At 47.6% G+C, this 72,089-nt stretch overlaps 1 long non-coding RNA gene and 1 pseudogene across 1 annotated transcript in view; both read right to left on the reverse strand.

Annotated features, from left to right (window-relative positions):
• Nucleotides 1-1,443: 1,443 nt before the first annotated feature.
• Nucleotides 1,444-58,558, reverse strand: LOC120847397 (annotated as a pseudogene).
• A 13,028-nt stretch (nucleotides 58,559-71,586) lies between these two features.
• LOC115320058 overlaps nucleotides 71,587-72,089 on the reverse strand; it is a 10,060-nt gene continuing 9,557 nt past the window's right edge. Inside the window, exon 2 of the long non-coding RNA XR_005717363.3 lies at nucleotides 71,587-71,790. This is a non-coding gene — a long non-coding RNA (uncharacterized LOC115320058). The remainder of the gene's footprint in view (nucleotides 71,791-72,089) is intronic.

A 72,089-nucleotide genomic window follows, 5' to 3' on the forward strand; every position in this document is an offset into this window, starting at 1 on the left:
TGCACAAAGTCGTAGCGCGATAGGTTAAGAAACCGAATTTCGCAGTCGATTTAAACAGCCTGTCGTCTCCTTGAATCACCCGGTATAATACGGGAAGGGTTCACAAGGGTCGCGCGGGCATATTCCATTCAGCACGCCAGCCGGTCGTGGGCCGAGTCGCCGAGTCGCGGAGTGCCTGCTAGGCCTAACTGCCGAACTCGCTTGGTCGCGTTCAGTGGAATCGTGGCCGTTGGAGCTTTTCCCGGGTGTTTGTGGATCCAGCGTTATTGTTCGTCGTGGTCTGTTCCAAGTACTTTTTACGTTTTTCTTGCTGCTTGAAGTCGGGACGCGTGAGAAGCGCACATAGAAAAATAAACTTTCGTGGGTCGTCGCAACCGCGACGCTGTCGGCCATGCTGATTTGATCGTAAGAAGTGCGTAAGACAGCTTTGGAGCTGTCGTAGGATTTCGTCGTAACTTGCGCAAAACTTACGAAAATTTTGTTTCGTGAATCTGGCCTCTGCGCTTCCGAAAGTCGCAGGAAAAGTAAGACAGACGCAGACGACGTTGCGAGCAGACGATGTTGAAAAGGAGCAGACGACGCTCAGATAGGGGGTCACAATCAGCCAATCAGGGCTCGGCGTTCTGACGTCACCGCTACCCCTGCGCAAGAAGCAGACGAACTTGCCCTCCGCATATTTTTCAAATTCACTGTAAAGTAGATGTAAAAAAAAGGCACAAAAATATTTTTTAAATTATTATTTGACGCGCGGTTGTGCACTATTCTACTCTGGAAGAGCGTTTTCCCCCTTAGCACTAGGTTGCGCTGCAGCGAAGCGACATCTGCAAAATTCCGTTTTCTACTCCGCACCCTGGTTCACTGTATCCAGTGGCTTTAGTTCACTGCAGAGACATAACTTATCTGCAGTGCACCAGTGCACAGTAAGTAAAGCGCTCTCAACAGAGTTAGGTAACCTGCTCCAACAGAACTCAAAAAAGTATATAGTGTCCTAAAGCTTCCGAGTGCCGAGTTTCATACAATAAAGATCAAATCAGATCACACATTCTTGTAAGCGATAACCGAAAGTTCTGAAAATCTGCGCAAGCTTGCAGTATCAAACTGGCAGAGTAGCGATGCCTGCACTGTTTCCATATGGAAAAAGAAGTGAAATGAACTTTTGGCACAATATTGCCGCGAATTCCACACATTTTGGTAAAATGTAGCAGGATCTAGCAGGGCAAGCACTTTGCCTCAGTTTCGCACAACTGGCGCAGAGATCACATAACAGCAATACCCACGTAAAAGATAGAGAGTGAAGCTTTTGACTGAGAAACGGCTGTTTGCAATTAATAGCAGACATTTAGTATTGTTAGGCGTATCAGCAACAGATGGTGCAACATTTTATATGAAGACTGCTTCACATACAATTTCTGACAACAAAAGCAAGGACGCAGGTTAAATATGAGCATCTTTATTATTGAAGTATGTAGATACAATGTCGACCCACTCTACAGCATACAATGAGAGGCCCCCCTCCAAAACATGTTTCACGTAACAACACAGTTTAGGGTAACAATATGTTTACTGGTTCAACCGAAATAAGCCCATCCCTCGAGACTAACATGGTTTACTCGATAAAAATGTGACACCTGTAAGCATGTGCAAATAGTGTTAACTAGAGCTGCTCGGAAGCACGTGGCTCCAGTGTTTACGACCCTCCAACACTCCTTCGTTAAATTGTAGACAAATAAACTGATATTATGACACTTGAACCGACCAAGTGATGACTTGAGCTTGCCGTCCCCTTTAAAAGAAACAAGATCAAGACTCGTGACGGCCGACGCGAAAACTCGACCGATGTTGACATTGGGGCAAGTCACCTGCACTAGAGCCAATAACAGCAACACTTCAGGCATCTTGGTACTTATAATCATTGTTACCAGTTGTACGAAACTTCACCTGATATCGCAGGAAATGGGTTTTCGTCCTATGGAAATGTTAGTCCCCGACGGGGCAAAACAATGCCACCTCCCTGACACTGTTTCAGAAACTGAGAAAGGTGCATCTTCAAATCGTAACGATCGGCAATTGCGCCCGTTCTGCACCCAACACCAAAATGGCGGTGGCCAAAATAAAATTGCGTAACGAAGTGTCCGTGAAGCGTAGCTAATTTAGTGCTTCTAGCCTATGCTACAATAGCACCGGCGGCACATTGCCGAGTTGGTGAGCAGCTCCGCGAGACAACCGCTTCTTTTACAACATTTTCGACAACTGGAATGTGTAGTATCACAAGAACGTTTCAAAGGGCGGAAGGCATACTTTGTTCGGAGGGGCAGTGTACGCATATTCCCATAGTGCACCTTTATACATATATGTAAGACACTTCCAAAACCCTGCACCGCTTCTTTAAAAATGCTTTCGACAACTGGAATGTGTAGTAGGATTGTGTAGTAATTTAGGAAAATTATTAAAGTCCGGGATAATTAGGTTGTTAATATATTTTGCGTAATTAACTTTTTTAATATTGTGTTTAAGGGCATGGTTTCAATTAGAAAATTGCTCAGCATCATCAAAAAACACTAAATCAACAAATTGCTGAACGATAGAAGGCATGCGAAGCATTTTGCGGCTTTCTGAAGAACCGCACTAATTCGACGGGTATTCAAGTTTCGGTTTGCTATCGGAGCGCATCTAGGCCGCAGCGGCACCGCTCCCCGTGTAAAAATTAGTGCAACCAGCCTCTGCTGCGTCGCGCGATGACAGCGCAGCAGAGGTTGGTTGCACTATCTCTCCACAGGGCGCGGTGCTGCCAGGGTCGAGGTGCGCTCTGACAGTAAACCGAAACTTAAATACCCGTCGAATTTGCGCGGTTCTTCAGAAAGCCGCAAAATGCTTCGCATGCCTTCTATCGTTCTGCAAGTTGTTGATTTAGTGTTTTTTGATGATGCTGAGCAATTTTCTAGTTGAAACCATGCCATTAAACACAATATTAAAAAAGTTAATTACGCAAAATATATTAACAACCTAATTATCCCGGACTTTACAATTTTCCTAAATAGGCCCCTGGCCCAGGACGAAAACGACACAAGCGTCTTTTTGATGCGACGCATAGTTTTTGTAATATCGAATTTGTCCACCTTTCGTGAAACACCCTGTATATATATATATAAGGCACTTCCAAAACCCTGCATCGCAAAAGGGACTGCTAAAACGCAACGTCACATTTTTTTAAACATACACAAGAAACGCCGACAACATGACTAGAGGTAAAATGGCACGGAAGTTACGAAATAGCAAGTAAAAAATGTGGAAGCTCATGCATGACTATTAAAATGTTCAGACCGGATGGATGACTCTACATTTGGAACGATCCTGGCTTGACGTGGGCCAGAAAATCCTAAATACTAAAGGTCTGCTCTGCTACCGTGTACATACACATTTTCTAGATTTCCAAATAAAAGATGAAGACATTCTATGAGAAAGTCCGGTTTCAGGGAGTGTAAAGACACGCCAAACATTTTGACGCTGCAGAATCTATTTACCCAACACATCCATAGTTGAAACTCTAAATTCACACTTGCCAACACAAAAATTAATTTTGTACATTGTACTAGATTTATGGCCGCTGAAAGCTTGTAAAAGAAACCAAGCTACTTGCAAAGTGGGCAAATAACACTGCAAGAAAAGTCCACTCCCCACTTTGTAATACAGTCACGCTGAGTTTAACGTCAACTCTGTAGCTACAGCTGAGGAGTATTGAGATGTCGGAACCTTAGACGGTTGCAACCAAATACCACGAACGAGACAGCACGAGCTTAAATGTGTTCCTTTGTTGTTAGATGCGCCGATTATTCATAGCACCTGTTGAATCAAAAGCACAGACGTCCTGTGTTTGTTCAACCTAGATCATCTGCAGTTAGTTGCTTCACATATTCAATTACATAATGCAGCCGTTGTGAAGCTAGGATTGTTCATACTTACCTAAAGCTTACCTCCATGAAAAATGTGGTTAGATTCGTGTCATAAAAAATTAACGGCCTTGTCTGCAAAACGTGCCTTCAAGCTTTATAGTTCCATGCAACACAAAATTTAGGTCATCATCTTGCATTGGCCCACTGATACTTCATGAGTATAATTGCAAAGTGTGCAGCTATCCTGACACATTATTTGCATTATGATCCGATTTGGTTTTTGAAAGAATGATTTATCTTTTCTGTCCACAAACGAACTTGAGTAGCAGTAGTCCCTTGGGGTAACAACTGACACTTTGTCGGTAGATTCCTAAGTGCACAGCGATTCTGAAGCATTACTTGCATTAAATTGCATTTCATCGATATAGGAACGACTTATCTTTTTTGTCCACAAAAGACTTTGAGGAACAGTGCAGCTAAGCCTGGCCATATCAATCGGGTCTCTACGACGGTACCGTACAGAGAAGCTCGGCGACTCCTTGAGCGACCAGGAATGCTTTCGAGCACCGGTGCAACAGATATTAACCCGAGATGCCCACATTACTCTCGTGCAGTATTTGGTTCACAACCCTGCCACTCAACCGTCAACAAATCTTCCACTGACAGATCACGCACGACCGCACAAATTGAACAAGCTCGAACCTCGCTCAATCTGCATGGTGGTCAGTGAGCAACATTCAGAAGCTTTTCACCGCATATGACGACATGTAACACGCAAGACGATCTCTACCTGGCTTCAAGGTCACACAGCAGTGTCCTCGAAACGAGGCAAGGAGCAAGGGTCTCCCGCCTCGAAACAGGATGCCGGGGAATCCCTCTTCAAGTTGGTCAGTGAAACGTGCTGCGGCGAATTGCGTCCCGTCGACGGCGTCTCCGAGGACTCGTGACTTTCGTCGGAAAAACTGTTTCTGATGTCGATCTCGGAAGATTCAGACTGAATGCTGCTATATGCATTTGGGTGCAGACACCGATAGTAGGTTATCTGCGCAGAAAAAAAAGAAATCGCTCGGCTTAGACATTTTTTTAAAGTCAACAAAGGCGTGATAGCGCTAATACACTGTTCCTACTCCACCTCCATGCAGAATCTGTGTCAGGGGGAGGGGGGGGGGGGCAGCGGTGTGCTAACTATTTTCTTTCCCCCCTCCACTTTGCAATGCCATTGGTAACGCACGCCATATCAAACCAATAGCTGTGCCTGTGCGCCATTTCTGACGCTCTTTTTCGTGACCTTGCTGCGGCACGACCGACACCAGCACGAGCAAGCAAAAAACTTAAAAGAATCCTCATTCGATATGCAAGAGCTTAGCACCAAAAACGACAACGGTCAGAGCAAGTTACACATTGGGGAGCATCTCTTGAGAACAATGCTATTCTAGGGGGGCCATGGAAGAATGTTTGAAAGGAAAGGTCTCTGAAATAACATTGATGTTTGGCATAACTGACTGGTGCTTGGCATAACTCATAGATGTTCGGCGAAGCTCGTCGATGTTCGGCAAAACTCGTAGATGTTCAGAAAACTCGTAGATGTTCAGCAAAACTCCTTGATGTTCGGCAAAAGTCATGGACGTTAGGCAAAACTCGTAAATGATCAGAAAAACTCCTATATTTGTGGCTTGTCCTACACAACCGGGTTCATCCAGCACAAGGAACACAATGTTTACTGTAGTGTCTTCCCACAACCATGCCATTATCATTGAGACAGTGCGCTCAAAACTTTGTTTGGTTTCTTTGTTTGCTCGATACTAAAATCTAGTATATAAGAAACAGTTGCCGAATAAAAAGGGTGTTTCTTGCTTCTGAACAAAACATGGTGTGACAAGTAGTATACGAACCCATGCCTAGGAAACAGCTCAAGCATTGTGCCTAGAAGCACAACGTCTCTTATTCTCATCATGCAGTGCAACCAGGTCTGTGTAGGTTATCATCACACATAAACCACAGTCGCAGTTTGAAGTGTTTCTAAGGACAATCCCTTTTTTCTGCCAGCTCTTTCTTCCCTGAAAGGATTCTCGTGCGGAACAAACTCCCCAAATCAATCCAACTGTTAACCTCCTGTCAAAGACATGGTTCAGATTTCTTGGTAGAAAACTTTAAGAAAAAAGGTACTAGTAGAAAAAGAATAGGAGAAGCTGCTTTATAGTAAGGACAAAAGATCAGTCAGAATGGGCACAAAAGCAATGTTTCGGGAGCTCCATCTAGGTCACCGTGGCTGAATGGAGCCAGGAGGATCTAGTGTCATCACTCGAAGGAATGTTTGCGCTCGCTCGTGCCACGCCCACGCAGCTTCACACCAAATACCTCTCAAAGAAGAAATTTGAAAAATGGTGGACTGTTACCATCATTGACCCTGTCCTTTTCCATCACGCGGTAACAAATGATGTCTCTTAACTAATTTATTGCGTTAATGTTAGTATTCAATGTTCTTTTGTTCTTGTGTTACTCTGTAATGTAGTGGATAGATGGATGCTAATGGCTGTCTCCTTTATGACGGGCAGTACCTTGCGCCACCTAGCCCTCGGGCCTTACCCTTTTGACTGCCGGGTTTTCTTTTCTCGCATGCCAATGCAAATTTTGTCTCTGTAACGCTATAGCACGCTCAGTGAAGAATATTTACTTATAACACACTCTTTTATGGGCAAAAAGGTACTCGATGTCTGCACGCCTCCAACCTATGACATATTTCTTGAGTTGTACTTTTTGAGACTCAGTACTATGCAGTGGCACCTTGACCTGACACCCCAAGGTCACTCTTAACCATTTCAGACGTCTGTACTCAATTGTGCACATTCCAAAACTGCGGCCTCTAGAACGAGCGTTTCCGAAACTCTGCATTTTTGATGAACTTAGACAATTTGTCTACTATTCATCTGACAACCTAAGCGTTTACAGCGCCATCTAGTAAGTGGTGAAGCAAATATACATGTAAACAGACAACATGGCAGCGCGCGGGACGGCACCGCCAGGTAAGGCAATTCTAACAATTTTTGCTGACTTTCCTTCTTGCCCCGAGGATATAATAAAATATGAAAGCTATTTGTAATGCTTTATTCTGTGTATGGTCAAAATAATTTCGCCTAAGCACAAACAGCACCTTGCTAACAGTGCAATTAGTGCATGGTTATAATTCTGTACAAAGCGTCACAATGGAAGCAAAAAATGACCGTGTGCCAAACGCGCTGCCTAATGTTCTGCATTATGACTTTTTCAGGCTTTCTGGAAGTGCCTTGCACATCTTTTTATAAAGCAAAGCCCCATGCTGCGACAAAAGAGTCGGCCGACCGATTACTAGAAAAGATTGCTTCCGGGAACACATCCGACGTCGGTGAAAGCGATGATGAAGATGACGTTGCTCAAGAAATAATCGATGAGAGCATAACCTCTGGACGCGAAAACGAAGAAAATGCGCACCAGACTCCACTATTGCAAGACAGAGGTCCAGAGGAAAATGTTGTGAAGAACCTTTAGAGGAAAAAGAGAAGATTCGACTCCCCATCAAATATCAAATTCAGCGGCCACGGCGACTGCCTACCTGAGCCCGACGAAACGTGTACGCCGCACACGTGTTTTTCAAGGTACGTGCCAGAATCCATTTTCAAGTGCATGGCGGAACAGACGAATCTTTACAGCGTCCAAGAAACCCACAATAATGTGAACGCGACAGCTGACGAAATAAGGAAGCTTTTTGGTATCCATATTCTGATGGGTGTCATTGCTCTGCCTCGCGTCAGGCTCTACTGGGACCCCATCATGAAAGTTCCCTTGATCAGCGAGACCATGTCTGAGAAAAGATTCTTCGAGCTCCGCAACACTCTGCATATTGCAGCTGAAGCTCCTGGCGAACAAAACGACGATCGCCTGTGGAAAGTGCGCCCTTCCTTGGATCAGATAAGGCAGCGGTGCTTGGAGCTTGCCATTGAACAAGAATCGCCAATTGATGAACAGATGATTCCCTTCAAAGGCCAACTTTCCATCAAATAGTGTGTCAAAGGCAAGCCAACCCCTTGGGGGATCAAAGTATTCGCTCTCTGCGGTAGGAGCGGCCTGCTTTACGACTTTGCGGTTCATCAGGGAGAAAACACAATTCCCGCTGAAGAAAGACTACGGCCTTTGTTCTGGTGTTGTTGCGCACCTGTCTAAAAGAATTCCAACTGGCTGTAATTATCAACTCTACTTTGATAATTATTTTACGTCAGCGCCGCTCCTCCGCAAACTGCGAAACGAAAAGATTCTCGCCTCAAAGACTGTGCGGAGTATCAGGCTGGGCAAGTGTCCTCTTGAACCAGCTAAAGTAATGAAAAAGAAAACGCGAGGATACTCCACTGAAGAAAAGTAGTAAGTTGGGCGAGTTGGTAAACGTTGAACATGGTTAAAATCGCGCACAAAGAGACGAGGACAAACGAGGAAGGAACACAGAACACAGACAGGCGCGCACTCACAACTCTAGTATATTAAGTGAAGAAGAGAAAGATGAAGCACTATTTTTTACGGGGGACCACGTCACCAGGGGGAAACAGATCATTTGCAGTCAAATGATCGCAAAAGGCAACTTCTTTTTCGCTCAAAGCTACCGACGGCTGACTAACGCAGCGATCGCTCAGGCTCAAGATGGTGAACGCCTCGAGCACCTCGCAGGTTTCTTTGTCTTTAAAACGGCCAATGATTGATGTTTTTTCTAAAGATGGTGTGCACATACAGGTTTTACAGTGCACCAAAAGGTGACCACCTACATTGGATGTTAAAGAAAGTTTATGCTCTGGTAGCCGGTCATTCAGGCACCGTCCCGTCTGTCCAACATAGCATTTTCCACATGAAAGAGGAATGCTATATACAAAGCCTGATGAACAGGGAACAAATGGCCGCACATGTTTTGCTGGCACGTGTTTTTTGATAATTTTTCCGCCTTTTCAAGAACCTTAGAAGAAATTTGTCGCATTTTCTTAGGGGCTGATAGTACTACGGGCACACCATACCTGCTGGCCACTTGTTTTAGGTTATGCAATATTTTCTGTAGGTATGGCATAACCACCACCTGGTTTTTTCAACGGGGTGCCTAGTTTTTTCACCTCCTTTTACATTCTTTACCAGCGCTGCTATCACTTCGATTAAGACCTGATTCGGAAACCCTGAAGATTTTAGTCTATCGATCTGGCCCAAGAAACTCCGATGAATGGCATGGAAACATGACTTTTTTAGGGCTGAGGTGAGGCAAGAGATAGCAATGCCTCTCTTCACCACCTTGGAGTGCGAGGATGTGTAGTGAACAATACCTTTTTTGGAACGTGGTGAGAATGCCCAGCACAAGTGATCGGCGCGCAATGAGAGGAAAAGGTCTAAGAATTGCAACGTCCCTTCGTTAGGCTTCTCAAAAGTAAAGGTGAGCCCAAAACCGCACGTATGAAAAATGTCCATAATCGTAGTAACTAAATCTTGACCCGCAGTCGTTTTGTACAGTAAAAGAAAATCATCTACATATCTGAACACGTTGGTGACAGGCATGGACTTAATAGCTAAAGCAATGGCACGGTCGATTCTCGCAAGAAAAATATCACTTAAGACTGGCGCGACACGACACCCAATACACACCCCCAATTTTTGTAAAAATACCCCATTTTGCCATCCGACAGATGTGGAATTTAAATAAAACTGCAGTAGTTCAAGAAACCTGTCTGTAGTCACTCCACTTGAGTTCCGGAAAGCGATTTCGGCTTGGGATTCAATGCAGGCCCTGACTGAGCTAAGTGAAGGGTCATGAGGAAGGGAATAGAAAAGGTCTTGTACATCTATGCTAAATGCACTGTGATTGGAAAATGCATTTGTCTTTAAGGCTTGAACAACAGTTTCTGAATTCTTAACCAAGAAGGGATCCTCAATCCGCAAAGCGGAGAGATGTTTTTGGAGAAAGGCCGACATTTGCCGTTGCCACGTACCCCTCTCAGTGACTATAGCTCGAAAAGGACAGGCTTCCTTGTGCGTCTTTGCACTGAAAAAGACCTCCAGGTGCAGTCCTTCGGCTTTTTTTATGTTGGCAGCCAACTGAGTCAACGACAAACTCTCGCAAAGTTCTAAAGCTTGTTTCCTTACCTTCTTCGTGTCTACTACAAGCGGTCGGAAGTTCATTTGCACGGCTGTACAGGCTTTTTCATTGTAGGTGCCTACAGGCATTATTACAAAAAAGCCTTCTTTATCGGATTCCAAAACACGTTGTTAATTGTCCATTAAAAAATGAAAGCCGTTTACAACTCACTGTAACGCCGAATTGGAGCGCAGCTCTTGAGGAGGAGTGGGGGAGGGTACTGAGGGGGGGGGTCACGTGACCTCGAGGGGTCACGTGACCTGAGGGGAGTCAAGTGACCTGGGCGGTCACGTGACCTCAGGGATGGGGGTGGGGGGGCTCACGTGACCTCGGTGGGGGGAGGTCACGTGACCTCTCCCCACCCCCCTCCCCCGAGGTCACCGAAGGTACCCGAGGTTCTCCCGAAGGAACCCGAAGTCCTCCCGAGGTCCTCCCGAAGGAACCCGACGTCCTCCCGAAGAAACCCGAGGTCCTCCCGAGCTCCTCGGGGGGGGGGGGGGGGCGGGGGGGGGGGGTTACGTGACCTGGGGGGGGAGTGAGGTGACCCCCCCCCTTTTCCCCCCCGAGGCCGCCAAGGGTACCCGAGGTCCTCCCGAAAGAACCCGAAGTCCTCCCGAGGTCCTCCCGAAGGAACCCGAGGTCCTCCCAAAGAAACCCGAGGTCCTCCCGAGCTCCTCGGGGGGGTCGCAGTTACGCCGACGGCGATGCCGCTCAAACCAGAAACGGGCGCCTAAGAGCTGCGCTCTAAAAATTAACCAGCGGTCTAGGATCCGGGGACTGGACCTGTCTTGAGGCAGTAAGAGTGTCAACACATTCGAAGACACAACGTGGTCTAATTTCTTCATTTGTCCTGTACGCCACTTTTCTTGCCAAGGTTAGCAGCTCTGGAGGACGTAGGTCCGGTTGAATGCTAAACTTGGGGCCAAGACCAAGGGTTTTTTGAAGTTTCGGGGGAACCTCAATATCTCCAAGGTGCGAGGTGCTCGAGGCGTTCACCATCTTGAGCCTGACCGATCGCTGCGTTAGTCAGCCGTCGGTAGCTTTGAGCGAAGAAGGAGTTGCCTTCTTGCGATCATTTGACTGCGGATGATCTGTTTCCCCCTGGTGACGTTGTCCCCTGTAAAAAATAGTGCTTCATCTTTCTCTTCTTCACTTAATATACTAGAGTTGTGAGTGCGCGCCTGTCTGTGTTCTGTGTTCCTCCCTCGTTTGTCCTCGTCTCTTTGTGGCGATTTTAACCATACTCCACTGAGTATGTCACAAGTGACGATATTGTTGTGGTTTCGTGGAAGGACAACAGCAGCGTATGTGTGGCTTCCAACTTCGTTGGAATCTTAAACCAACAGCAGGTAAAAAGATGGGACAAGGCCAAGCGTGAACACATCTTTGTAGAGCAGCCGGAAGTAATTACGAAGTACAACCGGAATATGGGAGGCGTCGACAAGATGGACTTCCTGCTAGCCTGTACCGGATCAAAATCAAATCAAGGAAGTGGACGCTAAGAGCACTCTTTCATTTTGTAGACATTGCTGTATGCAATTCTTGGCTAGAGTACATACAGGATCACCCGGACATGCTGAGCTCAAGGCTACTGGACCTCATGCATTTCCGCCTGCAGATTGCGGAGGCTCTCATCACGTCTGTGCCAAGCAAGAGAAAGCGTGGGAGGCCATCACAAGAAATTGAAGATGCTCCCATGGATCCTCCGCACAAGAAGGCAGCGTGCATCCAGCGGCCATGCTCGGATAGCCGTTACGATGGCGTGGATCACTGGCCAGAAGCTCGAGATCAAGCAGTCCCATCAAGGTGCAAGTATAAAAGATGCAGAGGAAGATCTTGAATATTCTGTAAGAAGTGCCGCGTCCCGCTTTGCCTGACGAAGGACCGCAACTGCTTTTACAGATATCATGTTTGAAAGCCCTCTTGTTTCATGACCTTTGAGACGCTTTGTACACAATTGCATACATGTCTGTAAAAAATAAACTATAATGATTTTCTTGTAAGTTGCACGTGATTTCGTCTCATTTTGTTGTAAATTGATATTTCGGACACAGAAAAAATTTTTCTTTCCGGAAATAACGATTGGCGTCTGAAAGGGTTAAGCAGCCTTACTCAACTTTTATTTATTCGGAACTGCAACTTCCTCGTTTTTACTGTCATTGAATACCAAGTTTAGTAATTTCTAGATCTCGGTGGTTGCCACCAAGTGCGAGGTTCAACGACATAGACTCGACGTTCTCCGACAACAAAGGAGCGCGCCAAAACAGAAGTCGCCTAAATGAAAAACACAAGAAAACATATGCGCCATCAAAACGTGACGCCACAAGATAAAACATTGTTTTCGTCGCTCGCTCACACATGCTGCTATATGTAAAAAAAAAAAAGGCAGTTTAGATGGGATGGGTTGGGAGCAAACCGAAACTGAAACCGCACTAAAACCCGCCCAAGTGCACTGAAGTTAAAGGTATATAACAAATCAATCAATAAATGAGTGTAAAAACACCCCAAGCAACACAGATTTGGCATATCACTGGCCAACGGCTGGCAATGGTCCTTTGGCCAGTGGTTAGACAGTGGCCAACCATTCGGCAATGACTGGCCTTTCTCTAGCCATCGGCGATCAGCCTAGCATTGGCCGATGAATAGCCACTCTTTGGCCATTGGCCAAAAGACTATCGCCAGCCATTGGCCAATGCTTCGTCAAAACCCGCGCTGCCTGGAAAAGGTCTTTAGAAAATGGTACAAGACCGGGGATTGAGGGCACATCTTGAGGGGAACACAAGAGCGTATACACACCAGGAAGATGATGCCGATGCCGAAGATAGTAGAGTTTCCCAGTACAGCGAGGATCCATGAGTCGTCTTCTGGTTTGGCACAGTAGCACCCCAGGCCCATCAGCACGGTGTTCTCGAAGAACATGACGACTTAGAAGAAGAGGTACCGGTAATAACGGTCGCCGGGAGTCATGTCTACAAAGCAGAAAATGTAGATGGCCGCCAGGGTCGCCTTGAAGCATAGCTTGGTGCAGCTGCGTCAGAGAAGACTCTCATGACGGACTCCTTCCCAAAATAACTGAATGAATACTCCGTTTAGCCACACGACGGACTGTGATTGACCCTACGAGCCGTCGAAGCCAATCCAATGCCACATGGGCGACTTACGACCTTTGTCAGCACCAGATCTGCTGGGATGGCTCGTAGAGTCCACTGCTGTTCACCTGCTCAGAGCTCAGCATTCAAGGGGATCTACTGGCATCGACATTTGAACAGTATTAGCGCACACGTGTGAGGAAGAGAGAAGAGACAGAAAAGAGCGCTACTCACAACTGTATTTACAAAGATGAAGCAAAGGAAGAACATCGTCAAGATCCCCATAAAGATGAAAAAGGAGGAAGAGGAAGCAGAAATATAAAACACAAAGTCGGGTGTTCCCTCGCGCGCACAGGCTTGAGACACTGGTTCTTTGAATAAACACCAAAACCTTTGTTGGCCTTTTCGTTGCCGTGGTGTAGGGTGTGTTTGCATCAGTCTTCGCTCGCGCAGGGTCACCCCTGTCAGAGGGGAAGACGAACACCTCATCCGTGGTCGGCTGCCGCTGGGTCATCGTGCCTGATGTCTCGCGGCCCCCGTGATTCATGCGAGTTCTGCATTGTCCGTGTTAAAAAGTCTGTTTCCTTTCTTGTTAAGGCTACCGATGCAAGACTAATGCATTTAGTAGCTGCGGATATGATGTAGAAGGCTTCCACCACCTCGCGGGTCATTTTATCCTTGTGCCTCTCTAGCGTTATTGTTTCCCCAAACAGCGGATTGCAATTGCACTCTTTGCAATGTGTTGCGAGATGGCCTCCCACTGTGGCTTTTAGAGAATAATCATGCTCGCGAAGTCGGTCATTAAGACACCTGCCTGTTTGACCTACATAAATCTTGCCGCACCAGAGTGGAATCTTGTATACCACGCCTGAAGTGCACGGAACAAAAGGTTTAGCATGTTTTTTTGTGCACCTGTGTCTTGTGGCACCTTCGGCTAGCGAGTTGACTATAGAGCAAATTTTGCTAATTTTTTGCAGGGCTGAAAAAACCACTTAGACCCCATGCTGACTTGCCACGTCCTTTAAATTGTGTGACGTCTTGTGGAGGTACGGGATTACCACAGGTCTTGTCTTTCCTACATCTGGTTTCTTGGCTTGGTGGCCTTTTGCCTTTTTCAACAAGGTGTCCGCTACATTAGCCAGTAGTGGTAACGGATAGCTGGCTTTTCTGAGTCTTTCAACCTGCATCGAGAAGCTGGCTCCCATTGCGTGGCAACAGCTTCTCCATGCAGGTTGAAAGACTCAGAAAAGCCAGCTATCCGTTACCACTACTGGCTAATGTAGCGGACACCTTGTTGAAAAAGGCAAAAGGCCACCAAGCCAACAAACCAGATGTAGGAAAGACAAGACCTGTGGTAATCCCGTACCTCCACAAGATGTCACACAATTTAAAGGACGTGGCAAGTCGGCATGGGGTCCAAGTGGTTTTTTCAGCCCCGCAAAAAATGAGCAAAATTTTCTCTATAGTCAACTCGCTAGCCGAAGGTGCCACAAGACACAGGTGCACAAAACAACATGCTAAACCTTTTGTTCCGTGCACTTCAGGCGTGGTATACAAGATTCCACTCTCGTGCGGCAAGATTTATGTAGGTCAAACAGGCAGGTGTCTTAATGACCGACTTCGCGAGCATGATTATTCTCTAAAAGCCACAGTGGGAGGCCATCTCGCAACACATTGCAAAGAGTGCAATTGCAATCCGCTGTTCGGGGAAACAATAACCCTAGAGAGGCACAAGGATAAAATGACCCGCGAGGTGGTGGAAGCCTTCTACATCATATCCGCAGCTACTAAATGCATTAGTCTTGCATCGGTAGCCTTAACAAGAAAGGAAACAGACTTTTTAACACGGACAATGCAGAACTCGCATGAATCACGGGGGCCGCGAGACATCAGGCACGATGACCCAGCGGCAGCCGACCACGGATGAGGTGTTCGTCTTCCCCTCTGACAGGGGTGACCCTGCGCGAGCGAAGACTGATGCAAACACACCCTACACCACGGCAACGAAAAGGCCAACAAAGGTTTTGGTGTTTATTCAAAGAACCAGTGTCTCAAGCCTGTGCGCGCGAGGGAACACCCGACTTTGTGTTTTATATTCCTGTTTTATATTTCTGCTTCCTCTTCTTCCTTTTTCATCTTTATGGGGATCTTGACGATGTTCTTCCTTTTCTTCATCTTTGTAAATACAGTTGTGAGTAGCGCTCTTTTCTGTCTCTTCTCTCTTCCTCACACGTGTGCGCTAATACCGTTGAAATGTCTAACTACCAACTAGCCCAGTTATCAACCCTTTTATACTGGCATCGAGACTAGCGCTGGCAAAATTTCCTTCGTTATTTTGTAGATGCCAGGATCGTTAGGCAAGACAAAGTGCACCTGGATAGGTAACCACTCAAAGGTATGAAGCACGCCCTATTATTTCTTCCATGCCCCGGGATAAAATATTTTTCTTCAGCTTTTGGAAGCCTATCTGCCATCGTGCCACCATTGCTGTCACGTTGACTGTTATGGAATGAAAATTACTACTGCTAGGAGTTCCAAGAACCCACTACCGGAGGAAAAAAAGCAAGGTTCAGAAGGCGAAAAGCGTGATCATTGTTGAATCTCCCTTACTCCGGGTGTATTCCTAGGCTCTATGGATTTGTTCTACAAAAGCCGTGAAGGCTACACTAAGGCGGCCTGTGCAGAGGAGCTATATGGCCAGGGGGACACAATATAGGGGGATCATCGTCGCAATAGGTTAAATAATTAACTAATATTTGTTGATTAAAAGTTTAATTATTGATGATAGAGAGGTGGTTCTAATCAGAAACCTGCTGAGCGCCATCAAAAACCAGTAAATCAGTAATTGGCGAAAGATGAGAAGTGTGTGGGAAGCACGGCTGTGTACTGAAGTTGTCACTCGTGCAATGGGCGCAATTCTTGCCGTAGGGGCCGACCTCTCCATGACAATAGTCAAACACGTCTGGCCTTTACAGCTATTCAACTTCAGACACTGCAAAGAAATTTGAAATATACCCGTCGTGTTCAGAAATAGGCTTAATATGATCCACAATATCCGTAAGTGACAATCGCACATTTGTATTTTGAGCCTGATGGCTGTATTTTTCGTTATAAACAGCCAACTCTGGCAAGCGCTTGGAGAGCAGCCAGCGGAGAGCATGTCACATTCGGCGCGATCGTGACGTAGATTGTCTCGGGACGAGCAAAGCTGCGGTGAGGCTGACATCGAGAGGATGTCCTAGCCGTTTCAGCCACCGAAGAGGCCAAAGCACGCCAGCGATCGGGCCGCCGCAACTAACCCCAAAGCTGCCTTTGTACAAATTTTGAGTGACAGGTTAATCTTTTATAATCTTGTAGTGAAACAATAGCAACTTCTGGGACGCACAGAAGAGAGTTTCGGAGAGTTCCTCCTTCCCCTCTTCTTTCGTGGTGGCCAGAAGTGGGACAGTTATTGTTGCTACCTGTCAAGGTTTCTAGACGGGCATTACAAACAAGGTGTTAGTGACATCCACCAGGTGCTCTTTGCTAATGGCTTAATTTGTGTTAAAGGTGCTTTTCGTGTCTTTCTCAACAAGAGATTGGTGTGTCTGATGTGATACTGCTCCTTTGAACACGAATAGACCAAGAAATAAGCGCTGAAATTTCGTTGTTGCTCCATAACCATTTTTGGTTGTAACTCCATAACTATTTTTAGTTCTGGAGAATTTCTGACCGTCAACTGCTTAATTGTTGTCTTCAAAATTATCTTTGTTGCCTTCAAATCAAATTTCAAGTAAAAAGCAGAATAAAAAAAAATTCAGGGTTGCCATTTGTTGGCACAATTGCAAACTAAGCCATGAGCGAGCTTGGTTTATCCGAAACGGTTGAGTGCGTGAACCGGGGAAAGCAGTTGCTATACTCGCCCTGAACGGTCTGGGGACAGCTCCATGTTGATGCGCTAGACTTGTCCAAAACGTTTAAGCTATTAAACAAGGTTTAGCTCTCATTGTATTGTCTATAAAAAAAATCTCTTTAGTGTTCAATTTGCTGCCTGCTGCACTCTACCTTGGTAAGTGACACTGAAGATCTGAAAAACTTTATATCTTTGTAGATGATGAATGAAAGCTCAGAAATACTTTAAATTTGAGGTGGAAAATAAACTTGGAAAATCACCCTTCGATTTTGCTCAGAAATGAACTCCGAAAATGCGATACGCTAACTTAGGCACCGTCGGGACAATGCAGACAAATGGCCGCAACCCACCACGTGTCGTGATGGCCGATGCGCAAGCAGCACACGAGCCAGGTGAACATGAACAGCCAGTGGACGAAGGCGACCCCGAAAAGGGCCCAGGAGAAGATGGCCGCGAAGAGGGCCAGGGCGGCGAGGCGGGGGACCAACACCAGTAACCGCCACAGGCAGCAGACGATGGTGGCCTCCAACGACACATTGGGGCTGTCATCCAGTGAAAAGCGCAGTGTGCGCATGTACGACACCACGGACCACACAACGGACGCCAAGCTGATGGCCACCGAACTCCACTGGACGGCCACTGCGGCACGAGGAAGAAACAACGGTCAGACAAAGCCTGATGATGCATGAAATGCAATAGTTTCGTGCGAGGGCTGTTTTTTTTGTTTTTTTTCCCACCTTCGATGGACTAAATAAATAAAAAAAAAAACAAGAGCAATTAAATTTTTCTTTAAATCAACACAAAAGTGAAATAATACTTTAGCTACTTCTCCACTGTAGAGATGTGTAAACTACTTCTCCACATAATCACAACACAAAAGGTGGTACAGACTATGTGTAATGTAAATGGAGACGAAAAAAACCTTGTATACTTTCGGGGAGGACGAACAGATGTCCATGATGGTAGGGCTCGGGGAACAATGTCTTTAGCAAATGACGGTCTTGTTGATATCTGATAAAATGACTGGGAACCCTGTCAGTAAATTTATTTGAGGTGGGCATTTAAAAGCTTGTGCCAGATTATAATAAGTGACAAAATTTGTGCGGTGCATATACGGAAAAGTAACCACAGTATGTATCCAACTTGTAGGCCTATTAAAATATTTTTCACTGCTCATTCTTTTTACCCAGCTTGTCAAAGGTTGAAAAAAGAAAACATTCCTCATACATTTGTTTTGCTTGTGGGACTTGCGATGTTATTTGCTCAGGTTAACTGTTGAACTGCGTTTAATTTAACTGACTCTTTAAAGGGCAACTCCGCTTCATTTTAGTTTTCGAAAAAACAATGCAGTCCTCTTCAGTGCCACCTAGGAAGACCACACGTCAAATATTGTGACGTAACGACTAGTTCTGTCTCAATGTTTCTTAAACGGTCTGTTGCCGAAATTGGCTGATTCGAGCGGGTGAATTGAGGCGCAACCAACAGCGCAATCAACGCTACGGCGTGGGAGTAGCCAACATTGAGCGAAACGTCGCCATTGCCCCCTTTTCCTTGTTTTTACTAGTGATGGGCCGAACTTTTGCCGAATCGAAAATTCGGTGCCGAATCTTGGGATTCGGCAAAGCCGAAATTTTGCCGAACTTTTCTAAAAATTTGGCAAAGATTCGGCAAAAATCCATTGTTGCCAGACTTAAAAGTGATATTTCGTTTTTTCTGACGAAAACTGTTTCAGTTTTTTTTTCTTAAACTTAAATGCAACGTATAATGCACATTGATACAGTTATTAGTAAATAAGGTGATATTCTACAAGATAATTGTATCGGTGTCCTTTTTGTGTGTTTACTGGCAATTTAACAGCACTTCTTGCAGAAGTGGTGTGACAACGATGTTGAGTAGCGGCCGCAGCCACGACACGCGAGTTTGTTTTGACTCCTCATCAGCGCAAGTCAAGCCTGCAAGTGTCTATGCCAACGTTACGTCTGTGCATTGTTGTCAGTTAAAGGGAAATAAAGACGGTAACACTGTGTTCTTACTTTCTCTGCGAGTCACTGTTTCGCACGTGAAAATGAATGAACCGGCTGCTGAGCCAGCTGATCCTCCTCCAGAAGAGATAATAATATTGTAAGTTTGCATGTTTTTCGATTTGAGTCACTTGACGCCAGCTTTGCATGAAAGTGTGCGTTCCATATTTGCGACGTCTCGTTTTTAACTTTTAAAATACTGGTTTCTGATCTTAAAACACGCGGTCGTTTGAAGAGATAATAAGAGTTAGGAATGTCGGATATGGAACGTCATGCAGGTTTAGTTTTAGGTGGGTGAATGAAAACCGCGAAATAACGCTAATTAAAAAGCAATATATATATATATATTGTCACGCTTGGCTCGGCTGAGCGGACACTTTCACATACGTGGTACACTCCTTTATCCTTCCAGCGCCATCCTTCACTCCCCGCCGTCCCTCGCTCCTCCCCGCGACTCGCGGGAGCGGGGACAAGTGTTGTCCCTAGGAATCCCCCCTAGGGAAGGAGTGTCCCCGCACGGTCCCGGTTGTCGCCGGCGCCACACACTCCTCACATTCCTTACAGGTCTCCCCCCCTTCATTCGTGAAATTGCAGGAGTGGCATCTGGTCGATCTTCGTGGTAGGCTGTCAACTGGTCTGCGTGGGCCACTCCGCGGCGACGTCCGGTAGTTGGGTCCCTCAGTAGGAAGTCATTCTCGCCCAAGCACTGTGCCACCCGGAAGGGCCCAGAGCGCCGCGGTGCAAGCTTGGCCGTGATGCCCTTGGCCGCATTACTCAGGGTGTGGCTATCCAGTAGGACGAGGTCACCCTGTTTTATTGTTGTAGGCTTCCTGTGCCGGTCGTAGTTGGCCTTTTGGGTTTGCCTTGCTGCCTCCTGGTGCTCTCTTGCAAAGCTGAGAGCATCCTGAAGGCACCTGGTGACCTCAGCAGCAAAGGCATGGCAAGCCGTTGCAGGCGGTTCAGTGTCGTCTTTGCTTCCTGGCTGCTCCCACGGGGTGCGCAGTTCCCGACCGTAGCACAGGAACGCCGGCGTGTATCCCGTCACTACGCTCTCAGCCGTGCGCATGGCAAAGGCGATTTCGGGGATGTGACGGTCCCAGTCTTTGTGGTCGGAGCAGTAGGCTCGGAGGCACTCCTTCACTGTGCCGTTGTGGCGCTCCACCATTTGTCCTGCCGGTCGATAAGGCACCGTATGGCGGTCCTTGATGCCCCAGTGCTTAAGGAGACCTTGCCATACGGTGCTCACGAAGGGCTTTCCATTGTCACTGGATATTGTCGCAGGTGTGCCATGACGGCAGAACACCTGCACCATACACTCCACAATGTTGCTGCTTGTTGCCGCGCGCAGCGGGAAAAGTTCGATAAACTTGGTAAACCTGTCGATTACCACGAGCAGGTACTTGTGGCGTCGAGGCGTTGATGGCAGAGGTCCCACGATGTCTACACTGAGCTCCTCCATGGGCGAAGTGGCCCACTGACTGCTCATAAGCCCTTCGGACCTCTGGCGGCGGGCCTTTGTCCGCTGGCATACCTGGCAGCACCGGACGTACTTGGATACATCGGCTCGCATGCCCAGCCACACGAAGCGTTCAGAAACACGTTTGAGGGTTTTGAAAAACCCTGCGTGAGCTCCAGTGGGGTGGTCGTGTGCCATCTTGAGCACTAACTGGCGAAGTTGGTCCGGGAGCCAGGGTACCTTTTTGTTACCTCTGTGCTGAACGAGCAACCCATTGGCCTCCAGCTCTGTCGTCTCAGCCAGGTCGTCCAGTAGGCGTTGGTCTGTACTGTCGTCTGGGAGCTTCGTTCCCTTCATCACCATTCTGAGCTTGGACAAAAGGGCGTCTTGATGCTGCTCGTGGACCAGGCTTCCCGGGTCACTCAGGACTGTGGCATCGTCCATCATGGACACTGTCGCAGCTGGTTCAAAACTGATTTGGCACTCAGTCTCCGGGGCAGCAATGGGGAAAAGCGTCTCTGGCAGGCTGTGTCCAGGGGTGTCCATACACTGAAGCGGAGCTCTGCTGAGGGCGTCGGCTGGGACATTTGCAAGCCCCCTCCGGTGCTTGATCTTGCAGTTGAAGCCCTGAAGCCGAAGAACCCATCGCTTGACTCTTGGTGAGGCTTGGTCTGTACTAAACATCCAGGCCAGTGAGGAGTGATCGCAGTGGATCTCAAACTCTGTGAACTCCAGGTAGGGTCGGAATTTGTCCACAGCCGAAACCACCGCGAGACACTCCCACTCCTGAACGGTGTAGTTCCGCTCCGACTCAGTCAGCACTCTACTGATAAACGACACTGGCTGTAGCTGGTCTGGGCCCCTCTGCAGCAGCACTGCCGCAATGCCAACTCCACTGGCATCAGTCTCGACGACGAAGGGCTGATTCAGGTCGGGAAGACTCACAACCACGTCGTGGGCCAGGGACTCCTTGAGTGCGGCAAACGCTTGCTCCTGACGATGAGTCCAGTGCCATTTATGGTCCTTCCTCAAGAGGTCTGTGAGTGGTCGGGCAACAATGGAAAATTGAGGAATAAAGCTCCGGTAGTAGCCGGATAACCCCAGGAAGGCCTGCAGTTGCTTGACTGTGCTGGGCCGAGGGTAGTCCAACACCGCAAGCACCTTCTCATCATCGGGTCTGCATTCCCCTGGGGAGATCACGTGGCCCAGGAACTTCAGAGACCGACGGCAGACTTGGACCTTGTCTGGATTGATGGTGAGTCCCGCTGACCTGATGCGCTGCAACACCTCCCGCACATGCGTGACGTGGCTCTCCAGAGTATCCGAATACACGAGGACGTCGTCCATAAATGCCATGGTGAATTGGTGATTTATGCCGTCCAGAACCCTGTCCATCAAGGTTTGGAAGGTGGCCGGGCCCCCTGCCACTCCAAATGGCATCCGTGTGAACTCGAAGGTTCCCAGGTGGCAGATGAAGGCGGTCCTGGGAATGTCCTCTTTGCACACAGGAATTTGAAAAAAAACCCTGAGACAGGTCGAAACTCGAAAACCACTCTGCCTGACCCAATTGTGCCAGCAGCCAGTCCGTCCTGGGCATGGGGTAGACTGGCACCCTGGTACATGCGTTGAGTGGCCGATAATCGATGGCAAGCCTGAAGCCACCTGACTTTTTTGCCACCAACACTGGTGCGCTTGTCCACTGGCTGTTGCTTCGGCGGATGAGTCCTTGTTCCAACAAGTCCTGCACACAGCCGTCAATGATCTTCTGCTTTTTGGCGTTGACAGGGCGCAGCTTGCAGCGCACGGGCGGACTCTTTCCCGTGTCTATCTGATGATGAGCGAGGGTGGTGCAGCCCGGAGTTGTGGTAAACATCGGCCGAAAGTCCACCAGCACATTCTCCATGCAAGTGTCCACTTCCGGTGCATGACTCTGAGGCCGATCACCTCTGGAGGTGGTCCGGTCAGAGGCGCCGGCGCAGGCAGGTTCTTCCTCCGTGAAGATGCCCTGGAGGCAGTAGGAATCCTCCCCGGCCAGAGGCTCCTCAGTTGGCCTCTTTTCACCCTTAGCAAACGGAACAATGCACTGGGGTTCTGTGCCAATCGTCCACCCCCCAAGTGCCACGTGCACTGAAATGCCGGTGATCGTCAAAAAATCTCTCCCCAGGACAATGTCTCGGCAAAGGTCGGGCACAAACAGGAAGCGCTGCCTCCGAGAACCGGCCGCCCATTGGATTTTGCACCTGAGCGATGTGGAGGATTGAGACCAGCCTGTCGCGAGGCGCAGCGTGCGGACTTCCCTCTTGTGACTGGCTCCTGTAGCTTGGGCAGCTGTCATCGCCGGCAGTCCCAGCAGACTAACGCTGGAGCCCGTGTCGAGCAGTGCCTGGAAGGTCGTTGAACCAATCCGCACGTCCAAGAGGGGTTCTTTCCCACCGGCAGTTGTCGCCACCTGCAACGCGCTGTCGTAGATGCCCGCCGGGGCAGCATCTACCAGTTCCCGTTTCCCGGGCACTGCGCTTGGAAGTGGCCCGGCTGCTGGCATTGGAAGCAGAGAAGAGACGCAGCGAGTGTTGACGCAGCCCGCCGACCGGTGGCGCAGTGACGAGCGGCGTGGCCGATTCCTCCGCAGCGCTGGCAGTGAGCCTGTCTTCCGTTAGGCTGCTGCCACTGGGTTGCCGGCAGCGCGAAGGTGGCTGGGGGCAGCATCGGTAAAGCTGGGCCGTAAAGCTGGTCCCGGTGGTAGGATGGCTGGATCGCTGCCGGGTGAAGTGGCCAGGGGTACGTCGACTGCGTAACTGCGGCCGGGGAAGCGAACGTTGCAGCCGCCGTCGATGGCTGGACCACTGCCGAGTGAAGTGGCCAGGGGTACGTCGACTGCGTAACTGCGGCCGGGGAAGCAAACGTTGCAGCTGCCGTCATCGCCGGTGGCGGTCTGGGAAGGCCCGGAGCACCAGCTGCAGGCCTGAAGGCGAGGTCTCTGGCCACTTGGTTGGTTTGGGGAGGCGGCGGCAAGTACTGCAGCCGTCGCCAAGCGCGCTGCATGAGGCCGTCGGCCGCCTTCGCCAGCTCCGCCAGGTTCGCGAACTGCGCCCCCTCTGCGAAGTCCTGCAGCTGCGGGTGCATTTGCCGGAGGACCCGGTCCACTTTCTCAGAGTCCGGCACCTCTTCTCCGATTCGGTCGTAGTATGCCGCAATCGTGTAAATGAACTCCTTCAAGTTCTCTTCCGGGTGCTGTGTACGGAGTTGCAGCTCATCCTTGAGGCGACGCTTCGCGTCGATGGAGGCGAACTCCGCACGGAACGCGGACGTGAAGTTATCCCAGCTGGCGAAGTCGCCCACAAAGCGCCACCACAATTTCGCACTGCCCTCCAGTGCGGCTGGCACGACCTGGCTCTGTCGTTTGTCGGCGGCGACTCCCGTCACCAAACAGAAGTTCTCGAGCCGCTCCAGAAATTCCTCGGGCGACTGAAGATCGCTGAAGCCCGAGAACTTCGGCAGCTGGGCCGCAATCCTGGGCACAGGGCCACCGGAGGGATGGACTGTGGCCACAGTCGCCACGGGCACTTCGGCGCCGGTCAGCATCGGAGCCGCCATTACGGCTTGCCGCAATTGTGCTGCAGCGTGCTCACGTTGCAGCGCTGATCCGTCGGTCTGTCGAAGGAGCTGCTGAACTAGCCCCTCTGGCACTGTGAAGGAGTCCATGGTGCGATCCCGGACGAGCCCCCACTTGTCACGCTTGGCTCGGCTGAGCGGACACTTTCACATACGTGGTACACTCCTTTATTCTTCCAGCGCCATCCTTCACTCCCCGCCGTCCCTCGCTCCTCCCCGCGACTCGCGGGAGCGGGGACAAGTGTTGTCCCTAGGAATCCCCCCTAGGGAAGGAGTGTCCCCGCACGGTCCCGGTTGTCGCCGGCGCCACACACTCCTCACATTCCTTACAATATATATATATTTGCACAAACAATTTGTGAGCCGAAAACAGGATTGCTATAATTGCAAGGAGTGCTTCAAACTACTTGTCAGACATGTTGCAATTACCTCGTTGCATCACACAACAGAATTTATGTGCCAATGAAAATGTCAAAATCTCCTGAACATGGCATGTTCGGGTGCCCACGATGATTCGCTCCGTATAAATCAGCCTCATAACGCATGACGGAATGCTTTATCAGAGAGGTGTCTGAACATGGTGGAATCATTATTTGGAGGTATGATCAAAAGAAAAAAAAAAAAAAGTTTTGTTTTATGTCAAAATTGTTGCATTTTTTAAAATATATTTAAAACATTTGTCTTGGGCCATTCTGCCGTTTAATACGACTGAAAAACGGGTGGAATACAAAGGACACTAAATTGGCTTACATATATTATTCAATTCAATTCAATTCATTAGCCCGAAATAAGCGTCACAAAGGCACAAAATATTGTCTATGAGATTCTCACACAATGTTTATATCCTTATTTGGGTCAGCACCAAGCGATTTACAAACAGGACTGCAGATCCAATCATATTGCGTCTTAGATGTTTTGTTTGTGTATGTGCATGCAAAATTATCGGTATGATATTTGTTTCTGTTTTACATCCACTCATTAACACATTGCCAGCTGAAATCAAAACAATACTTTGAGATTAATATCTCGTCTATTTTTACATTACAAGTGAAACTCCACATGGTGTGATGCATGAATCACTGGAAGAGACAGCCCCCGAGCCCACTGCTCCCATGGACGAGGCTCAAGCTCCAGTCTATCTCATTGATCTGGAGGAGTTGGAAGGGCTCAACTTTTCCTTCCTTCAAGGTAAAATATGTCATAACCAAAACTTAGCAACCTACAACCGCCTGCAAAAAAAGGCAATCAATATAGCACACCATCGTTTTTTCTCAGATATGTATTTTATTTGTCATAGCATCACCAGAAAAATAAAAAACAAATGCTGAAAGCAAGCAATTAAAAATCCAATATTTGACACAGTTCCATCCAACTAAGTCAAATTGGATAATTGGTCAAGTTTTTTGGTGCCTGTAGATGCACTTTCTGATTATAGGGGCACCATATATGGATGGGATGAGGTTGAATCGGGATCTGTGTAATTTATTATGCCAACATCACTTTTGGGCCAATAGCTATGTGATCCATAGGAATCCCAGACAAAAGCTCACCGGACTGAAGCTCACCGGACAAAAGCTCACCGGACAAAAGCTCACCGGACAAAAGCTCACCCGTTTTTTGGCAGACACGGACAAAAGCTCACCCGTTTTTTGACAAACCCGGGCAAAAGCTCACCTCGATTTCTTTTTTTTTCCCTACTCGGGAAAATTTCTGGCCTTTCCTAAAGCAGGCAAGCACGGGGCACAGATCAGACATGAGTGCTGTGTCGGCGTTCAGCTGAGACTCACGATCACTCTGAGCCTCGTGCGGGCTTCATCGGGCGACGCTCTATATTCGGCAATTCAGCTACGGTGCCCGGCACGTGACTCCGGCTGGTGTGTTCATAGTCCCATTCCGCCCGTATATCGAAAGTGGTCCCAAAGTGGTGACGAATGACGTCAAAAAAGCCGGAGTGCTATGTTGTTGGCTGTCGCGATGGCGGTCGGTAGTAGAAGTTCCGATAAAGAGCACGAGCGAACGCGGGCGTCGCCGTCGCCACGCGTCCCAACTCCCAGCTGCCGAGGCTCCCGCGGAAGACCTGCAAGAGAATGGACGTCTGCCACATCCGTCCCCGCTGCTGTGACACCGCTGGGGTCGCGGCCGGCGAAAGCATGACGCTTTCGTGACGTCACCGGGCGGAAATCGAGGGACCACTTTTTCGGGCGCGGTAAACAGACCAGTTGGAGACAAGCTGTTCCGAGCACCGTACTACGGCCTTTCTATTTAGGAAGAGTTCAACGAGCCCCGTCCTTGCACGTTCCGTTCGGCAGCCCACGAAAGCGGCCGTGACAGCTCACCCATGTACGACGACTGGGACTTATTTGAGGTCAGGATATGGTAGACCTGCAGGAGCAGCTGGGGAACAGACTCGAGGAAGGACTCTATGAGGCACAGCACGGCCGCATTGTTGTCCTCCCACAGCATGGTGCGATAGTAGACCCTGCGCTCCGGCCTTGTCCGCATCTTGTCTCGGCTCCGAAATCCGAATCTCAGGGATTGCAGGCGCCTGGGGAAGGGTTTGGACCATGCTCTCAAATGACATTTTAGTCCTCCTTGAGATTCGCCAGATTTCAAGGTCCTTGAAATGCTTACGACTCTAGGATTTTAAGATCCTTGAGTTGTCAAGTGTTGATGATGTCGATGTGGATGAGATGGCATTCCAAGTGTTGATGTCACCTCAAGTATGGATGTCATTCAAGGATGACATCGGGAAAATGGATGACGTGCATATTTGAGAAGAACTGTCTCTGCCGACAGGTTGCACCAATTCCTAGTCACGAGTGGAAAAGGTGGTCTCCGGGTCATGACTGGAGCTTACTATCAACCATGTTTTACAAACCAGATATCTAATTATAAACTAGGTACCGAGGGAAGCTCAGATCATGCCTGGTCGTGATATGGTTAGAATGTTTTGGGACTTGCTGAGTCTTGCTATTTGATGCAGAAAAAATTAGCCGTTTTCAAACATTTCCGTTACGAAAATGACAAAAGGCGAAATGCGTGAGTACAAGGGGACAAACACTGCCTACTCTACCATTCGTCCAGTAAGTGGTACCCCATAACAGACATTATTTTCCTGGAATTCCAAGAAAGAATTTCTCAAAAGTTGTTGGATATGACAGAAAATTAACCGACTGAACAAAAAACGAAGATTTAGAGCAATATTTACCTCGCAAGACACACATTTCGAGTCGGGAACTATTATGAAACAAGCATCTCCTTATATTTCAAGACATAAGCACCAAAATAGAATCACCGTTCGTAATCACTTAAATTAGTCCCACAACGCAAACAATGCTTTTTAAGGAAAGTTTATTTTGTCACATGCTTTGGGGGAGTTCAGTGTCCCTTTAACATTTCTGAAAATTGCTCTAATTATTTTTATTGAGTTTCTGCAGTGCATTGTTTACTTTTCTTGGAAATGCCTTATAACCTCCAAGTCCTTGTATGGAAGCTGTTTTCTAAACATCCAGAAATAGTGGGTGTTACACTTTAAATCTCTTCTCTTATGGCATTCTGTCCTTTTCTGGATGTAGACATAGTTATATTTATTGAAAATACTCAGCTCCATACCTTTGCCAAAATTTGTTTTTCAAAATCTATATCTCATTAGTTTTTTTTGCAAATACCTACACGATCATATTCACCCCAAAAACCATAGTAAAAACTAAAAAAAAAGAAAAAAGGAATTGGCTTCCTGTGAGTATTAATTATTTTCTTATTCCTCCAACAACCAGATTTTGTAAACAGTGGCGTCACAAGGGTCAGCGGCACCCGGGGCGGTAGCCCGCCGCCACACCCCCTCCCTCCCTCCCTCCCTCCCTCTCCCTCTCCCTCTCCCTCTCCCTCCCCCTCCCCCTCCCCTCCCCTCCCCTCCCCTCCCTCCCTCCTCCCCCCCCCCCCCCCGCTTTCGTGGCCCGCCGCGACACTCCCCTGAGCCAACACCACCAAGAGAAGGCTAGCACATGCCTCCAGTGACGTCACGGCAGCAGGCTGGCGAGCGCCACGCTATAGAGCTGAACTGAAGGCTTTGCGCGTAGCTTTCACGTCATAGAAATGCGGGTTTTCGCTTGATTTATTTTTTATGAGCTAACATGAGAGCTGTGAACGGAGCTGTGAACGCCGAGTGATTTACAGAATTAAGTTTAGAACGCAGGAAAATTATTATAACCTACAATTATTGTAGCAAAATACAAGAAAGTGATATCCTGAGATAAATGTGTTATTTTTTTTAAGCGATAAACTGGGTGGTGTAACTATCTCTGAATGACATGGGAGCTGTATAAAAAAAAAAAGAGGATCCCTATGAAATGGCAATAATCGAAGTAGTAGGACCAGATAAAACGAACTGAAGTAACAATTGGATAAATGATGCAGAGGCATTCATTTCATTTAATTTCATTCACCTCAAAGGCATCCAAAGACGCATTACATCAGGGGGAATTCAAAAGTAAAAGACAAAAAAGTAATTGAACATAAAAAATAGACACCAACCGAAAAATGTCACACACACAAAAAAAAAATGCTTTTAGCAGGTTATTGTTATGATGCAGTTTTACAAATCAAGGTTCAGTTACACAAATTGATGCACTTCTTTTTAAATAAAATGAGATATGTCTCAGTTACAATATGGTCAGGTAGTTTGTTCCAGTCAGTGTTGCAAAGTACTGAGGAAGAAAAGAGGAAAGTGTAAGTATGGCACTGAAATGGTTCAATCTTGCAGGAATTATCTAATATGGATGATATAAAATTGGCAGCCCAGCACTCAATAGATTGAAAATTGGAATCTTAGTAATATAATCTTGAAAATAAACACAATCGGGCTATTTTTCGTCTTCTTTCTAGATTAGAAAGATTTATGCTAGCTTTTAAAGCGGAGACACTAGTTTCGGATGAATAATCACTGCATACAAATCTGGCTGGTTTGTTCTGAAGAATCGAGCCTCGAGATTAGGTAACTTAGCTGTGGATCCCAAATTATGCTTGCATATTCTAATGTTGGGAGGATAAATATCTTGTATGCGAGTAGTTTTGTCTTGATGGGAGCTAGATCCCTACTGAAAAATCTCATTTCCATGAGAAATTTCTGTGTCCAATAAACACATATGAATCATACTATATAAGAACATATGAGAACCATATAAGAACTATAAGAACATATAAGAAACTTGTATGAAGTTTCTTGTATATCTTATATAGTTTTCATATAGTTCCTATATGGTTATAATATTTCTTGTGATTCATGTGGTTATTAAACACAAGAATTTTCTCATACAAATGGCTTTTTCACAAATTAAGTGTTTTTAGTGCGCCATTTGTTATTTGCTCAATCCATGATAATGAGTCTGTAAAATACACGCCTAAATACTTGTATTATGATGAGTGTTCTAGTGGTTGGGAAATTAATGGATACTGGGTTAGTGTTTTAGTGGAGGACTTAATTACGGACACTTCTTTGCATTTACATGTGTTAATGTTCATCCGCCATATGGAACACCATGATGATGTATCTAAATTGTCTTGGACAATATTGTGACCACTATAGATGTAGTAATTTTCCGGTAAACACCTCAAGCATCAGCGAAAAGTCTAATTGTCAATTTAATTGACAATTGTAGGTCATTGATCTATATTAGAAACAATAGAGGCCCAAGTACACTACCCTTATGGACACTTGATGCAACAGCAACGGAACCCAAATTGCCAGACAAGTATAAAAGTAACAACATTCTAAAATTGTGATGTGCTGGTTTGAAAAATGTATTGCACATAGCTTGAAAAATCTATTGCACACATTTTGACAAACTTTTCTTAGACCTGTGATAAACCTGCATAGGTTCAGCAATTCAAAGCACTCTGCCTGTTCAAATATAGGACTTGTTTTGCAGCAAGCAACCTATCTGGGTACTACATCGAAAAAAACACCTGTGACCTATTGCTTGGCAATGTCAAAATGTGAAAACTTTATATTTGCAAAAAAAGTACCGTAATACCCGAGCGTTGTCCCATACGCTGATGTACTTCGACAGTACCGAGTCTGTGAAACGACACAGTTAGGGGAGCTAAAAACAAGTTTTGTACACAAACAGAAGTGGGCATGGGAGCTTCATATTGCTTGCATTTACAATACAGTAGAGAGTCATAAATAAGAAGTTGGTCACCTTTGAACACTGCGAAACGAGCCTCCTGGTATCCATAAGTTCTGAAAATATTTGTCTTGAAAAACAATGATGCATCTTGGGTGCTGTAGATTTTGTGACACCGAGACACAATATCTGTGTAGCATGTTGGCATTTACGCTGTAGCACCACAAGACACCCAAGAGACTGCTACAAGGACACTGACATCTGTGCACACACACACACACACAGATTCACTGACTTCAGAGAGCAGTTGCCCTTGCATGAGGATGAAGCGCCAGCACGTTGCTGGCCGGACAGGAACTAATATGTTTAGCCTTGACCCCTTAGCTTTTTGTTTTTAGATGCTGCAATGGCACTTATAATATTGTTGTCATTTTGCAACAAAGGTTTCTCAGTTGAATGTTTTCACTGCAGTCCAACACATGCTTCAGCTCGAACTCACGATGGGTTCATTATCACAGGCGTCAGACATACTCTTCCGTGGTCTGAGTTTGCTTCTTGACATCCGTGACGGGTGCCAGCAAGTGTCTTTGATTGCATTTGTTTGTCATTCTTGGCATTAATGCAAACATTCATTTTGCTGCAAAGATGTCACAAGAAAATGCTTGTGCATTCTCTTGAGACAACAACATGTGTTTTAAAATGAGCTCTCTAGTATGTTAGTTTTCACAGTCCGAAGTCCTTTTTTTTGGCAAGTAGTTCCATTATGAGATATGTAACAAGTCGACACTGGCTGGGCATCCCCAATTGGTGAACAAGATAGTTGTGTTCTACAGCATTTACGCCAGGAAAAACAAGCCCTTCTATAACGAGTTTCAATGCGAGAGCTCAGTCTTCCTGTGCCAACAAACTGTAGCCAACTTGTTTCAGGCTGTCGATGCGGCCTTGCATTTTTCGCCCCTTAGGTTTTTCAAGGTGGTGTAGACTGCATAGCTGGCCACATAGCCCAAGGCTGGGAGGCTGTGTCTTATTTTTTACAGCCCAGGGCCACATTGCAGGTATACCACGTTGCAGGTAGGGCGCCAAGTATCCGCTCACTTGGGAAGATCTTTCTAGTTTCCATCCTTGCTAGCTGTAGCGATCGTTGACAGTGCGCTCCACAGCAGTATTTTGTTATCATCTTCGTAAATGTACCTTGTAGACACGTGATATTAGAAGCAAGCCAGTTGCCTATACATTGCGAAGCACTCTTCTAAGCTGTCAGTTTTCAGCTTGTCCCATGGAGGCTGTACAGTAGCCCGAGTTTATCAAAGCAGTATCCGGGATGTGTATTTGACCGCTTCTGCAGGAAATAGAACGAAAGAGGAGGAAATCATATTAATCCAAAGAAAGGTGATGTAATCAAAAATAACTATATAAAAAAAAGAATGCTCTTCTTTAAGCTGAAGTGGTTCCGTATTTGAGAGAAAACACTGGCAGTGTTTCGATCTGGTATTTTAGATCACAAACATCAAAATTATTCTTGAATTTGATGTGCCAAATGTGCTATAATAATAATAATAATAATGCTTATTGCACGAGCACATAATACCCAGGTACAAAAAATAATAATATTAATAATTAATAACAATAATAATATGCTCCATAGAGCTTCCTGGTGTGTAGTGGGATTCCTTGGGGAGCCTGAAGGGGCTCCAGCTAAATTGTTAGTACATGACTCTGGTGTATGGATAAGTAAACTGATCAATGAACCATATTCCGGCTTGCGTGCACTCCAAACTACAGCTCAGAGACCCGCTAAAATATAGGTCTTACTTGTTAGTTGTAGCGGATCATTTCTGCACTTTGATGAGGATACACAGAAACGACACAATGTACTTCTGTTGTTGTTTTTTTATTTGTTTTTTAAATTGATGTGGCTGGTTGCAACCGCGATAACCTATCACTTGCATACCTTGCGAAAACATTCCAACCTGAACTCATAAATCAAGTCATTTATATTTAGTTCTGCACCTAGAAGTAGCGCCAGCATTTGAATATGTTGCTTCCAGGCCACAACCAAATCACTCCCAAGTATGCATTCAGCGAAAAGTGAAAACAAGAATCGAAACCACGATCATAAAAATCAAGAAGTTCTCACCCTGCCATGCCGTCAAGGAGCGAGATCTTCCCACCGATTCGCAGTATATAGTCCACGCTTTCGTAGTCATCCTTGCAGAAACTCAAATAAGGACACTTTCACATCCAGTTTTCCGTCAAAGCGCAGATAAACAACATCTGTACGGAATGACAGCACCGACAATCGAAAGGCAACGTTCACGTTCATTACACTTTACACACGAGGCCGCGGGTGTGTTGTATTCCAAAATGTGCTTGATCTCACTCAAGAGTTGAACTTCCGACCCTCGGCGTCCAAAAACCTATTCACTTCTAGAGTTCTTCTAGTTGATTCCTCCAGCCTCATTGTCACGTGACCTAACCCGCAGGAGTAGCTAAAAAAGACGTCGAAGAAAGGAACGCAACGGACGATTGTTAAGGAGAAAAAGAAAAAAAGAAAGAAAAAAAAACGCAACACTGTGGCGTCTTTTTTTTATTTTTTGTTTGCGCCGCGTTAAGCGTAGAGGTGAACGTGCATTAAAGAAGCCAACTGTCAAGGGGAGCCTTGTGGAGAAGCGCACTACCAGTTCAGCCTACTCATGCCGACGCTTCTTGAAGGGGGAGAGGGAAGCGCTGGCTGCTTTAGATCTATGGTGTTGCGTGAGCCCTGCACCCGGAGCGGTCCCCCCCCCCCCCCCCTTGTGACGCCACTGTTTGTAAACAACTTTGTGCATTGTATGAACTCTGTGCGAAGCTTGTGTTTTCATTCGAGGTAACAAGTACAGATGGATTGCATTTGTTCTTTTTGAGGGAAGTATCCACCGATACTCAACTAAAGGCATTGCGGTATATTACCAGCAATTTTCTGTTAGTGGTAGTTCTTCATGTGAGTTTTTCTTTAAAAGATCTAGAACTCTCCATTAATAAATACTTTCTTTTTATATTATTCAGACGGTATCTGTAAACACCAAACAAATTATATATATAAAAGAATATTCACACTCGTCTTTAATACTAGCACGCAAATGGAAGCTATGTGAAAGCTATGTGGTACGTTCATTACTATTAACAGGGTCCGCAGACCTCTGCGCTACTTTACTGCGTCAATGCAAAAACTGAGAGAGACGTTCCTACAAAAGGGACTTTTTAGTAGATCGTAGGCAAGAGCTTTGCGTTGCTAGCGGCCCACGATTCATTCTCCCATAGTTTAGAGCCGCATGCTCATCATGCATGTCGTCAAGATCGCGCGGAGCGGTCACTGACACTTGACTAGGGATGCCGCAAACTTTTATTGAATCAAAGTTTCGATGATCGAATCAAGCGTTTCGAAAGGTTCGAAAGATTTCGAATTTTCTAACTTTCCATATTGAGAAATTCGACGGAAGTCGAATTTTCGAACTTGATAAACTAACAAGTTTGACGCTTTTCGAAATTTCGAACTTATTACGCTGCAAAATTCTATGCTTGTCAAAATTTCGAACTTGATAGACTAAAAAATTCTATGATTTTCGAACTTTCGAATTTCTTGCACTAAAAAGTTCGAAGCTTTTCGAACTTTCGAACTTCCTACGCTAAGAATTCGATAATTTTCGAACTTTCAAACTTATTAATATAAAGAATTCGAAAATTGTCGAACTCCCCATTCCTGAAAAGTGAGAAGTTCGACGAACTTCGAATTTTTAGGGTAAAAGTTTGAAGTTCGTCGAGCTTCGAAAGACGGGTGAGCGGTTTCATTTGGATTTAAGCAGTGAGGTACATTCGTAATTTTTTTTCGCGCATTTTTACATGTGGTGCCGCATTCTTTGCGAAAAACAATGCCGTTTATTTCAATCATCTGGCATGCTTTGTTTTAAAGAAATAGATTCCCAAAAGAGCGAGGAAGGACGACGGGTGCCATATTTGAAGCGCGCAATGGCCGAAAATATTTATGATAGAGATGTTAAACTTTTTTAAGAATGATCAGTGTATAGTTTAGGTAAGTGTCGTCTTAAGATATGATTATTGTTGTTCAAGATGAGTTTCGAAAAAATATCCAAATATGTATCTACGGGCAATTATGCCCTAAACTTGGTAATTTTTTTCGTCGAAATTGTTTGAGGTATCGCATGTAAATTAACACCACAGACAGTACATATCATTACTATCTGCAGAATATAAATTAATGTATATATTGTTCTTTTCACATTGAGGAATAAATTAACTCAGAGAAAAAGATTTCTAATATTGTTCAAATTCGGCACATCATAAAAAAAAATGTATTATTATTTTTTTCATTTCACTTTTTTAGGACCTTTTTTTTTGCCTGTACACATTTTGGTAGGAGAAATTTGTTTCGTAGATCTGAGGCCAGATTCATAAAGAACCTCTTACCTACGACAACTTAGCTACGAAGTTCGTAAAGTTACGATCATCGTAAGATGAGGCGAGAACGGTATTCACAAACGCGTTCTTAAGTGAGAGGAGGAAAGTTACGACCTCCTACGGAGAAACGATGACTTCCGGTGCTGTTGCTATGGCAACGGCGTCCTCGGCAAAACGAACAACCAATTAGAGAGCTAGGCATAGTTCGGAGCACGAGGATTTTTAATAACAAACACAGGCTAACCACTCGTTGATAGACAGCTCCGTGTATGTCCTGTCCTGTCTGTGTGTAAATGTGTAGTGTTCAAGCTGATTCTCATAAACGCGGGCGACCTTTCCACCACCGCTCGTCTGGGGTTCGTGTCCGTGCAGTGGTATATCGACGCAAACAGGATTTAAACGCTTCGTTGACTGCTACAAACTCGATCGCTACGAAGTCAACACGACTGTCATCGTTGGTAAAAGCCCCGTGCCATTCGTTTGCAAAGCGACGTAGAAGGAAACAAACCGCCGCGGCGTTTCTCGCGTGCTCGGAAACGCAGGAGTGAGCCGACGTTAAAAAAGATACGTTTGAACTACGAGAGTGTCAGCAAGAGTCACGCAAATACCTGTTCACACTCGGAGCGGACGCGTGCGTTTGATCGAAGTGCTGGATTCAGACTGCGTTTCGGTAAGCGCTTCGGGACCGATCTTCTACGATTGCAACTCGATACTGACGTGACACTCGGCAAAGAAAGGTTGGACCGGCATCGCGTAGCTCCCACAAACTGATACAGCTCGACAGTTAAAAATGGCATACTAATAACAAAGTGTACATACCGTGTTGCGAAGGTAATCCATACGGCGTTTATTTGAGCTCTATATCACACAAAACAAGGAGATAGAATCGAGGAGTCCCTTTTCGACGACAGCTTTCGTCACCGCTGCCTCGGAAAACAAGGTGATCGAGATGGGGAATCGGTTGACCTCTGAAAGTTAGTTCAGCTATCAAACTATTCATACGCGGAGGGTCCACAAGGGTCGCGCGGGCATATTCCATTCAGCAAGCCAGCCGGTCGTGGGCAGACGGTCTTGGCCAAGGACCGTCTGAGCAATGCTGCGCCGGAACGGGTCGGAGTGCCTGCTAGGCCTATATATTCTGTCGAGCTCGCTTGGTCGGTGGGATCGTCGCCTTTGTTGCCTTTTCCGGGTGTCTGGATCCAGCGTTCATGTTCGTCGTGGTCGGTTTCAAGTACTTCTTCATTTTTTTCTTGCTGCTTGAAGTCGGGACGCGCAAGAAGAGCGGCAGAAGAATAAATGTCCGTTGGGTCGTCGCGACCGAGCAACTGAGCGACGTTGTCGGCCATGTTAATTTGATCGTAGAAAGTGCGTAAGACAGCTTCGGAGCTGTCGTAGGATTTTGTCGTAACCTGCGCAAAAGTTACGACAATTTCGTTTCGAGAATACGGATTTTCTCTCAAATTTGTCGTACGCATTTTTTTCGTCGTAAGTTCGCTTTGAGAATCTGGCCTCTGGGCCTCTGAATATGCAAGAATACCACACTTCCGGCGGATTCTTTATAGTTTTTTTTTCTCCAGCTTTTTATTTTTTGCATTTATTGTTATGTTTATTCATTTATTATTTCTTACCAATGGCACAGTTATTTAGGTCGGAAAGACATAGCTTTGAACTTCCGAACCACTAAGCATGTGACGCGTCCGGCTTCCCCTCGCCCGTCCCGTTATCGCGTTCGCTTCGTCCCCGCCAGACCAGTGCGTCATCTTGACTTTCGCGCTAACTGTACTGTCATTGGCTGGACGCATCCGACAATCCGTCCGCCGTGCGAAAGTATCTGGCGCGTTGGACGCACGTCGGATCGCCGATCCCACTATTGGCCCTCTCCTCCCCCCCTCCCCCCTCCCCCCCCCCCCCCCCCCCCCCCCCCCCACCATCTTTCACAACGCTTAGAAGAAGAAGATAGCCGATCCGACGCCTGTGTCATTCGGTGAAACGTGGGCATTCGCTAAAACGTCATTCGATCAAGTGAGTGCCTCCCCTTCAAAAACGTCCTCTATGTAAAGTTTGCTTTCCTTGGAAAGAACGAGCTCTGTAAGGACATCAACCCTACTGAAGAAGTTTTTGCCCGTTTTAACACGAAATCGTGTATGAGGCGAGTAAGCCGGGCACGAGCAAGTGCTTCATAACTATGTGACTGCAAAAACGCATGTGGAAAATGTTTGTACCTTTCTGTTCGAAATAAAATGTTCGATACATTTCAAGATGTCATCGATCTTGCAAGCTGCTCCTAAACCCTGATATGCAGACGCAGTGCTTTCGAATTCAGCTCGCACATTCGAGCGCACGATTTTTTGGGCTCTACAGAATATGGTTACTTTCGGGCTACGTAAATCTTGCATTTGGCTACTTTTGGGCTACACCGTCTGGTTTTTGGCGGTTTGAGCTAGAAACTACCTGGCGCCGGCGTCGGCCAGTTTTAGCGGCCCACGTTTGATCTCACCTGTACACGATGGCCAACTGGAAAACGTGCAGGGTGATCGCCAGACGGGGTCGGTTTCTGCACTCGTCGTACTCGGAGCGCCGAAGCTGGCTCATGTACCACCGGGCGCTGAAAAACGTGACGATCAACGACGGGACTAGGATGAGGAAGACGGTGAAGCCACAGAACCAGAAGTTCCCTCTCTTGAAGTGTTCGCAAGCGACCCAGACGTCGCTTAATAAGTCAGCGACCGTGAATATAATCGACAAAACAATAAAACAGGCGTCGAGGCGGGTGAAGGAAAAGGACTCGGACTCAGACTCGGACCGCTCGGACTTGGAGGCGGCGTCGAACGTGTCGCCCTCGATCCGGAATCCGTCTATTTACAGGGCAAACGAATACGATCGCGCCTCTGAACCCGGCAAGGAGGCGGCGACCATCTTAGAACGATTAAGGCCCGTTCACACTCTTGCGACCGAGTACGACGAGAATAAAGCGCGAAACACATGTACGACGAAACCGTCCGATCCGACGTGCGGACTGCCGGAATGACCTTGAGGGGAGAGGGTTTTCGTAGCATCGGAGAGCGTTGAAAACCCTCGCCTCCGACCGTTGTATTGCGCGGTCGGACGTCGGATCGGACGGTTTCGTCGTACATGTGTTTCCCGCTTAAATGTTTTTAGAATGAGGGAACACACTGGCATTGTGGCGCCATCTATGCGGTGACCCTGGAAGTGCATTTCACAAGAGCGAAGGTTTTGCGGGATTTCCGAGGTCAAATGTGCGTAATACCCATAGAAAGGCTCGTTTATAACATTTACAAAAGTTTTTCGAGCCAAGAAAGAAAGGATAATGCGCGAGAAATAAAAAAAATATATGCCGGACCGCCGAGTTTACACTGCTTCCCAATAGATGGCGCCTAATAGCATCTTCGATCAACTCGCACCGGAATCGCCCTGAAACCAGCACAGTGCAAAGTACAGAGGCTAGAAAAGCGCTCCTCGGTCGTGCAGCGCGATGTCGGTGCAACATCGAGGACAAACTGCGCCGCGCCGGTGCACCGCGGCGAGCTCCACCTTGCGTCACTTCGCGTTTTGTTCGTTTATTTTGCGTAGGTCAGCGCACGGTGCCCGTCTGCTGTCAATTTCTTCTATTTATTTACTCGCGGATTTGACGGTCCCACAGAAATAAACATCGTGGACGTGATTGCCGATGGGGTCACGAAGCGGGTGACAATTCCACATGTATATGTTGGCCATCATTATTAGTTCAAGAAAACGAAACACCAGATAATAGCCGTACCTCGCTGTCATCGAAACGCCTCGCGCCGCTTTCCACGAAGTTCGTGCTTTTCGGGCGCTCCTTGCCACCGCAGCAATCGCCAGTAATCGCGGCGATGGTGAGAAGCTCGTTGTCTCGCCGTCAGAAGACCCGAGGAAATCACCTAGTGCAGCTGCGAGGCGTGTTCGTTTTTGCAAGATCGCCATCTCGATAGTCTGCGCGTCTGCTACTCCCGCCATCTTCTCGATTTCCGCTCCTGGCCGCAATGCCTGATGGGACTGCCCTCCGGCGCACCGCCGATTTTCTTGGTGCGCGTTGGGGCAACGAAAAGCCGCACCGGGAGGGTGCGCTTCGTTGATCGAGGACGTACGGTGCGCACCGGTGCACTTGATCGAAGATGAAGGGGCGCACCTCAGTGCCCCGGTGCGCACCGGTGCGGATGATCGAGGATGTTATAAGGAACCCAGGTTTAAGAGGTCGCAAGAGTGTGAACGGGCCTTTATCGACAGGGATTGAACCGCCGTTCACCCCACTCACGCCACTGGGAAGAATAAAATCTCTTGCAAATAAAGATTATTATTATTATTATTATTGTTATTATTATTAAAATAAAGGACGGGGATATTTTGCCGGCAGCCGGCACGGCACAACGACCCGGGGAAAAAAATTGCCGGCAGCTTCGGACCACGACTAGGGGTGTCGCGAACTTTTGTCGAACCGGATTTTTAGGTCGACCTTCGGGGTCGACTGGGTCGAACCGGTTCGACGAACCTTCGAACTTTTAACCAGATTCGACCGGTTCGACTTTGAAGACAGTGTGGCCAGACCTTGATACAAACATGTCTAGGTTTGGAGATTTTTTTTTTTTTTTTTTTGCAAAGAGTTATTTTAATTTTTTGAACTGCAATTAAAAGAAACTATTTCTAATCACTGAAAAAATTGATAACTTAATTTTTTGTACTGTATTAACTGAAATAACCAATCAGTGCTGTCCTTAGTTCATCCTCTAGCCATCACCATCCAATCCGAAGCCAACTGGTTAGCCTGTCGCGCATGCGCACACGAGTCGAACCTCACTGCAAGGTTCGTCGATATTTCCACTAGAAGTTCGAGAAAGTCGAACTGGTAGAACTCGAACCTCGGCCGGTTCGCGACACCCTGCGGCTCTCCCCTTTGTATCGGGTGATCACCCGCGACTTCCGCTTCCGCTTGGTCTTCCGCTGATCGGTTGCACTTAGGGGTGTCGCGAACCAGCCGCGGTCGAGTTCGACCAGGTTCGACTTTTTCGACCTTTTAGTGGAAAGTTCGACGAACCTTCTAATGAGGTTCGACTCGTGTGCGCATGCGCGGAAGGCTGGCCAGTTGGCTTCGGATTGGATGATAATGGCTAAGAGATGAATTAAGTGCAGTAGTGATTGGCTATTTCAGTTAATACAGTAATAAAAATTAAGTTATTAACTTCTTCATTGATAAAAATTAGTTTCTTTTAATTGCAGCTGTTCATAATATAAAATAACCCTTTGCATAAAAAAAAGTTTCCAAACCCAGACATGCTTGTATCAAGGTCTGGCCACACTGTCCACAAAAGTCGAACCTGTCGATTCTGGTGAAAGTTCGAAGGTCGAACTCCGAAAGTTCGACCAAAAAATTTGGTTCGACAAAAGTTCGCGACACCCCAAAAGTGACCCCCGATTGGCCGCCGCCATGTTGTACAATTTTGACCGCTAGACACGTGACCAGGCCAAATCTATGACGTAACCAGACCAAATCTCTGGCGTCAACGATAAGATGTCAGCGCCCAGTGCGTGTCGGAAGCGTTGTGGGCGTTGATCGGAGTGTGTGGATTTCGTGTGCGGAATTCGGTTTTTCAGGGTTTTGTGTGCTCTCCCGCGTAGGAATAACGTGAAGTACGAGGGAATGAGGCTTTTCTTTTTTATTTAATTCAGAGTAAGCCAGATTCGGTCCCGTGCTTCTCGTACGGGCTCGGATCACTACCTCGGACATCGCTCGGTCATTCCAGTTTAATTAAAATATCCGTAATCGTTAACCACGGGAGCTCCTCGATAATCGCTGTGTCGAAGAATACGTCGAACCCATCCGGAACGCGGAGTCTAAAGGTATGTAGGACGTGACCAGAAGGCGGAGTTCTAACGGTACGGCGGACGTGCCCGGGCAATTTTCTTAGCTTGACGGTCAAGATTCGCATTTGAAGCAGCGAGAGAAGTGTTGAAATCTCCGAACTGCTGGGTGCTGAGCTAACTAAGGACCACTTCACTATGTGATCCGTAGTGACATGAAAAAGACCTGTCACGATCTTTCTGGAACGTGGACGAAGGGGCCGAAGCACCCGCCGAGGAGAGACGACACGCAGCCTGGTTGAGGGTGGACGATGACTGACCGGAGCAGCGTGTGCTCAACGGTGTTTATTCGGTGAGGTGAACAATGTTGCCCGCCGAGCCAGGCGGCCGCAGACGGGCAGACAGGAGGGGGGCGCCACTAACTTGTCACACTCCTCCCCCCCAGTTTGTTTTTCCTGAAAACAAAATAACTAAATACACGACGCGCACGGCCGACACCATCTCGGCGTCTGGCCATGCAAAGTCCCGGCCTGTCGACGATGAAGGTCACCCCGGCGAGTAGCGGTCAGGTGGCCTCCGCTGCCGTGCACTCCGCCTGGGTACAGGTGTCGACGGGCCAGGTGTGGCAACGCCGGGCGCTGCCTGAACCGGTCGCGCTCCACCCGGTGGAGCTGCAGGGACCGGATTTGTGAGTGGCACTGGTGCCACAGGAGTGGCGACGCTTGTCGCCTCCGGGGTGGTGGGTGGCGCTCCACTGGCCACGACTGGTGCTGTTGTTGGGCCCCCTGCAGGCTGGTCCTCCGAAGCGACGGCCGAGGGTGGAAGCCTGGTCCCGTGGCGAGGCCTGACATGGTCGGCGTGCCGGTGCCAGGTGGTCCCGTCGGGCATGCGGACGAGCAGCGATGAGGCGCTCGCTGGTGAAACCACATGTCCGGCAGACCAGGGTGGGCCAGGACGGAAGTTCCTGGCGTACACCGACGCTCCCGGCTCCGGCAAAGGCCCGGGACGGCACCCTCGGTCAGCAGCCAGCTTCTGCTTCAGCTGCTTCAGGAGCGCCGTGGACCGGAGGTCTGGATGCAAGACGTCCAGGGGGGTCTTGACCATCCGGCCCAGCAGAAGCTCGCAGGGGGCACGGCCAGTGACCTCATGCGGTGTGGTCCGGTACTGAAACAGTACCCGGGCCACCTGCGTTCGGAAATCCCCGGGCTGGCTCTTCTTGAGCTTGTCCTTGATGGTCTGGACCGCTCGCTCGGCCGCACCATTTGAAGCGGGGTGGTACGGCGGAACCAGCATCCGGCGGATTCCATTCCTCTGCAGCCAGTCCAGGTACTCGGCGCTGGCGAAAGCGGGACCATTATCAGACACGATAATGTCCGGCAATCCCTGCGCCGCGAAGACCTGCCGCAGAGCCGCAATGGTCGCGCTTGCCGAGGGACTGGTGACTGGCAGTGCTTCCACCCACTTCGAGAAGGCGTCCACTACCACCAGGAAGTAGTGGCCCTTGAAGGGTCCCGCATAGTCCACGTGCAAGCGGGACCACGGCCTCTGTGGGAACGGCCAGGGGGTGATTTCCACGTGGCGCAAGGCTCGCTGGTTCTCCTGGCAGACCTGGCAGCTTTGCACCTGGTGCACGATGTCCTGGTCCAGGCCAGGCCACCAAATGTGCGACCGTGCCACCATCTTGGTCTTTTCGATGCCAGGATGCCCCGCGTGCAGCAGCTGCAGCACCTTGGCCCGCAGACTTTGTGGAATCACCACCCTGGAACCCCACAGGAGGCAGCCTTGCTCCAAGCTCAGCTCGGCGGTCTTGTGGCTGTACGCCTGGTGACGCAGCTCCTTCTCTCGGGAAACCGCCTTGACCACCTGGGACAGCACCGGGTCCCGGCTGGTCGCCTGCGCCACCGCAGTCCTGGTAAGCACCCCCGGGTAGGCCCGCTCCAGCAGGAACACGTCAGCTGGCTCTGGAACGGCAGCAGGCACCTCCGGCAGGGGCAGGCGGCTCAGGGCGTCTGCAGGTCCCAGGTCCTTCCCAGGGCGGTAGACCAGCTTGTACCTGTAGGCTGCCAGCGTCAAGGCCCAGCGTACCACTCGAGGCGAGGCTTGCACTGGGACTGCCTTGTCAGGTCCCAGCAGCCCCAGCAGCGGCTTGTGGTCCGTGACTGCCTCGAACTGCCGGCCCCACAGGTACTGATGGAAGCGCTGCATGGACCCCGAAGATGAGGGCCAAGCCTTCCTTGTCGAGCTGGCTGTAGCGTTGCTCCGTCGCATGAAGCCGACGAGAAGCAAACGCCACAGGGCGTTCCTGACCATCCTGACCCCGGTGCGACAGGACGGCTCCTACCCCGTACGGCGACGCATCCACGGTGAGGACTACAGGCTTGGCCGGGTCGAAGTGCACCAGCACTGGAGCCTTAACGACCAGCTCCTTGCTGTGCTGGAAGGCCAAGTCCTGCTCCTTCTTCCAGGCCCACTGCTGACCGTCACGAAGCAGTCGATGCAGCGGCTCCAGATGCGTCGAAAGGTTGGGCAGGAACCTCCTGTAGAAGTTGATGAGGCCGAGGTAGCTCTGAAGCTCCTTCTTGCTCTTGAGCTTCGGCGCCTTGAGCACGGCCTCAATCTTGCGGGGAGCCGGGGCCAGGCCAGCCTGGGAGATGATGTGTCCCAGGTACTCCACGCTGGGGGTCAGGAACATGCACTTGTCCAGCCTCAGCTTGAGACCGGCGTCCTGTAGTCGTGTCAGGACTTTGCGCAGGTTCTGCAGGTGGTCCCCGTCGTCGGTACCGGTAACCAGGATGTCGTCCAAGTACACCGCCACGTGCCTCATGCCCCTGAAGAGGTTGTCCATCTCTCTCTGGAAGATCTGGGGCTGAGGTCACGCCGAACGGTAGGCGCGTATACTGGAAGAGTCCCATGGTTGTCGAAATGGTGACATACTTCCGGGCGGCATCCTGGAGCACCAGCTGCTGGTAGGCACCTCGAAGGTCGAGCTTGGAGAACTTCTGTCCCCCGGACAGAGCCGACCAGAGATCTTCTACCCGAGGCAGCGGGTACTTTTCGACGGTAGCGACGGGGTTGATGGTGACCTTGAGTCCCCGCAGATCCTGACGCGGCCGTCTCGCTTGAGGACTGGAACGATTGGTGCAGCCCACTCGGAAGTCTTGACGGGCACCAGGATACCCTCTCGCTGCAGCCGTTGCAGCTCCTGGGTGACCCCGTCCTTCAGGGCAAACGGCAGCGGACGCGGCTTGAAGAACCGAGGCCGGGCTCCCTCGGGTACGTGGATGCCGACCGTCGTGCCGGCAAAGGTGCCCCCCCCCCGGCTGGAACAGGGACTGGAAGTCGGTCAAAAGGCTCGGGACGTCCTTCACCACGTGCAGCGCAGCTTCTTGGTACTCCGGCAGCCGAACACCCAGCGAGTGAATCCAGTTCCGGCCCAGCAGCGTCGGCGACGACCCCTTGGTTAGGTAAAGGGGAAGGATTGCCTCCCTGTCGCCAAGGCGAACGCTGACTTGGGCCCGACCCTGGACCTGGGATAGCTGCCCGGAGTAGCTGCGCAGCATGACGTCAGACGCCTCGATGGACACGCCGGGGAAGGTCCGCTTGAACAGCTTCCCGGGCATGACCGACACGCTGGCCCCCGTGTCCAGCTCCATGGTGATGGGGTGGCCGCAGATTTCGACCGACACCATGTATGGTGGCACAGACGAGGAAGGCTTACTCGTCTGCCACACGTCGAAAATCTGCGGGTCCTCGGCCACGACGTGGACCCTGGCTGAAGACGGACCCGGGCCTGGTGCCGCTCGTCCCCGCCGCGTTCTCTTGCGACGACCACCCTGGCCGCGGGCTTGGTTGGAACCCGGGCTTGAACCAGGCTGCTGCTGCTGGCCGCCGCTCGTCCTCCCCCCTCGGCAGACACGTGCGAGGTGCCCAGTTCTCCCGCACGTAAAGCATCGTGCTTGGACGAACTGGCACTGTGAGGGGGAGTGGGCAGCACCGCAGCGGCTGCAGGCACCGCTCCTTGCCGCCATCTTGTTCACCGCCGCTTCCGTCGACGGTGAGCCGGCCGCACGCGCTATCTCGCTGGCGTCTTTCGCTGCTGCTTCCATCGCCAGCGCTGCCTTCACCGCGTCGTCCAGCGAGGGGTCGGGGAGCTCCAGGAGTCGCGTCTGCATGGCAGGGTTGTTGATGCCGCAGACGAACCGGTCCCGGAGTAGCGAGTCCAACTGGTCGCCGAAGGCGCAGGTGCTCGCTAACCCTCGTAGCGCAGCGACGAACTGCCCGAGGGTCTCCCCGTCCTGGCGGCTCCGGTTGTTGAAGCGGAACCGCTCCATAAGCGTGGACGGCGCCGGGCTGAAGTGCGAGCGCAGCGTGGCGAGCGGCTCGCCCAGCGTTTTGACGTGCGGCGTGGCCGGCTTGAGGAGGTCGAGCAGGAGGCTGAAGACGCGGGTCCCGCAGCTGGCCAGGAAGATGTCCCGTTGTTTCGCCTCGGGCGTGTCGTTCGCCCGGAAGAACACGTGGACCTGTTCTTCGTAGACCGGCCAGGCGGACCCATCTCCCTCGAACGGCTCGAGCCTCCCGTACAGCGGCATGGCGACAGGAGCGGGGTGCTGTGTAGCGACTCTCTCGGCGGCGTGGGCCGAACCGTGCACGTTGGTGGCCTCCTGTGCCACGGTTCCTCGTCGCCAGTGTCACGATCTTTCTGGAACGTGGACGAAGGGGCCGAAGCACCCGCCGAGGAGAGACGACACGCAGCCTGGTTGAGGGTGGACGATGACTGACCGGAGCAGCGTGTGGCCGTGTGCTCAACGGTGTTTATTCGGTGAGGTGAACAATGTTGCCCGCCGAGCCAGGCGGCCGCAGACGGGCGGACTGGAGGGGGGCGCCACTAACTTGTCACAGACCGACGGCGGTCACTCCGGGGGGTCGGCAGCTCCCGGCCGCCTGCCGGGTGCCTTCTGTGAAGGGGCGACAGTCGTGTAAGCAGTACTGTACCAGCTTCTCTTATAGTTATGTTGTTCTCGAGCAGCTTCCCGATCACTAAACCCCGCAAACGCGTGCCGAACTTTCAAAAGGTGTCCGCCAACCTGGAAAGCCTTGAACTCTCAGGGAATTTCGGATCATCTGGGAAAGTCAGGGAATCATTCAAAAAGTGGGCTAAGTAAGGGAAGACGACTAGTGAAAGCGGCATGGCGGTCGCTCGTCGGCACGGCCATGCTGAATGACATTGTCGAAATGTCATCCTTCGACTCAAAAACTCAAGGAATTTGATCAAAATAGTCAGGGAAAAACTTGGAAAAGTCGGGGAATTTGAAATCAGTAGTTTGTTAGACACAATGTTTGATTTTCTTGGCACTCCACGCGTTTTTACACACGACAGGCACACGCCCGTGTATCACACGGCAGCCAGGCCAAGCGGCTGCCAGCCACTTATGCAAGGTCGATAAGACGCAAGCGTGGAACGCTTTCGGACTGCTGTAAATACACCAGCGGGAGCATCCGGTCGCAGTCCGACTGCCCACGCTAGGACACCCGACACAGACTTTGCGTCCTGGGTACGTCTGACGTATCTTTAGATTTTGCATCCTAGGTACGTCAGACCTATCTTTAGACACAGCGCCTGATAATAGTAGTGAATAGGGTCACGTTCAGTGCGCAAGTCACTTTATTACACTCGGAGAGCGGAATTCCATTCCCGTTGCGCAGGTAGTTCCCGAGCTAGGCATGCACTTGAAGACTATGTTTCACTCTTTCATAAAGCAAGCTTTGCGGGACCCCTCCGCCCTTGTGCACCCATTCGCAGGTCGTGTCGTCTTTCCTCACGTAACTCCCGCAGGTTCAGTCAGGGGCGGTGCCAGAATTTTTTTTCTGGGGGGGCGCTGCATGAATATATTGAATTCGGGGGGTAGGGGGGGGGGGGGGTCTTGTTTTCGTTTTTTATGTTTACCTTCATAACTCTTTCTGCTGACAAGCAGAAATCTCACCTAAGGTATACTTACGCAATTGTGGAGGGCTTAGCGCTGAATATAGGCATCATCCAATAGAAATTTAGATCGATCGTTTTCATTGGATATCATTTAATCCATATTCTCTTTCTTGCGTACTTAAAATGGCCCTCTTTTGTTTCTTCTATAATTAATCCCATTGAGTATAATAGGTATACCTCACTATTTTTATGGCGCTTTGTTTGTCGCAGTGAATATCCAGATTATTTAAAGAACTATGCAAACTCTAAACGATGTGTCCTTTAAAAAAAAAAAAGTTATCTCGGACGTGCGCAAGTTCGTCAGCGGAAAAACCACGAGGACGATCGCACTGCGTTTTCAAAACTCAAACTTGTTCGATTCACTCGCATGGTCCTCTCGACTTCATTTCTATGTAGGAAACCCACGAATCTTGACATGACTAGAGCACTATATAGCTCCTACGGAGCAGAGTAACGCAATCCTTTGAACCCCGTGTTTTGCCGACAACATGGCCGACAGAGCAGCTCGGCGCGAGTCACGTGGTACTCAGGGTTCCAGGAGGCGGCCCGCCCTATGGGAGAATACATGGAGATCGACACAACACGGCTGATTAAAAAATGAACGGCGAGTTCACACGTTTCAAAACTAGTCTGTCATGAAGTTAGTAAAACACTGAACAATTTATCAAAGTTTTAACAATATCGGATCCGTGTGCAAATTTTGAGAAGGCAATTTCCAAGCCAATGGCGTTTGAAGCAGACGATTTTTGCTCGCAGCGGAGATGGGCTTTTCGGGTTGGCCGGGGCGGGTCACGTGAATGGTGTGACGTCGCCGTGTCGTCTGCTGCATGATGCCGCTCAGGCAATTTTTTAAAAAAAGTCAGGTCCTTGCGGGGCACAAAACTTAGCGCAAATTATTCTAAAGTGTTCCATTATTATGTCAAAAATGATTGCGATTCCGTACATTCCCACAATACTGGAGAAACAACGATTTTCTCACGTTCTCCATGCATTTCTGACCGCAGTTGGAACCTCCGGGCGTTCGCCGCTAGTCGCCGAGAGGCGGCGTTCTAGATTGCGCTACTCTGCTCCGAAGGAGCTATATAGTGCTCTAGACATGACTTATGCGTGACTGAGGTTTCGAGCTTTCTAAAGCCAGAATCTATGTCCAGAGCTCTTTTCCAGTAACTGAAGCCACAGCTGCCAAACGTGGATTTCTCATTCGCTTTGGTAGAGAACATTCTACAGGGATATAAAAAACGGAATCAGCTTGGGTGCTGTATTCTAGCCAAGGAAATAACCTATACCAGTCAGACTGAAAGCTTACAGTCTTTTTTCTTTACTTTTTTGGTGGGAAAGAGTTCACTATCGGCTGCCGCGCCGACTCTGTCTTATACTTGGAAATGTCCAACTGACCTGAAAGATCGTGATTTCCCTCCGATGCGGTGCAAGTTCGTCTCGTCTCAGTCTCACGCACGAAGAAGAAAACTCGTCGCTTTCACTGTTCCTTGTTCCGACGAAGGGTGATGGACGTCGCTAGAAGCGCTGCGAAGGCCATCAGGAAAACTGTACGGCTGGGGATGATCCTTCCGCTGCTGCTCGATCTCCAGGTTTTCTGAACCTGAAGAGGGCGGTTCAGAAGGGTCGCCGTCCTGCTTCTTGACGCGCTTGTTGGAAAAAAAAAAAAAAAAACAAATCTGCGGTTGATCTTTTCTGCGATTTTGTGTCTCCTTTGGAGTCTTGAAATCGGGCTCAGCTGCACATGTTCGGTTCAGCAGCAGAATTGTTGGGGCACTTTTTTCGTGTCCGTCATCCTGGTAACATTTGGCACCGAGGCTGAAAACGTAGCAGAGCAAGAATGGCCCTTGAAAATGGCTTGTTATGTTGAGACCGGCAGGGCCAGTTTGGTCCAGGTGATAGTTTATGGCCCCGCTCCTGGGACTGTCTTTATATCCTTCTGAATACTTTCCAAAGATTCTACTGGGGAATCCCAACAGACAAATAGACAAACCGGCGTTGTTTCCAACGGCCTCGCTTAGAGTCCCGCTCACCTCTTTCCCCCTTGCTTTTGGCCTTCCGTGTTTTGAGCAGCAGTGCACTCGATGCCGCCGCAGGGCAAGCGTTCCGCAAGCATTGGGGCCACCGTGTCGCCTCCGATAGGTCGCGCGGCAATGGCACACACCCAAAATAGGAAGAACCCTCACGTTTCCTAGAACAGATTACATTCCCCAAGAAGTGAGCGGAACAATCTAGGGCCCACTTACACCAAGACATTCCAATTGAAGGAAGGAAATTACGCTGGACGGTGGGATGATACCAACAAGGTTGAACTCCTGGGTCTCGCAGCCGCGCTATTGAGTGTGGAAGAGGATGGCTAGTTGGGCTAGTTGGTTTTGCATCATGGTGTAATACGCCAAAACAACAGGGACAGACAAAACGAAGGTAGAACTAGACAGGACGCGGCGTAACTTTCAACTGAATTGTTTATTTAGAAGACAGAATTTAGGAAAAATATAATATAAAAGCAGGCACACGTGGCAGAACAACAGATAAGGTCCAAAAAACACCCCCCCCTCAAATGCCAGTGTCATTGGTTCTTCAAATAGTAGAATTCTTTATCAGTCAATGACAAAGAGGGAGCGCTTATGCAAGTATTGTCGTGGTGGGACCTAATCAGGAAAGCTTCATGAATTTCTCTTGCCGTTTTTGTTTTATAATGGCCCATGACACAGGTGTCACCAAAGATGGGGCTGCACTTTTCAGAGTTGGGCCCGCAATCGCAACGGTCACAATGAACCGCTAAGTGGCCAGACGGGGACTGTCTGATCGCCAACGCATGCTCTCTGACCCTATCATTAATGCATCTCCCCGTCTGGCCAACGTACACCTTACCACATGACAAGGGGATTTTATACGTGACACTGGTAGCGCACTCGCGGAACTTGGTGACATGTCGTTTTTTGCATGACTCTCGTGTCACATCCGATTCGTCTCCTAATCGGCTTATCCTCTTACACAGCGAAGAAAGTTTGTTCGGTGCTGAAAAAACGACTGGTATGTCAAAGCGATGGGCCACCTTCTTCAGATTGAAGAAGGTGGCCCATCGTTACATAAGATGTCCCACAATCTGAAGAAGGTGGCCCATCGCTTTGACATACCAGTCGTTTTTTCAGCACCGAACAAACGTTCTTCGCTGTGTAAGAGGATAAGCCGATTAGGAGACGAATCGGATGTGACACGAGAGTCATGCAAAAAACGACATGTCACCAAGTTCCGCGAGTGCGCTACCAGTGTCACGTATAAAATCCCCTTGTCATGTGGTAAGGTGTACGTTGGCCAGACGGGGAAATGCATTAATGATAGGGTCAGAGAGCATGCGTTGGCGATCAGACAGTCCCCGTCTGGCCACTTAGCGGTTCATTGTGACCGTTGCGATTGCGGGCCCAACTCTGAAAAGTGCAGCCCCATCTTTGGTGACACCTGTGTCATGGGCCATTATAAAACAAAAACGGCAAGAGAAATTCATGAAGCTTTCCTGATTAGGTCCCACCACGACAATACTTGCATAAGCGCTCCCTCTTTGTCATTGACTGATAAAGAATTCTACTATTTGAAGAACCAATGACACTGGCATTTGAGGGGGGTGTGTTTTTTGGACCTTATCTGTTGTTCTGCCACGTGTGCCTGCTTTTATATTATATTTTTCCTAAATTCTGTCTTCTAAATAAACAATTCAGTTGAAAGTTACGCCGCGTCCTGTCTAGTTCTACCTTCGTTTTGTCTGTCCCTGTTGTTTTGGCGTATTACACCATGAGTGTGGAAGCCAAGGCATACTTCCAGACGAACAGCCGAACCGGCATCGTCTACCAAGCGAGGTCTCTCTCACCTCTTTCCACCTTGCTTTCGGCTTTTCTCGTTTAAAGGGGCCCTGCAATGACTTTTTGACTGGTTTTTGATTTGCACTGAACCTGAGCGTACTGAACGTAGTGACTTAATCCAACTTTTCTTCTCTCAAATTTCGCTTTATTTTAAAAGTTATAGGCAAATTAGAATTACAAAAACAAGCAAAAAATAACCTCCTTCATGACGTCGTAGGTCCTGGCTTGAGTGGCCTTGAACTAGAGGAGGAGTAGTGAGCTCATCGAGCTATGGTGAGCGCACACGTGACACGGCTGCCGCACTCCGTGTCGACGGCTCGAGAGGGCGCCACTAAAGCACGTGTTGGATAGGCTGTATGAAGCGGGCGGCCAGGACAGCTCGCATTGCATTTGCAGCGCGACTAAACACTAATTCGGCATAACATTTCATTGGCCACAAACGACAGCAAACACGGGGTAAAGATCAGTTCAAAACGGGAGCCATTTCGCGCTGACGCACCGCCAAATGGCCAAATCGCCAGCAGGGCCCGAGCCGACGGCCTTCGGAACGCTCGGAACCGGTCGGATTCTTGAGCCGGTATGCGACCACAGCGCCGCCGCGTACATCCGGGACCTTTCTACACTCCTCGTTTGTCGGAGCCTCATCCCACTAGCCTTTTCTAGTATGCGCCGTTTTTTTCCGCCGCTTGGAAGCGGGTATGTCGACGGGTCATTTCTCGTTTCCATACTTTCTAAACTGCATTTGTTTCTTTTCTGATCTAAAATAGTGAACAAAAACTACTTTCATACATAATTGAAACGGTTCGCGACACTTATATTTTGTATCTCGACTAAAAAAAAGCTCTTAGCGGCTTTGACCAGTGGCAAGCTCAGGACCAAAGACGTCACATTTTGCGCGCTTTCGGTACCGTGGGTCGCCCTCGTCGGTGGAGGAGGTTTCCGCGTCGTCCGGTTAAAATATGACGCACTGATATTTAGTTACTCTCTCCGTGCCCGCTGGCGTGCCCGAACCCCAAGAGACCTGGAAACCGCAAAAAAGGTAGACGCTTAAATATGATTGCAGGGCCCCTTTAAGCAGTCCTGCACATGGTGCCGCCGCGGGGCGGTGTAATCCGCGAGCAACATCAGCACCGTGCCGCTGCCGAAGGTCAAGCGGCTTTGGCACGCACCCAAAAGAGGGAGACGCTTCCGGATTTCGGGAATTCTTCACAAAAACCAGAAAGCTTATTCTCGACGAAGGGGTCCTGCAGGGCCCGTCTTCCACCGAAAGAAGTCAATCAAAGTAAGAAATATACGCTAGACGGGAGTGGTATGTCTCTCCTAGAGCTGTTTCTTCTAAAAATAGTGTCGTGCTTCTCTATTCTTATATTTTATTTGCCTGCATTGGCTTCCAAGGACGGATGCTCCGCGTCCATTGCTAAAGTGCCCGTAATGTGCGACGTTAACTTTCCTTTCGGGAAACCACGACCTTTGCTTTGCGGACTGAACTCCCCCCCCCCCCCCCCCCCCCCCCGACAGCTTTTTTTTTTTTTTTGGGGGGGGGGGGGGGCAGGCAGAAATTTAAGGGGGGCGGCTGCCCACCCTTGCCCCCCTGTAGAGCCGCCCCTGGGTTCAGTGAGTTGCCGAGCCACTGCAGCCCCGGCGTCGCTCGGTCCATAAAGGCGGCTCACGTCGGTCGTCCAGCAGCACACTGAAGGGACGCAAAGCTAGCAGCCTCCTTGGTGCACGCAAGACGAGGCTGAGCAGAGCTCCAAGCTCTTCTGACGCACGTCTGCACTCCAATGAGACCGGTGTCGCACTGGCAGTCTTGTTGGTCTTTGGGGGTTGTCGAGGAGTGCCAGAAAGCAGAACTCCATCCATCTTGCGCAGGTAGTTCCCCAGCTAGTCACTTCCTTGAAGACGACGTCGCACCCTCTCTGGGAAGCAAGCTTCGGGATGCTCTTGTGCACCCATTTGCAGGTCGTGTCGCCTTTGCCCACGTAACTCCCGCAGGTCCAGCGAGTTGCCGAGCCGCTGCTCGGCAACTCGCTGGACCTGCGGGAGTTACGCGAGGAAAGACGACACGACCTGCGAATGGGTGCACAAGGGCGGAGGGGTCCCCCAAAGCTTGCTTTATGAAAGAGTGAAACATAGTCTTCAAGTGCATGCCTAGCTCGGGAACTACCTGTGCAACGGGAATGGAATTCCGCTCTCCGAGTGTAATAAAGTGACTTGCGCACTGAACGTGACCCTATTCACTACTATTATCAGGCGCTGTGTCTAAAGATAGGTCTGACGTACCTAGGATGCAAAATCTAAAGATACGTCAGACGTACCCAGGACGCGGAGTCTGTGTCGAGTGTCCTAGCGTGGGCAGTCGGACTGCGGCCGGATGCTCCCGCTGGTGTATTTACAGCAGTCTGAAAGCGTTCCACGCTTGCGTCTTATCGACCTTGCATAAGTGGCTGGCAGCCGCTTGGCCTGGCTGCCGTGTGATACACGGGCGTGTGCCTGTCGTGTGTAAAAACGCGTGGAGTGCCAAGAAAATCAAACATTGTGTCTAACAAACTACTGATTTCAAATTCCCCGACTTTTCCAAGTTTTTCCCTGACTATTTTGATCAAATTCCTTGAGTTTTTGAGTCGAAGGATGACATTTCGACAATGTCATTCAGCATGGCCGTGCCGACGAGCGACCGCCATGCCGCTTTCACTAGTCGTCTTCCCTTACTTAGCCCACTTTTTGAATGATTCCCTGACTTTCCCAGATGATCCGAAATTCCCTGAGAGTTCAAGGCTTTCCAGGTTGGCGGACACCTTTTGAAAGTTCGGCACGCGTTTGCGGGGTTTAGTGATCGGGAAGCTGCTCGAGAACAACATAACTATAAGAGAAGCTGGTACAGTACTGCTTACACGACTGTCGCCCCTTCACAGAAGGCACCCGGCAGGCGGCCGGGAGCTGCCGTCCCCCCGGAGTGACCGCCGTCGGTCTTTTTCACGTCACTACGGATCACATAGTGAAGTGGTCCGTAGTTAGCTCAGCACCCAGCAGTTCGGAGATTTCAACACTTCTCTCGCTGCTTCAAATGCGAATCTTGACCGTCGAGCTAAGAAAATTGCCCGGGCACGTCCGCCGTACCGTTAGAACTCCGCCTTCTGGTTACGTCCTACATACCTTTAGACTCCGCGTTCCGGATGGGTTCGACGTATTCTTCGATACAGCGATTATCGAGGAGCTCCCGTGGTTAACGATTGCGGATATTTTAATTAAACCGAACGACCGAGCGATGTCCGAGGTAGTGATCCGAGCCCGTACGAGAAGCACGGGACCGAATCTGGCTCACTCTGAATTAAATAAAAAAGAAAAGCCTCATTCCCTCGTACTTCACGTTATTCCTACGCGGGAGAGCACACAAAACCCTGGAAAACCGAATTCCGCACACGAAATCCACACACTCCGATCAACGCCCACAACGCTTCTGACACGCACTGGGCGCTGCCGTCTTATCGTTGACGCCAGAGATTTGGTCTGGTTTCGTCATAGATTTGGCCTGGTCACGTGTCTAGTGGTCAAAATTGTACAACATGGTGGCGGTCAATTGGGGGTCACTTTCAGCTGCCAGTTTATCACTCTAAGGCCCTATACCTCGTTGAGAAGAACATACAGAAGAAACCCCTTTTTTTTTTGTAGTCAGTAACAAGTACATTGGCCATTTTAGTAAGTTGTACCACTCGGCTACAAACAGCTCGTGAAAGTTGGTACCGTTGCTTCGACGTCAGCACGCTGTACGCCGAACTGATATTTGGAGTGTCTTATACGGGACAAGGCGTATAAAAATACACCTTTTTTTCTAAAAGTGGAATGTCACTGGATCCTGGGAAAGTAGCGCCCTTGCCTTCGCTGCCTGCTAGCCGGTTCACAAACAGATACTAATATACAGAGGACCAAACCTAGCGAGGTGATTAGTTGATCGGTCTCAGCTGCCATGGCAATCGTCATTTCGGCCTTTGAAGTTTCGAAAGGGTCGTCCTGGACCAGTCGCTCCGAGATTTCTATGGACCATCGCTGTACTAGAGCGTTCCACGCCAACATTAGCGCCTTTGGCGCTGTGCATGTAATCCACTTAAAAATAATGCTGATATGTTGTTCTTGCGTATTTAAAGACAGATTTTTGTTTTTACATTGCCACTAAGCATCGGTGCCGCTTGTGGCGACTGTGCGAAGATGTGCGCTTGTTTCGCCTGTGTGTGGATAACAAAATCTCGGTATTCAAGAAGCGTTTCTGTAAAGCTAATCGTAACCTGCAAATTTAGGTATAATCAACAAGGATGGAGAGGTAAAGGAGAAACTGCTCATTCTATGAACCGAAATGGTGACCATACGTTGAGCTTGGCGCCACTTTCCCAGCATCCAGTGACATTAATGAGAACGATCTGTCAAGACATCGCTGCCATTTTCAGAGTTCGTGCGTATAGCCCATGTTTCGCTCTCTTTCCGAAGCGATGACCATGCGCGCACTGGACTTGGATCTTCCCACGCTAGACTAGATTTGTGAGCATTGAAACGGTGTGTACACCTTTGCAATCCTCGTCCCAGCGCGCGATCTCCTCATCCCAGTACGCGCATGTTTACAGCTTCGTAAAGCGAGTAACTCACGCGCCATACGCGGATGGTCATACCTAGGTCCGTTCGTGAGCCACGTTAGCAATGGTGGGGGCTCTACGGTGGCACCGCGTGGGCATCCCTAACTTGGGCTGCCCGTGCAATGCCCCCTCGGCTATACGGGGGCAACTTAACAAACATGTGGGCTTGAGGGGGGGGGGGGGGGGGGGGGCGGAGGCAGAGCGTGGGCATGCGCAGCTTGGACCTGTGAAACTCCCAAAACGGCACTTTCCATAATATTAGCGCGATAGCGTTTATGAGCTCGTGTAGCAGAAAATCCGGCGTCGGCGTCAATAGGACAAACTAATCCCATAATGCAACGCACGCAGCCGCGTGTGACGCCACACGTGACTATGGCGTCATGACCCCATCGACCCGTTAAATTTAGCCGAAATTTTTCCTGCCAATTCTCGCGAAAAATTTTTCCGTCAAATATAGTGGAACATTTCCCGCCAAATTTAGCGGAAAATTTTCCGCTATATTTAGCGGGTCGGTTGTGTAAAGACGTCACAACTGCGGATGTGATATCATGTGATATCACGTGACACGTGACGGTACCGACTATAGACTACGCACACACGCTTGCACGGCTTGGGAACGAGCGCGGGTTTATTTTCAGAAAGCTTTGCGAACGGGACCCGATCACGCTCTCGCGTTTTAAGGCCACGGTCCCACTGAATGTGGCAGTTTAGGTACTTTTTGGCAGGTCATTACTCATCTTCTTTTAAACACTGTTTTGTGGGATTGATATCATTCGAAAGGCGATGCAATCCTCTTTCATTTGATATTAGGTGTGTGTTGGTTTTTACTGTTCATGCGCATTTGTAGCGTTGCGAATATGATGGCGCGGACCCTCACTTGCTCCGCTAGTTCATGTTTTATGAACGATCCAGTAAAGATAGCACGGTTCCAATATAGCAGTTTTGTTAAGATGATGTCGGAGCAGAATGTAACGATACACTTTTTTGGTATTTGCACTACTTTGTTTTTTTCATCCCTCCAAATATTGCCCTAAAATTGACATTTTTCAGCACAAATATATTTTTAATGACAAGCGCTAGGGCAATGAAATTAGCTACAGGTGTAGTGCTTATAGGGATGTCGCGAACCACCCTAGGTTCGATTTCGAAAGGTTTCGATATTTGCGAAGCGAAGTGAGGTTCGATTTCGAAAAATTTCGATATTTTCGTACCGACCGAGGTTCGATTTCGAAAAATTCGCAACTTTTGTCCACAGCGGAGTTTCGAATTCGAAAATTTCGAAGCTTTCACGGTTTCTAAAATTTCGAATTCGAATATTTCGAATATTTTTTTACTTCAGGTTCGATAAATTCGAAGATTTCGAAATTCTTTGTAAAAAAATTTCGAAAACTTCGAACGCTTCGAATTTTTATAGACATGAAGTTCGAACAATTCGAAGATTTCGAATTTCTTTTTGCATAAAGTTCGAAAAGTTCGAAGGTTTCGATTCTCTTTTAACGCTAAATTAAAAAAAAAAAAAAAAAAAACTTTGAATATTTTGAATTTTTTTCTAATCCAAGCTTTCAAAGTTCGAAGTCTGATTTTCAAGTTTTTGTACAGTTTCAGTTTCAAATAACGTTTTCACGACTCACTGGTTTTCACAAAATCAAGTTTAGAAAAGTTAGGGTGTGATATCTAGATTCTGCGAAGTTGGGTCAGGCGATTAAATGAGACGACGAGTGTCCCGGACGTGCTAGAATATTTGCCAGTGCAGAATTGTGACCGCCAGCCCCGGGGGGTCTTTATCACGCAGTAGTGATTGCACGAACACACTGTTTAACGATACTCATCCAGTTCGAAACGGCCAGGGGCGGGCAGGAGGTTGAGACTCAGAAAAACCTTGAAGCGACCTGGTAAACTAGCTCGCCACCCCTTGCACGCTGGTAGTAATCCGATCCGGTGCTTATTTTAATCTGAAATTATTTATGCATATGTATAGCTACTGTCGCTCTTCACTGCATAAAAGGTTGCGTAGATGGTCATTGTTAGAAACTCGTTGTCAGAAGGCACTGCTCGTCACATGCTTAGTGGTTCGGAAGTTCAAAGCTGTCTTTTCGACCTAAACACCTGTGCCGATAGTAACAAAAGAAAAAAAAAAAAATAAATAAATAAATGCGGGAATAAAAAGCAGGAGAAAAAAAAAAAACTATCGAGAATTCGTCGGAAGTGTTCTATTCTTGCATGTTCAGAGGTTCAGAACTTCGAAACAAGTTTCCTTTACCAAAATGTGTACAGGCTAAAAGAAACACGTCCCAGGAACGTGAAGCGAAAAAAAAAAAGTTTTTTTTAATGACGTGCTGAACTTGAACAGTACTAGAAATCTTCTGCCATGAGTTAATTTATTCCTTAACGTGAAAAAACAATACATATATTATTTTGTATTCTGCAGATGGCAATGATATGTACTGTCTGTGGTGTTAATTTAAATGCGATACCTCAAACAACTTAGACGAAAATAAATATCAAGTTTAGGTCATAATTGCATGCAGATACATGTTTGGACATTTCTTCGAAACTCACGTTGAATAACAATAATCACATCTCAAGACGGCACTTACCTAGGCTATACATAGATCATTCTTAAAAAAGTATAACATATCTACCACAAATAGCTCCGGCTGCAGCGTGCTTCAAATCCGGCACAAACGATAATCGTCAAAAACCCGTCGTCTGTCCTCGCCCCTTCGGGGATTTATTTCTTTAAACCTAAGCATGCCAGAACATTGAAATAAATGACATTGTCTTTCCTGAGAAACGCAGCACCGCGCGTAAAAGTTCGAGAAAAAAAAACTACGAATGTACCCCACTACTTGAAATCAAATGAAACCGTCCGCCGGTCTTTCGAAGTTCGACGAACGTCGAACTTTTACCCTAAAAGTTCGAAGTTCGTCGAACTTCTGACTTTTCAGAATTCGAAAGTTCGAAACTTTTCGATCCTCTTGATAAATAAGTTCGAAATTTCGAAATTCATCGAATTTTTTGGTCAGTCAAGTTCGAAAGTTCGACAAGCATCGAACCTTGCAGCGCAATAAGTTCGAAAGTTCGAAAAAGATCGAATTTTTTAGCGTAATAAGTTCGACGGTTCGAAAAGCGTCGAACTTCTTAGCTTAACAAGTTCGAAAATTCGACCTCCGTCGAATTTTACGATATAAACAATTCGAAAAATCGAAATCTTTCGAACCTTTCGAACCGCTTGATTCGATCATCGAAACTTCGATTCGAAAAAAGTTCGCGGCATCCCTAAGTGCTTATAATTGGTAATATGCAAAAAAAAAAAAATTTAATGTTGTGTAAAATTTTTTTGTTTAGATATTTTATATGAAACGTAGCACTTTTTTGTGCTTCGAGTCATGGTACTTCAAATGCCGCTGAGAAAATAATTAAACTATGATAAAGTCTTTTATAACATCTAGAGCTACATTGGTTGCCCAAGAGGTAACGCTCCAGGAGCCCTTCAAACTTACCTGTTTTTGGCGCATATCTTTTTGGCCGGCGTTGGGTCGACCCGGTCGACGCAACGCTAAACGTTGCGTCGACCCAAAACGTCATATCCGGTTTTTTACAACGCATGGGTCGCAAAGCTTTTACACACTATATTGCTAATAAACTATTTTAATGTCAATATGTTATTAACTCATTACAAACCCATTAGTTTTTCAACAAAACGATATCGTTACTCTGATGTCATATCCGGCTTTAGATTAATTTAAAATACAAATGGGTCGCTTGTGTTATATACTTGCACTTGTTTGAAATTTGTTTTAATTATTATCTATTAAGTTAGTAAGGCAAACCCATGCCATCAATGACCAGGACCAAAAATCGCTGCCACCTCGCGCTCCGGTTCAAGAGTACGCACACATGTTTACAAATGGCGGCGCTATGGCAAGTCAGCTGTCGGGACTATTCGGTTATTTAGAGAATTTCATGTAGTTCTTAACAAATTAATGTATCAGTCAGCCCATGTATGCATCTTGATAATATAGCCAAACCTGCATAACCTTCGCGATCCTAACTATCGCTGCTCACCAGAGCAGCACTGACCCCAGCGCGTCCTCCCCGCTCGCCGAAAACCGCTGAGCCACAAGCATGCAAGATCACGCTGGACGCTCACGCGATGCCAGAAAATCACTGAAGGTGGAAGCCTCGCCGGCCTCGCGCCGAAAGCAATGTGTTCCCGATGCCTGCGAGCGAGCTGAGAAACACAAGTACGAGAATATTGTCTTGAGCAGCGTTTACACTGCACGAGAGCGCTTGCACACCAGCCTCGGAGTGTAGAGCTTTTCGTTGCCTTGGCCTCTCCCTCCGTCGAAACCTTGCATATCTCACGACGATAACAATGTCTTGCCTAAGCGTACCAGTGGTACGATCTCGGGAAGAACAGGCCACTTTACCGAAGCCCAGCTACACGAGCATCCCAGCGGTTTCTGGGAAGAAGAGGCAGGGGGACATTCCCCTGCCTCCTCATCCCAGAAATATATATGCACTACATTAATAAGAGTGAATACAGGGTTACTTCTCTTGTGTTCCCCTTGTACTCTTTTTTTTTTTTTCCTTCTTCTTCTTTTGTGTGTTGTGTTTTTTAATGGGAGAATGTGAAAGTGTAAAATGCTTGGCATTGATTTTCCGAAGCAAATGTAGATGTGATGGATGCCTCGGGAAGAACTAAGGATTGATTTGAACCACTTCACTTCAATTTTCTTTTCACATGCATGAAAGACCTCTATTACACAGTAAGTAAAGCTACTGGTAGATTAATCTGCACATTTTGCCTCTTTAGTTACCTATCTATGATGCTGGCCTTGAAGGTGCACTTATGTAAGCATTGACAATATTTTCATCTGTGTTGTACCCTGGAACCCAGCATGCTTACACTGAGCTTACAAAAAAAAATGAGAGGGCAGCTATTATACTGTTAGCAACAACTGTAATCAGCCTTACTGAGAGCAACATGGTTGTTTATTTCTTTATTCTGTATTACCCTGTCAAGGTATTACAGTTGGAAAAGTAAAAGTTTGAAAAAAAACAGAAAATTCTTTTACCTGCACCAGAAAACTTAAAATGCAAATTTGCAGGAATAATTTATTCGAGGCACCAAACATGATAACCACTGGGGGACCAGTCAGGCAATACGCATGCACGACCAAATGTCTGACTGGTCCTACGACATACCAGAAAGATTGTCGAACCTCATCAGGTGCCACCCACTCGCTGCATCGTGTGTATTCACGCATAGGCGTAGACTACGGGGGGTCATCGGGGCTCGGTCCCCCCTAATGAGATCCGGCGGGCTCCGTCCCCCCCGGGTCCGGGCCATGATCCTTACCGAGACGCTGTTTCTAGTAGTGGCATGTAAACATAATAATGCCCACGTTGCCTTTATTGACAAAATGCATGAAACATAGAATCCCTGCGTGCTTCCGGGGGGGGGGGGGTGCTTTTCCACTTGAGCCGAAAACACCTCCCCCCCCCAAGAAGATGGAAGGTTTACGCCGCTGCATTCATGTGAGTCTGTGATTGTTGGTGTCTGATCGGGTTCAGCAGTCTTTTTGGCATGTCAAACAACCAGTTGGATGTTGAGTCGTGTATGGCCTGCCCGGGCCCCCAGTGTTTACCACATAAAATGTGGCATTTCGCAGTCATTAATACGCGGGAAGCAGCTGTCCAAGCGTAAATGTAAAACTCAAAAAATAAAAAAAGAAGTCATTGTTTTTTTTTTTTGTTTTTTAGTAAAGGACTCTGACAACCGATATGACTGCAATATGCAAAAGTGGACAGATGACGAGAAAAAAACTTTCAGCCTCTCCACTGTGGTGAAGAAGGAAAACCAGCGGAGCTGAACAATGAAAAGTAACGGCTGGCCGCAAGTCAGCAAGCCAAAGTGGAAAGGCTGCCGCCACCCATGAACGACGGCGGCAACCAGATAGGTGGCTTGCCGCCGTCGCTCATAGATGGTGGCAGGTGTCCAGAGTTCGGTGTCTTCATTTCTTTGTGAGGGACACGATCCTGGGGAAACTAGACGTTAACAGCTCGGCTGTAAAAGTGGTTCCAGCAGGGCATAGAGAAGCTGCCACACAAGTGATGCAAGGGCATTCAGCTCCTGTGGGAATCTGTCAAGGTGGACATGCGTGCCTACATCTAGGTGACCGGTATCTGCAGCAGAAAACAAAATTGTGAATCCAAATAGTATGCTTCTGGTAATTGGCTCTAGATCATGTGGCCACTTGTTCTGTCTGTGGGTTGGGGTGAACGCTGCTAGTTTTTCTGAAACATTTTCCGCGACTGCCATTACATGAAGAGAAAAAAAGTGGAACTGAGCGTCGATTAAAAATTTTAACCCGATTGACACCCTTCATTCAATTAATTAATTGGTCTTGTTCATAACTCAAAATTACATATATATACATATTTTTTTTTTGCCTTTGCTTAATATGTGACAAACGGTGCAATATACAATTTTAATTACAAATCATCGTCGATATGTTGTTCTGTACTGTTCAGAGACACTCACACTCGCAGGTTACTACTTCAGCTGCTTGAGGCAAGGAAGTTTGTTGGTATTCTCCGGCAACAGCGGCCACCTTTGATTGTTCACAATAGTCTCTGCTGCACCAAACGGACACTCGCATGGCATTGAAGTGGCCGGGACACGTGTAAACTTCTGCACTTGTCTGGATTTACAAGTCTCGTCTTCACAGTTTACTTTAGGTTAAAATGTCACTGAAAATATGCCCTTCATATAGATGTACTCATCCACATCTGCGTGGTGAAAGCATTTAATTTTTACTTTTGGTCTGTCAAAATTTTACCAATCAACCGGTTAAAAAAATTAATCGTGATTAAAGCATTAGGTGGTAGGTTAATCGACCAATTGCCCAGCCCTAGAAAGAACCAATGTGTGTTTCATATAGGTTATGAACATTAAATAATAAGTTACAAACATACAAAGAGGAGGGAAAAGAGTGTAAAGGTATGTCACTGGGGACAGTGCCTCTTCTGACCAAGACATGTGCCCCCCCATGCAAGGCTCCATTTCCCAACAATTCCTTCACAGCAGAGTTTTAGTTTATTCGCACGTAACAGTCTAACTGACTACCATCCGAAATAAGGGAAATCTGACAATAATTCGCAGTTGGGCTGCAACTCTGTACACTGAAGCCACCTGAGCAGGTTTCATCATAGGCCAGCATGCTATCTCAATGTCACCAGGGCAGTAAGTAAACAGGAACTGAGGACAGACTCAGATATGCAAAAAAAAGAGTAGTCGAGAAGATTTTGACGAGCGTGTTGGAACAGATGGAACAGTAAGAAAGCACAAAACGGACAGAAGGACGAAACAGACCTGTACAAGCTTTCAGTTTACAACAACATATATTTGTTGCCAGCAAACTCTGCACCAACAAACGTTGGTGGGGAAGGGGGGAAGGAGCGAGAGGGAGAAGAAAAGGAGAAGGGTGCACGAGGGGAGAGAAGGAGAAGGGAAGATAGCATTTTCGCATACGGAACATTGTAAAATCGGTATACTGGTTTTACGAGGCAGAACATGTACTAATCTCTGCAATGGAAATAAAAATATTGCACCACAATATCATGACAATTGTGCAAAGCCAAAGTGACTGTTTATTTTGTCTTCTACATCCACAGCCATTTCTTTCCACTAAAGGGTCTCGACAACTGAAGTCTTCCTGCATCTTGCACATGTTCTCAGTAGACTACAGCTCAAAATGCTGTAGTCTACCGACAAAAATTGTATTCATGCTATCAATCAATCATAGTTTTATTGCGTGTTTCCAGGCAACTCTTAGTCCTAAACAGGGGTGCACTCAGTCCATCCAATAAAAAGAAAACCAACATTGTCACAGGTGCCCTAAGCCTGGTTTGACATTAAGGAACATTGAATAAAATCTTACTACCGTCAAATACCGGGCAAGCGCCCACTCAAAATTTAGAGATAAACGCGAAATTTTGCATATAAATGTACTGTGCATATTTTTTCTATCTTAAAAATTTGGATATGGGTGCTTAATATGGAACGGGCGGATGCACGGTATTCTATGGTAAGTAGAAATAAGAGATTTACAGCATTAATCAATTTGTAAAGAAACACCATATCACAAAGTAGTCACCTTATGGAAAGAGGTGAAAGTTGCCAAAAGATATGAATAACCATAATAAAATTGTTGTCCAATATGGCAACCATACATAGGCCTGACAAATCGTCACTGGGCATATTCCAACTTAAAGGGGCCCTGCAATCATATTCAAGCGTCTACCTTTTTTGCGGTTTCCACGTCTCTTGGGGTTCGGGCAAGCCAGCGGGCATGGAGAGAGTAACTAAATATCAGTGCATCATATTTTAACCGGACGACGCGAAAACCTCCATCTACGGGGGCGACCCGCAGTGCCGAAAGCGCTCAATATGTGACGACATCAAGACGTTTTTGGTTCTGGCCTTACTACTGGTCAGAGCTGCTAAAAGCTTTTTTACTAGTCGAAATACAAAATATAAGTGGTGCAAACCATTTCAATTATTTATGAAAGTAGTTTTTGTTCAGTATTTTAGATCAGAAAAGAAACGAATGCAGTTTATAAAGTATGGAAACAAGGAATGACCCGTCGACATACCCACCACCCAGCGGTGGAAAAGGCGGCACATACTAGAAAGGGGTAGTGGGATCAGGCACCAACGAGCGGCGAGCGTAGAAACTTCCCTAATGTATGCAGCAGCGCTGCGGTCGCATGGGCTCGAAGATCCGACCGGTTCCAAGCATTCCGAAGGCCTTCGGTGAGCGGGTGTGGCTTGCGGTTTGGCAGTTTGGTAGCGTGCGGGCGCTCAGCAGCCGTGAGCGCCCGCTGAGCTCACTACCCCTCCTCTAGTTCACGGCCACTCAAACCAGGACCAAGGACGTCATGAGGAAGGCTATTTTTTGCTTGTTTTTGTAATTTTAATTTGCCTATAACTTTTTAAAATAAAGAAAAATCTGAGAAAAGTTTTATTAAGTAACTACATTCAGTGCGCTCAGGTTCGGTGCAAATTAAAAACCAGTTAAAAAGTTGTTGCAGGGCCCCTTTAAGCACTTGACTTACACTTATTGAATTCCAAACAATTTATGCAAATTCCATCCTTGGCCAAACTAACAAGCAAAAAAGCTGAATTGTCATGTGAAATGAGATTACGCCCAACAGAGTAGGGAATCGTAGAAGATTTTTTCAATGTGAGCAATGAAAAACGGGCAGGAATTAACAAACATTCTAAGATCATTTTTGCAGCAGGGGCCGCAAAAGCAGGGGTCACAAAAGGCCCCGCTGGGCCTTCTGCGGCCCCCGCCGCTTCCTGTTTGGGCTAACCCCATGACTGGGCAAGCCCTAGTCTACTGTGCCTCGGCACGCTTCGCCTCTTGGCTGTTAACCATGGGTGCTGTTCCACTTTCTTAGGCATTGAGCCGTCTTAGCCTCAATCAAGACGTATGTGCTCGGTCATCTAAAGTTGCTATACTACCTCCTTGATTTAGGAAGCTCTTTGACCAAGTCGCACCTGCCTGTCCGAGGCAGGTTTTTCTTTTTTGAATGTGGTAAGTTTTTTCGTTTATATTTTCACTCCAAACTTGCACCACCTATACTCCGTTTCACCTTATGTTGTACCCCAGAGAAGGCAAGAAGCGTGAGCTCATAGCGTTGGGAGCTGCTCTTAACGCACGAGAGCTTGTGCCGCCGAGATGTGCCCTAGAGCATGGAGCTCGCGCTTGTAGCCTTTCCTGCGGTACATCATAAGGTGAAACAAAGGCCGTGTTCCAAAATTTACTCAATCTTACTCCAGGGTAAGGGTTTCGTACCCTTGGCGTTCTAAAACCTACCGGCGTCCAGCGTTTTTCAATCTGTGCTGTCACGTGATACGATCTGCCAGAGTAACTCGAATCCATTTCGGTAAGATTTGAAACAGCCCCAGTCTCGTTTTTTTTCTTCTTAAGTTATGTTAAAGAAGTAGAGGGTGAGCGACAGGGTTATCACAGGTGACTTTTTGCCAAAGTCAAGTGGAAGAGAAGTACTGTTTCGCGATATTTTCTTATATTATTTATGATCAACATGCCACACCTGCTTTCGCAAGTTTATATTTTTTTTCTTGAGCAACGTGACCTAGTGGTTTCATTCAGTAGCAATAAACCTAGTCATTACAATACACTGTTGCTGCGTTACACGTGATCATGATGAAGTGACTTAATGCCCCTCTGTAGCAAATCGCAGCACACAACGTTGGGAAACTTATTTTCTCGGACAGTCTAAAATAGGTTAGACGCATCGGGGTTTATACTGTACACTCAAATACCATATTCTAACGGGCTGACTGCTACTATTTTAATTACCTTTTTCTCCTAAGCACTTTTCCGCTGCGGTGCTCTAAGTCGCACTTGTTAACATAGTCAAACCTGAGACACACAAGGAGGAAGGCGGCACGTAAAAAGGACACGCACATATACACACACCGTCTCTGCCCTTCTGTGGACGTTACGAGCGGGGTGCAGCAAAGATCTGTGGGCAAAACCACGAGAAATAGGGTGTGCGAATAGTGGTTCAAAGCTCATAGTGCTGCGTAATTCCTAACCTTCACAGTACGAAGGAAACACACGAGATACCAGTTCTGTTTGCCGTGTTGAAGCTATGAATTACGCTGCGCTATTCGGTGCTAACTTCACAAGTACTCGCACCTCACGACGAAGTCTTCGAACGAGATGGTTGCTGCATGCCGGCAGCACTTTTCAAATCATGATAGCGGTGATGAAACCGACCTGCCTGTCCCACAATGTCCCGCTCTCGCTGATCCCGCCGAGGCTGTGCTAGAGTGACATTGTAACACCGGTAAGCACCACTTTGGAACGTTGCATCGACTATCCCGCGACTCAGTTTCAGCCATCTTGAAATCGCTTCAAGCAACAAACACAACCAACGCCTCCTAGCAACGCATAGTTGCTTCAGACTACCGCTAGAGCTCAAGTGGGCGCTGGAAGTGTCAGCGTGCCACGCCCGCCACGCTATCAAGGCGAACGTAGCGGCGTAGCCAGCGTAGCTTCCCCAGGGACAGGAAACCAAACAAATTAGTTGTTAGTTGTTTATAGTGGACGAGTTTAGCCTGCCAGAACATGGCGACATTGTAACCCACTGTAGATAAGCAATTTAGCCAGTGCAGTACGTTTGCTAGCCTGGGGTCTTTAACGTATACGTGCACCACACAGTAGTGATACACGACCGCACGCCGGTACGATGCTCATCCCGCTCGAAACGGGCAGGGGTGGGGATTGAACCAAGGATCCCTGGGTTCTGCAGCGCGAGCTTTCGCTCCACGTGCTCCGAGCTGGTGTGCGCTAGCCCACTCGGTCTCAGATCCCCCCCACTCCCCGGGGGCACACCATGCCCTGACCGTTCCCCGACTGCGCCAGCAAGGGAAAAGAAGAGGACGGAAAAACACAAACCTTCAAACAAAGCTGTCAAAGCTACTTGCGCAAGCAAGTGGCTGAGACGTGCAACAAACGTAGCAACACTCTACTTGCGCGAGCAAATAGAGTGTTGCTACGGCGCCTCCTTTGCACAAGAGCGCGTGCAAATAAGACGCAAGACGAAGCCACGTGGCCACATATATTTCTTGCAACAGTGCTATACTCCGTTTCATACTTAGCGTGCAACACTGTCAAAGCTACTGGCGCGAGCGCGTGGCTTCATCTATGGTTTTGTTTGCGCGAGAACACGTGCAAATGATCAACGAGGTCAAGCCCCATGCTCGCGCCAGTATAGCTTTGAGAGCGTTGCACACTAAGTATGAAACAGAGTATAGCAGGGCGGGACTGCAGCGTCTCTTTTGTGCTACGTTGTCAAAGCTAGCTTAGCCTCCACAGTGCTCCAACTCCATCACAGATAGTTGCGCGAACGCATGCGAATGAAATGTAATAGACAAAGCCACGTGCTCTCGATCGCAGCAGTGCGGGGCTGCTGCACATTGAAGCTACGCTAGTTTTGACAATATACCACAAGAACAGATAACATAGAACCAAAAAGTTTATGCCACAAGTGCATGAGGCTAGTTCAGCCTGTCCAGTGACTTCAGCTCATCCGAATTATTTTGTTTACACGAGAAATCGCGCACAAAAGACACTTTTCAAAACCACACTCGCACCCGCGCTGATTTGTCAGCACTGGAGATGTTATCTACAAATTCACAACCCAGCAAACACGTGTTTTTTGCCTTGGTAAGCATGGACACGAAGAGAGAGAATGGCACCACCTCAGCACGTGCATGTTCGCCGCGTTGGAAAGTACGTGCAAAGCACCTGCCATGGGCGCGAACGCTAAAATGGGGATGGCGCGTCCCTTGATCGCATACCGGGGCAACGAATACGCACATACTATAGTGTAAAGCTGCGCGTTGGGTGATACAGCGTGACAGCCCAATTCCGATTTAGGCAAGGACAGGTCCCGCTGTACCGTATAAACGAGCATCAGGAGAGGGTGCTGACGCTGAAGGTTTTAGTTTGCCTGTGACAGGTAAGCGGTACTATAAACATAGTATCTACAATAATATATACATTATAAATATAGAAATATTCTAAACAAATATATTACATGTGCATGCCAAACGGTGTGCGAACTGCAAGGAAAAGAAATGTTCACGGTGTATACAAAATAATAAAAAATGAGTGATCTGTTATCTAAATCTAAAGTTGTCATAACTCAAAAAAATTTGGGTCCAGAGGATTATGGTCACTACTCTACTCCGTCTCACAAATGTCTGCAGTAAAGACGGCACACGCGTGTGACCATAGCTCAGCAGAATCTCGTGCGTCAAAGACACTTCAAAACCACGCGCTCGTGATCGCAAAGATCAGCACTGCAGATCTTTTTGGGATGGAGTACAGGCTGTGTAGTCTGTAAATACATCTGACCGCCGCCGTCATGCATACCTATGTACATTACGTATTTTACTACAACACTGTAACGTACCAATTCTTTCATGATGAAGCACGTGCCAAATTACTCCAGCATCAAGTAGCATGGCAACGTATACGGTACACACGCTGAACGCACTCGCCTTATCAGTATAGGCAGTATAGGGTATTCACTGGACGCCATATTTGTGGGTGCTGTCTAGAGCGCATGCTCAGAAAGAGCTCACATTAATAGGCTGATAAGACCGGCAATCTTGATGGTGCGGAGTGCACGTATTAAAATAACTGTGGAAGCTCGCCGTCAGCACGCGCTCAGCAGTCGCGCACATAGCTATGGCCGCCAGTGATTACTCCCCATAACACGTTCCAGATAGTAAATAATCATAATAAAAAGTTGAGGAGTTCTTGTCCAAAGTGCCATTTGTATTAGGTTTCTGCTTTAGCTGAAGTGTGTGTGATTCGTGACGGCCTTGCACATCTTCACCTAATCTCAAGTGTTTTACCCAAAATGAAAAAAAAAAAAAAAAAGTTGCTTTTACGCAAGACAGGGTAAGGGGTAGAATGGGAGGAGAGGGAGTGGAATTCGGGGCGCCTTGGCACGGCCCAAAAGTGGTGTATGGCCGTGTGAAACCCATATAAATGCATTCCATCAAAGTATAGCAAACAACAAATATTGTTTTCATTGGAGACTCCTGTTTTTCCCCGAAGAACTATTTAGACAATTTTCCTGTTTTGAAAAATGAGTCACGCAAGCGTATTTTAAATTTTTGTTACAGACGAAAGCTTATGTAATACTGCAAAATCGATTATATTTACCGGAGAGGTGCACCTTTAGCCCATGGCCCCGCGTATAAGCCGCAAAAAATTGCTGGCACTGCGTTGTGATATTGTATAATATATATATATATATATATACGTATATCTATATACGTGTGCTGCATTGTATAGTAGAATTTGTGCCAACTTCCTCAGATAACAAAAGCAAATATTTCTTAATTGACTGAAATTTATGTCATCTTCACGTTTCTAGAAAGCGTGGAAGGGTTGTAAGTTCTCTTTAGACGCGTTGGTTTTCGGTGAAAATGAGTGCATGCTGTTGACATAGAGCATAGCATACGCTACGAGTGATCCCAGTCAATCCAGCTGCGGCCCATCGTAAGGTCAAACGGAGTAGACTAATTTTGGGACGACGGACATGTCGCTTTGTTCAGCTAGCCGGCGATTGGACAAGAGTCAGAAATGGGCATATATATATATAAAGTCGATGCAGCCGTTAGCCACTCCGGTCTGGGTAACAACAACATACCCCACAACTACAACAAAAAAATTATATACAAGGAAAGATTACCTAAATAATTGGTGAATTTGGGCCTATCTTAAAAACACGGACGAGAAATATTTTCTAACTGGTTAGTTTAAAACGTTTGTTCTATATGAATGTATATTTCAGCTCGAAAAATATACGAGGGCCCTTTTTCGACACCCAAAGTATACTTAACAATTACCGCGATATCGGATGATTGACGCACTGAAAATAAAATCCGACATAAAATTTCAGTTTTTTGTGCACTTTTTTTAGCGTTTGGATTCTGCAAGAATGATAAAGCGTCTTATGCATTATCCACACCAGCGATTACGTCGAGTCTGCATTATTTAAAACGAAGAAAAACGTTCCATGGTTCCCCTGGGCGTACTTTCCCCGTCGCGCCGGAGAGAAGCCCGACTACGCGGTGCACGGCCGCTGTATGGCAGCTTTCTGATTTTCCTAAATACTAAACTCACCAACTCATGCAAAAAACATAAAAAAAAAAAAAAAATTGCAGTTACACGCATTTTTTTTTTTTTTTTTTTTTTTATTTAGCAGCGGGATTGGGACAACAACGGAGGAGCCCCTCTCCCTGCTACTTTCCCGCAGTGCTTGCCTGCTAAGGGAGAAGCTCCCTTGTAATTATGCAGGCACGTAGGGTTGGCAATCGGGTCAGCTGAACACGAAAAAACGGGACACAAAGGAAATGACTGGACAAATGGACCGCTGTTTGTCCAGTTCTTTCCTTCGTGTCCCGTTTTTCCGTGTTCAGATGACCCGATTGCCAACAGTATGTACCAACTAAAACCCATAGCACGAAGGGTGTCCGGTTTTATTTTCCTCCCCGACTTAGGTCAGTGTTAATTTCATTGAGGGCGACAAGTGTGTAAAATCAGCGAAATATAATTACCTAATTAAGCAACGAAGTAGGAAACGGCGCAAAACTGCATAACTAAATTTGGAAAATGTTTTGATCGCTTTAGCCTTTGCACACTATCAAAGAGGCAGCATTGTGAGAACTTGTATCTTGCCTAGTACTTGCCGATAGAGAAATAAAGGCTGAATTAACACTGGTGGAAAGCCATACTTAAAAAAAAAAAAGGAAAAGTGCAATATTTGTATTTAATTTTTTTAAAACTTGATCTTGAGTTGGCCATTTCACACCTTTTCTATTTTCATCCTTGTTTTCCTTTTAAGTACCTAATAGCCTAGGCATGTGCTGTGAAGCCTAAGCTATATGTATTTTGATTTTTTTAAACATACATCTGCTAATAAAAGAAGCTGCAGGTACTCTAACCAACTGTGTTTATATAGCCCAACGTTTTGTGGCCTGCTTGTTCACGGGCAACTTATTTGGCTGGGAGTTTGTATTTCTACCCTCCTTGTCGCTGCCATTTAAATCATTCTCCTCGTTTTGTTGCACCCTAAAGCCCGTGGATATAACTGCTTGGGATGGTACCGATCGACCTGTTCTGGTCGTTCTTTGTATGCTGAATAAGCTACAACTATAAAAAGTTGTTTTTTCAGTTCATCTCGAACCTGGAAAAAATTACTCTTGAGTCGTGGCATATTCAGCATACAAAGAACCCGAACCTTCCCAAGCAGTTATATTCACGGGCTTCTAAGTGTCACAAAAAGGAGAGATTTAAAGGCAGCGACAAGGAGAAGAGAAAGACAAACTCCCAGCCAAATAAGTCACCCGTGAACAAGTAGGCCGCGAAATGTTGGGCTATTTGAACACAGCTGGTTAGCGTACCTGCAGCTTTTTATTAATACTCACCTATCCAGGCACAAGTTTGCCAAAATGTTTACTTTTCAAACATACATCTGTTGAACATAACTATTGTTATTATACTGGAACATGAAAACCTTAGTCCTCCCAGTCCCATGCGACGAATAACTGAAGAATGTCGCCCTACACCATACTCACTTTGCGCGGGACATAGCAGCCACTGTGCCAATTCCATGCGCAGAACAAAAGCCGCCGGGCAAAATTAGATTTTTCACAGCATATTCGTCCCATGGAGTTCAGCCTCTATGGGTCATAATGCATATGCAAGTACAAAAGTTCCCTTGTAAATAAAAATAGGCTATCCCCCTTCGACTTAAAACTGACCTCCCAAGTTCTCAGGTACACAAGGGAGTCGGAGGAGGTTCACAAAACAATACATGTAGTTTACAGGCGTGAGCCCTCACAATTTTCCAGGCCAGCGGCAGCTGCCCGACTGTCAAATTTTACTTTGGGAATAGTACATACTTTATGGCATGAAGGATCATAGATGGATGGATGGATGGGATCTTTCAAAGTAAATAATTCTCATTACCTACAAAAACAAAAATACTGTCACAACTTCAACAGTTTATTTACACAAACACACTGCACCATTCCAACCTTCATTCAAGTGGTGACTAGCAGGCAGGACCAATGCTTTGGTTCAGAGATGACGATGAACTGGGTGACAGAAACTTTGTGCTACAAGTCACAACTGAAGCAGCTTAATCAGAGTGGTGCCCAGGACGCCAACGGTGGGGTTCAAGCTGGGCTGCAAGAGAAAAGAATTGTCACAGTACAAGCACCGTAACCATCAATTTTAGACCACGTGGAACAGACATACACCACTTCAGTGCACTAAGGAGTGTGTTACTACTTTTAAAAACAAGAACTCTTGGATAATCATCCCCTAAACAAAGCGAATTTACAAGTTAGTTTGAACATTCAACAAGTAATCAAAATTGTTGAGAGTAAAAACATATTCGAATATAGGTCATCCCTAATTTTGAAGTGGAAGGAAAGGAAATTCATACAAATATTTAACTCGTCGCATCATTTGTAACCCAGGTT

Source organism: Ixodes scapularis, unplaced genomic scaffold (assembly GCF_016920785.2).
Source record: "Ixodes scapularis isolate PalLabHiFi unplaced genomic scaffold, ASM1692078v2 PGA_scaffold12__126_contigs__length_90152505, whole genome shotgun sequence".
Classification (NCBI taxonomy): domain Eukaryota; kingdom Metazoa; phylum Arthropoda; class Arachnida; order Ixodida; family Ixodidae; genus Ixodes; species Ixodes scapularis.